We start from the raw sequence: 72,089 nt of genomic DNA on the forward strand, positions 1-72,089 counted from the left end.
GGGATGAGCCCTTCCTGCCATCTTGAGACCACTTCCTTTCTATTTTAACACCAGAGGATTTGGAGAACAGCCTACACTCACACTTGACTCCTGGGTCTTGATGACAGGGAGGTCTCCATGGGAGGTCACTCGTATTTTCCTACAATGACCTCTTTTTTACGTCACTCCATGGTTGTAAAGAAACACGATCCTTCTGGACCCTTTCCATATGAAATGACAATTGCTTTAGAAAGGCTGGCAAAGAAGGTAGAGAAAAACTCCTAAATTCAAAATTCAAACCAAATCACAGCCAACCTGAGTAGCAAAGGACTCACTCTGTCTGCAAACCACAGCAGGCATCTTGCTGACTCCAGAGCAGAATTAATTGCCAGAGCCTGGCAGATCTCCAAACAACCGCCATTCTTTGCTTCATTATCGACAGTCTGCTGTCACTTCTTAATCAACACTTCCCTCATAATTCTATGGACTGTATTCTGTTTGCACTTAAGGAAGGACTGGCACAAATGCCATTTTTACTCAGCAACTATTTTGCATGAGGATTGAAGTTGGAGCTCACAGTGTTGCAAGATTCAGAAATTTCAGTAGCAAAAAGCCTCAGGGTGCTCTAGGAAACAAATGGACTCCCAACAACACAAGATAGACATGCAGAAACTATCTTTCAAGGTTATGAAGATAAGAAATACTGGCCCATAAAGTGAAATCAGCAAGCATTCTCCTACTCTCTATGCCTGCTTTTTTTTTTCCTTTTTTGCCAGCTGTATAAAAATAAAGCAGACCAATAAAGAACTGTTGGCCACAATGGAGAAATGCCCTTAACATTTATTTGGAAGTTTGGGCTAGATTGTTTTCCCAACTACTGTGGGAATATGACAAGATGAGGCACAGATAGTTTTTCTTCCAAACCATGTCTTTATGCTCCAATTCTTTCCTCATCCGCAAAACCAAATAATTCAAACCAAGTAATGAAATATCCTGAGGATTAGGATCAGTGTGTTCACTGCTCCCAAATATTGAGAAATTAACAAATAGAGGCAGGAAAGGAGAATTTATAGAAGTTTGCTCTAGTGATATTGTAAGAAAAACATAAGGTACATCTACACACACCAGGTGAACTGGGCAGCTAAGAAAGGCACCGGCGGGGGGAGGAAAAACTCTTTTGATAAGCAAGACTGATAATACAAGATAATTTTCACTGGAAAATTGTCATGACCCTCTAGTCCCTAAGAGGTCACACAGCGTAAACTCAAACATTCAAAAAACACTGCCAATTGCACAACTCTGTCTTCTTAAAAATTCTTCTGGGATAAGCTTTCTATAACCTCTTTTGGAAAGAATAAAATTAAAATAAATCTGACTCCAAGAAGGAGTTAGTAGGTCAGACTCTGTTTGTATAAAAAGACACAGTCAATTCAGCTGGCATTAGCCGAGCACATATGTGGGTTATGTTGGTGTAAGTGTATCTGGAAGGGACCCAGACACCTGTACCTTGTTTAATCTATTTGGCTAGAGTCATCTCTGTGGCTTAAATTCTCTTTACTGTGAAGATAAACTCATGCCCTTCCCCAGGCACATGGGAGCCCCTGATATAGCCTTTTGTTTTGTTTTGTTTTGTTTGTTTTTTGTTTTTTCTGTTTTCTTTTTTACTATCTTCTCTTTTATCATCCACTCTCCCTCTGTAGGTCATGATACACTAGCCACACTAAGAGAACTAAGGGTGTCATCTTAGTCCTTTGATCAGGCTAACACCTAGTCTCAGGGACTTGTGCATTTGCTTTTTCCACACCTGAACAGCAAGATCATTGCATGCCTGGTGTTCAGGTCTCAGTTCAGAAAACCTACCCTACTTGGCTTTCTCTTTCTACAAATCTGTTCCTTATACCTCAGCATCTACCAGTGGTGTTTATTTTGCCCTCAAATCCTAACGGGAGATATTTTTGGTCCTGTTTAACCAATAGGAATAGAATTCAGTAACTATATACTTAAAAAATGCCAAATGAAGGACTCTATAAAATATGGAGGTCCTATGGCACAAACATCACTATATTCTGTTTAATCACTTAAGCATCTCTGCTTTGCATTTTAAGTATTCAAAGCAAATTTAAAGTTCTGTAACAATCTCAGAGCTCTTTAAGATTATGGATTCTGCCTCACATATCTCTCTTTCCCCGTGTGGTATCCATTGTTAAGGAACGTTTGATGAATGTTGGAATAAAGGAAGAGAGATAGAGAAATGGAGAGAGGGAGAGGGGAGGGAGGGAAGAAACGGAGGAAGGGAAAGAATTTACCATCAGATGGACAATACTTGGCCTACAGCAACACACTGGAGCAGGAAACCATGAGCTTGCTTTTATGCTTACAGCACTAAGGATTCCATTCTCAATATTAATTCAAAGCAGAAAAGTGCTGTCGAGTGCTTGAAGGAGTGTGGAAGGTGGTATTGGAGAATTCTCCACAGGGCAGCTCCAAAACCATAGGATGCCAAGGCTCAGCAAGTGAGAGACAGGCTTTCCCAAGAGCTCAGAGCAAAGATCTCTTAAATCAGGAAACCAGATGGTCCACCTTATTAAAGGATGCCTCTCAAAGACAAATTCTCTTTTTTTTCTTCTAATACTGACCTTGGTGAAAGGTGAACTCTACTTTTGAATGAATCTCTCTAAGGTCCCTGTTTTCAGCCTCAGCCTGGTTCAGAAGCAGGACGTTCAACCTCTGCTGTCTTCTTGGTGTTGATGACAGAACTGAGCATTTCCCCAGCAGCCTAAGGGCACCATTTTTCCCATAAGCAGAAAGATGCATCTCAGAAATGCTGTGGGAATCCCATTTCCATTGGAAGCATGGCTGTAGGAAACACAATTGTAAACTGCTACATTTTCAATCTCAACAGCTGCTGTGTTCTAGTATGCTACCCTCCTCCCAGGATGCACCTGCAAAATGTCCCCGGAATGGCTCCCCATTGCCCATGCAGTGAGGATGGTAGGATGCAGGGAAGAGTGAACTACTCTGCATTTCGCTGGAAAGGAACTGTCAGATCACCTTAAGGACTCTGTTTCTTCAGTTGTGCCAGATAACTTTAAGTATCTTGAGAATTTAAAAAAATCAAGCAGGGCTTAAAGTGACAACTAATCACAGCTACTTCTGACTTCAAAGGGAGTCCCTAAATGAGTGTTAGCAATCACCTTTGCTTGGTTTCAGTTGATTTGCTTTGTTTTGATCCAAGTCTGTGGTAGCATTAGCATCATCTAGGAAACTGTCAGAAATAAAGATTCCCAGACCTCCTGAGTCAAAAACTGTGGGTGGGATCCTAAAGTCTGTATCTTGTCAAACCCTCTCAGTGATTCTAAGGCAAAAACCACTGGTCTAGAAGAGTACTGTAAGCCCTCCTTGTGAACACAAGCAGGTGGCCTTTCTTCCTGACTGCTGTCGTTGCCATTTGTGATGTCAGGTTCTAGGGAGTCTAATGCTACCCATTGTTAGGGACAGAGAATGTGCCTTTGCTCAGCCTGTCCATGCATTCCTGTCCTCTGGCTACTGGAGTTGACATAAGATGATCTTTTGGATGAGCAGACGCAAAGAATGAGAGTTTCAGGATTTTGATAGGAAACAGATACTGCCAGCAAGGACATAGATTATGGGTTATAGTCCTTGGGGACCATGAAGGGAACTGGGCTTAGGATGACCCAGACACCAGAGAAGGAAGATGGAAGGAAATGAGCTAGGTAACATGGATACTGCAGTACCAAGCCTTGGTTGGTGTCAGTTCTACCATAGTTTCACCTCCTCTGAAGCAGGAACCAATGGATTATATTACTTGTCTAACCCTGGTTGGAACCATGTTTGATATCCCCTGCTACCAAATGTCCAAACAGCCTACTTTGTGTATAAGAAGCAAGGATTCCTTTCCCTGGTACTGAAATAGAGGATGAAGTAAAACACCCAGAGAATAAAGTGTTCTCCCATAAGAATAACACAGCTGTTCTCTGGATAAGACTGAGGACAATGCAGATGAGGTGTGCAGTGCAGGAGGTAAGGGGACCAGGAAGAAAAGAAAGATGTAAGAAGAGAAGAGAAGGTAAGCAAGGAGGGAAGTTTATGACCAAAGTTAGATGCTTGTGGAGAACATGTCCATTAAGAAGTGGTCTCTAGCTTCAACAGTAGTGAGCACTTTCCATGTCTTCACTCCATTTAATGCCTACAGTACCCTGGAAGAGTCAGCTAAGGTCACAGGGCAAGAGGTAGAGCTGAGATCTGAGCCATGTCAATTCTCTTAGGCATCAGGATATGCTTGTGCATCTAGGATGAAGTTGCTTCCTGACCATAGAATCTTCCTCAAAAGTGTGCTCCACACACAGCCCAGCTACCTGCTGCTTTGAGAAGATTGAGGAAAGGGTGTGGGTTTCAGCATGAGGCACAGTCACACAGGAAGATTGTCCAGGCACGGAAGAGTTTCTGTGAGCCAGGCAAAGGCTGGTAGCAGCTTGAAGTGACTTCAGGAATGAATGTGTAACAACAATAAACTCCTTTGCTACCCAGAAGGAATTTCTACTTTAAAGGTGGAAGTGGGAGCAAAGGAGAGAAATATTAAAATGTTTGTTTACATAAGACTTCCACTGGGTCTACAGTACCAGCCTGTGCAGAAAGATTCTCCCTTTGACATTCAAGGACCGCTATAAGCTGGACAGACCCTATTTTAGAGACAAACTGGTGGAGAAGAACCAAGTATGCTCACAAGTATGTTTTATTTGTACTTCAAAATGCTGATGAAAATGTAAAATGGAGGACAACATATGAAATCCAAGTGTCCACCTTCCCTTGGAAACTCAGAAGACCTACAAAAATGAAGCACGTATTCTTAGAAGATAAGAACTGTCTGGAATGAGTAGAGGTCATCCCTGTGGACAGAGCATGTAGCCTCAAAGTCCCCATCCCTATAGCTGTCTCACTCTATCTAGTTTCATTTACTCATGTCATTTGCCTGTCCCCTGGAGTCACCAAAATTTGCAACTTCTGTCTTACTTAGGAATTTTTTTTCATGTGCCCTAAATACATTGCTTTCCTAGCCTGGCTCCAATCATCATGAGTCATCCAACCATCAGTCTTAAATATGGAATTCCATCTCTTCCAGCCTCTCTCCTACCCATGTCTGTGAATTTATTTGACCATTTTACCCATCTTATTCAGGAAAACATTCATGGGTAGAATTTCTTATGGGAACTTAAGAAAATGGCAAGGAAGAAAAGTGAACATCCTAACAAAATAGAAAACTGAATGTCTAAATGTGTACTTGTATGAATAAATACATGTACATTATCACCTCCATTAATATAGATCCCTACATGTATATAAAATATACTTTATATAAGCACAAAAATACCTATGGGAAATTATACTTAAATATTAAAAAGTAGTTATATTTGGAGCATGACATTACAGTTGATTTTTATTGTAATCTTTTCTGTATTTTTCTCTGAATTTATTTTAATTTTCTTTTGCATGTTATTTATGAGTATGTTCATTTTGTGTTGTTTTAAAGCCCTATATATTTTTAAAGAAATATTTGTAATGCTCTGGCTACTATGCACAGTATATGTCACTTAATGTTTTTTTAATTGAATCAGCAAATTTAATCTTCGAATAGCTCTTTTTTAATTAAGATATATTAACTATACAAGGTTTGATCATAGTGATAATTCTGATTAGACGTATATTGTACATGAGTTACATTGCCCCCGTCATCTCTCCCTCTCAACCCCCTCCCCATCCCACTTAAAGCAATTGCAAGAGGTTTCTTGGTTTTATTTCATGTTGGTTTATGAAGTCCATCCACCATATATCATCACCTTAATCTCCTTCCTTCACCCTCCTGCCTCCCATAAGCATATACTCTCCCACATACACTGCACCCATGTTACAATCCTGAGTTTCGGTATTAATATTTGGGTTGATGTTCAAAGGGGTGTCTCATGTATGCCCACTGTGGGTGTGCTTTCCTTTGGTCTGTTCAACCGCTTCCATTACTCTCCCTTACCCTTTACCTCCCACCCATTTTTCAACAGCTTTCAATACACATCCATATATCCTCTCCTACTTAATGTTTTACCTGTCAAAAATTTAAGTGCTTTCCCAACAGCTGAACCTCATTTGAGCCGAAAATGTATTTATTCTATTTATCTGAAATCAAAGTAAATAATGGCCATGGATTTTAATAGTTTTATATTTTTCTTCACCTTTATGCACAACTCATTTCGCCATGTGACCTCTAAACACTTCAATTTTGAAGTCAGACAGTTGCATTAATTAGTAAAGTATTCTTTACTAATTACTAAGGGCTTGTTGCTATAACCTTTAATAACTTAGAATATTTGCTATGTCCTAATCAGTTAGGTAAAATTGGAAAAAGCCATGATAACAAAAGCAAATGTAAAAGGACCACACGGGAGACATATAATTTACCAACTCCGTTATCTAAATTTTCATTAAAGGTAAACAATCAAATGTTGAGATATAAAAGGCATAGCTTTTAATTAAAGTGTAGCTTCCTTTCCAGATCTACTTCCCTCCAGCAAACATTTGTCAACATATGTCCAGGTCACCATTCTTTCCCAAGGTGGCAAATTGATACTTCAGCCTATCCTCAAATCACTCAAAATAATAAATTAAATTTTGAATGCAACAACAATAAATAATGTAAGAACTGTAATAAAATCCTTTGTTACCAAAAATATCCATCTTGTCAGGGGTGTATCAAATATTTAAATATTCAGTGTTTGAGGCAACTTCTTTATTTCTCAACTCACCCCCTCAAAAACTTCCTTGAATGACAAGGACAAATATTATCCAACATTTTAAATTATTAGCTTTCAGGTGCTGGAGCAGAAATAGCCAACTCTTATATTTTTAAAAGCATTTCATAAACCTGAAAGTCAGATTAGGACTGAAAATCTGTTTAAATCACTGCTGCCTTCCGCAAATGTGACCAGCCTACACAGGAAGAGGGTGACAGAGCCCTCATTGTCCCCAGTCCTCCCAGAAAGAAAACCCTACTCCTGATCCTTCCATCATCACAAGTATTCTAGCTTTGTCCCACCCAGTGTTTGCTGTGTCTCAGTGACATTGCACTGGTGCCCCTCAGCTGGCTTCATGACTGCCTGTTGTTGGGATGTGTCCAGTGAGTCCCCCACCAGTTAAGCATTAGCATTCCACTGACATGCAGCAGCCTCTGTGTCTGCCTTTCTCACATCCTCATTTTCTTCCCTCTGAACACCATGCATTATTGCCATTCAACTGCATAACCTGGGAACACAGTGAGGCAACCCTACAATCAGTTGGGAGACAATAAGTACAGGGTACACTTAGGAGGACCCTGAGTCAGACAGATCAGGTTCAAATACAAACCGTGTTGCTTATTAGCTAAGTGACCTTGGTGGAATTGCCTGTGTTCTCTGCCTTTATTCCTTCCTCAGTAAATAGAAGGACAATGAAGCCACCTTATAGGAATGTGGTGAGGATTAGCAAAAGTGAGCTAACAAATAAATAACATGCTTAGCCCAATGCCTGGCACAAAGTAACCCCTCCATAACTGACATCCTTCATCACTTTCCATCTGCAGATTCCAGGCAAGTCTTGTGCTTAAGATAGACATTTGCCTACCTGATAAGATTTAAAAGTTTCCAAATGTGTCTATCTCAAAAATAATATGTCCTAGGACGTCAAGTCACCTAAGATTTTCCTAACAGGAGACTTGTGAACAAATACAAAAATGTTAAGTAGGAAGAACAGCACAATAAGCCGTTTTCACTCATTAATGGCAATTAGTTTATCAAATTAGCTATCCTAGTCAACTAGCAGATTCCTGTTTCAATTCAGCAAATTATGCTGAGCACTTCCCAGTACAAGAGACCGTGCTAATAGCTGAGGAGAAAACAAAGTTGAATGAAAGCTGATCTCAGGTTTCAAGGGCTCATAAATTGATGGCAATGACTCATGCATGGATGTGTACCAAGAGATGTGAGGAACACCATTGGACATGAATTTTGCTGTGCACACATGCTTTTATAAGTGAGTATAAACTCTGGTCTACATACATGAAATCATATTTGAGCTCATTGATCCACCCATCCATCCATTCACTGAATAGATATTTATTAAATGCCAATTATGTTTAAATCATTAAAATGGTGAACAAAACAGAATCAACATTACCAATATGGGATTCCTGGCCCAATGGTGGCAGACAAGCATACAGTTGGATATACAACTACAACTAGAAGGAGACAGAATTATGATAAGAATGAAGGCAGAACACACACTGATAAGAGAACTTCTTAGAGGTCCTCTGGAGGAAGAGACATTCAAAGAGAAAACTGAAGGAGGTCTAGGAGTTGTCCAAGTGATGAGAAAGGGAAAAGAAATTACTGAGGGGAAAAAATGGGGGCCCAGAAACAACGTGGCATTGTACAAAGTCTTAAGGTAAAGTAAGGTTAGAAATGGAAGAGCAAGGGAAAGAAGTGGAGACTGGGGAAGTAGGCCTTGGAAGGCCTTGCTGAGAGGTTGGCAATGACTCTCTTCTCAGGGAATGTACAACCACTAAGAGTTGAGTAGGAGGAGAGAGGGATGCTTTTAAACTTGCATTTTGATGGCATCTCTTGTTGCCGTGAAGAGAGTAGGTCGGAGGTAGACACGGTTCATGGAAAGCAAGGACATAGAACCTTAAAGCCTCTGCAGCCATTCATAGGAGACATAAAGTCAAGTGTAAGAGATATCAGTGATTCCATCTGCAAGGGGAAAATGATTGCCCCTGCTCTGGGGTTGTTTGTGAAGAGAAATTGATTCACACATGCAAAGAGCTTAGAACAATGCCTAGCACATAATGAAGATGCTGCAGACTGCTCACTGTTATTCTCCTGACTTACTGTGGCTGGGATGACATGTGTGGGATAACAGATAGGAACTGGCTCCATCACACTCAAACGCAAGAAGTGTCATGGCCCCAGTAGAGTCATTTTCCTAAGTTTAAAAGGAGAGCAAGAGGCAGAAATAGGCTTAAACACAAGCTAGCTGGGCTCTTAGCTGTAATGTTGACCTTCTAATACAAGCATAGACTTGTACTGGGAGGCTTTTATGATAGGATTTTCAAACTGAACAATGTAATAGAATCTCTTCTCATTTCTACAAAAATATTCTATATCATTTTACTGCTTGAAGCATAATTTATTAAACTGTACTATAAAATGTGGAGACTGGTTCTGAGCTTTTTGGTGTTATAAGTAATGCTCTGGTTAGCATTTCTTTTGTTTCATCCACATGGCAACCTTCTTCTTTCTAAGATTTAATTCCCAGCAGAGGGATTACTGGTCAACACGCATGAATATTTTAAGGACTTTGCCACATGTTTTTAGTTATTCTACTTCCCTCTGATCACAAACTCGCCATAAGGAATTGTTAAAGTGACTCTCAGGCCTTATCAATGGTGCCTCTACATGTCCAGCATTCTGTTCCCCTCTGCACAGAGCTTTGAGTGTTTGTGCAGAAGATGCTTATGGGTGAAAATCCCCTCTTGGGCCTCAGTAGGTAGAGAAGCACTAACAAAGGTGAGAAAAGACCTGCGGGGAAGGCAGCCTTGTCTGCAGAGGCCTCTAATGCTCCACTCTCAGAAGTTGATAGACTTCTGGTAACTTGGTGGTAGAGCACTTGCCTATAAGTGCTAGACAGGAAGTCAGCAAGGACCTGCTTGGTGAAGACCTAGTTTCTAGGCTGGTATCAAAGATGAAACACAAAGCCTCACCATCAGTAGCTCTGGGTTTCATTCTAATCAGCAACCCATCTGTAGATAAGTTACTTTCTGAGTTTCAGTTCCTTCATTGTAAATTACTGTCAATCAATAATATAGGTAACAAACTGGGAATATTTAGCTGTTATTAAAATGCATTTTTTCTCCCTTTTTGGAATTTCTGAAATAGAGATATGTCATAAGCTTGATGATTTAAAAGTTGCTTACAATCCTGTGTTGTTTCACCCTCCAGCTGGCAGTATTGTTTTCTTAAGCAGTTGGAACAGGTGGAATCTCAAACATGACTCCCCGCCCCACCCAGCTGACACTCTCCCTTGTATGATTCCCACTCTTGACTTGCTGGAACCTATGCACAGGTTGAATTGTCACCCTAGTGATGACATTATACCACAGATGGGTCTAATAGCATCAGAACATTTAAAAGTGGTGTGTTTTCTCTGGCTGCTGGGCAGAAGGCAGGAAGACTCAAAGTAGACAGAAATTTAAAGAGATCAGGGCTCCTGGCTAAAGGTGGCTTCAAGAAACAGAGTTTCAATATGAAGACAATGGATCATACTAACAACTAATGGATCATATTAACAATTAAACCACCTGTCAGGACCCAGGTTCAGTCTGTGTCTGACCTTGCCCCTGTGTTAAGCCAACTCCAGTCTTCCAGTTGCTCACTTTGCTGCCCCTGGCAACTTATCTCCTTGGATCATGGCAATGGTCAAAGACAAAGGAGACACCATGAGTCTGTCTTTTCCTTTGAAAAGAAAGGCCATTATTCACATGTTTACTCCTAGCTACAAGGACATTTAGAAAGTCTAGAAAGTGGACAAATAATTTTGTGTCTAGGCCTATGGTGAGTAACAAACTCAGAAAGCATGAGTATTAAATAGTTAACTAGTGGTGTCTTTGAAAGTGATAATCAGACCATTTCATCCCTTGGTGTTTATTTGCCTGCTTTCTTGATTGTGACAGGGTCTCACCATGTAGCTCAGACTGGCCTGGAACTTACAATCCTTCTGCCTCTTGAGTGCTGGGATTCCAGGCATATACTACCACTTCTGGCTTCATCCCTTCATTCTTGTTTCTCAATCTGCCTTTGCTGTGTGTGTTTGAAATGACCCATTCTAGATATTTATTTTAGACTTACACACCTGGATTTGAATACTTGAAAACTTTGCAGAATTTTTCATCTGTACTTGCTTTACTAGGAACTTGAGGTTTTTTCCCTTTTTAATGACAAAAGTAATGGTTTATCCTCTTTTGACTATTTTCTTTCTATCACCACCCAAAGTTCTCAGAAACAAATACAAATAGCTCTTCAAAATTCCTAGTACCTCCCTTGAAAGCCCTCAGGCAGCTCTTCTGAGAAAAACAGAAATATTGGTTGCTGTCCCTTGGGTCACACAGTCACCCATTGCTACAGAGCCCTTTGAAATTTCTGTTAGGTTCTGTAAGTTATTCAAATGACAATAATGAATTTCTGAAGAAGGAAAGTTTTACTGATTTTTTTCTTTCTTTTTCTTTAAAGTAAACAAAGAAGCTAATCCAACTGTCTATAAGCATTACAACCAATTTTAAAAAAATAATCACTTTCAGTTAATTTTTTTTCCTCTTAGAAGGGAAGAATATGACTCCTTCTCCCACTCCTCCCCTGTAGCACAAATTAGTGGCAAACCTTCAAGAACATGAATTTTATCTAATTTTGTAAACCAAGGGAAATTGTCAAGCATGTCCACATTGAGGATGGATTCCTTTTTCTCAAATTTCTTCTTTGCACCTGTTGGAATATTGGTGAAAACAATGTGAGTGGAATCATACATGGCTCTTTGCTTATTTAAAGGGAGAGAATGAAGGTAGACTCTGGTAGATCCAATGGGAGAGCCAGATTTTCAAGTCAGGTGCTGTGGATGTAGTCATGACACTTCATACTCCAAGACCTTAGCTTTCATGGTTCTATAAAAGCTGAAAACACTTACCACACAGAATCCCTGAAGATTAAATGAAGTGAACTGGCATGTGTATGTATGTAAATATACGTATGCATGCTGCACAGTCTATGTGTTTCATGACATAGATAAGAATAAATAATCTGGGCTTCTACCTAAAACAGCTTCGCAACACAAAGCTGCAATGAAAATGAGCAGTAGAATAATTTTCAAAACCAGCTTAGAGTAGCATAAGGAAATAGACTAGATTCATATATGCACAGAATCTTTAACAAATTTCTACCTAAGATTACATGGATGGAATCAGGATAAAAAGGAAGAAAGTGGTGACTTAATCCCCAAATCCCTGTATATATGGTGAACTCGTGGAGGCCATCCTTATGCAAATCCTTAGATGCACAGGCCACTCTAGGGAGTAGCAGCAAGTCATGAGGCTGGAGGTCACTTTAGGCACAGGGCTGCCCATTGTATGGTATAAGTCTATTCCAGACAATATTCCACACATAGTTACACTAGAAAATGCAATTCACTATTTGTATCTAAAATTAAAATCTAATTCAGACTTCCACATTTTTATTTGCTAAATCTGACAACTCTAAACCAATATAAAATAGAAGAAAAAGTGGAAAGCCATAGCCAGCCATAAGCTAGGTGCCAAAAGACAAAAACAGTTAGCCCTGTGAAAACGTATTTCACATCATCAAAAGGGGATCCACCTCTGGTGCTGTCAAAGAAATTGGAAAAGATTTTTTAACTCTCTTTTTGTTTTTTTTTTAAATTATTTTCATTAGCAAATATTAATTGTACAAAGTAAGGGATTTCGTTATCATCTTTCCACACAGACATATAATATACTTTGATCATATTCACACCCTCTATTACCCTTTCTTATTCCCCCTCCTTCCAATGCCCCTTTTTTACCATTCTTTAAAAATTTTAAATGAGTTTCATTCATTATGTCCTTCTCATATGAGCGTACAATGTGCTTTGATCATATACATTCTTCCACCACCCCCGCTTTCCCCTCCCACTTCCTGCTGGTCCCCACTCATACTTCCCCTTTTATGTTCATGTCCTTTTCTTTTTAGACTTAGATTCTGCATATGAGAAAAAACATGTGATATTTATCAGAAAGGATTTTTTAAAAGAAGTTTAATCCATAGTTTCCAAAGATCCTCCAGGAGTCACCATTTTGTCAAAGTAGAAACAGTTGGTACAAAATAAACCAAAATGTGTAACCTAATGCTGGGTTACCAAATAGGGAAAATTCATGGGGATAAAGATTCTAGTTTGTTAAAAAGCAAACAAGCCTCAGGTATATGTAAATGTAAAAAAGTAGACATGTATCAGTCAGGTTTCCTGGTTGCAAGAAGTAAACATTGACTAGCTGGCTTAAGAACAAGAATCTATTACAAGACTCTTAAAAAGCTCAGAAAGCTTTAAGAAGGTTGTTGGAACTGAACTTCAATGTGAGCAGGACCCTGCAGCCAAAATGGTGCTACCCTGCAGGTCAGCCTGTGAGCGTGCACACCAAAGGAAGCCTGGCCACCAAGCAACAGCAGCCCTGGGGGCTGGGCTCCAACAGTCTCCTCCACTGAAAAGTGCCTCCTGTATTCCTGCAAGGGCCATGTCGCTCCAGCTACTGGTGATACTGGTACTCTTGTCACCTCTCACCACCAAGAATTCTCTGTCCCTGTTCCTCCATTTGCAGCTTTCAGGTAAATCATAGACTCTGATTAGGCTAGCCAGGGTCATGGCTCTGCCATTCAGCTACAAAGGTAAGTGGAAAAGCCAAAATCTGGCAATTAAAAGTCTTCAAAGATGTGAAGGGAGTTCAAACATTGAGCAGTTACATTAAAAAAAAAAAACCTCCTCTCAGAAATCAAAATACATTAAAACATTAGCAGCATGTTTCTATATGTTCATCTGTTTGGTGTATCATATTCATCCTTAAACTTTTCTGCATTTTCTAAATAGTCTACAAATGATATTTATTATAATTATAGTTTTTAAAGGTTATAAAAAGATTTCAAATGTCTCTTACCAACCTAATGATAATTATTTCCACTCATTTAATGTTTTATATCCTTTTGGTGGTAATGAAACATACAGTTTTATTTTTCATCAGGATATTAGAATATTTCTCTGGCTCATAAATTCATTCAAATGTGTCAAGACAAATTCCCTCAAGAAGAGGCTGTGCACAACAGAGCTCAACATATTAGAAAATATTACCCGTTTTCTTTAGACAAGTTCCCTAAGAGGAAATGAATGATACTACTTCCTTACAGTAACAGCACTGAAACAGTAAGGGCCAAGGCTGGCAGGCAGAGGCTCCATCCATTACTGACTCCAGCACATGTACCTGAGGAGAAAGAGCCGTCAGCATAAAATGTGGCAGGCAGCCTGTGTAAATCAACCGAGGTGAGTACAAACCTGGGAGATACTTCATTTGTCTTGCCAGTAGTATGCTCCCCACATCAACCCAGAACTTGATCTGGTCGTCTTTATACAACCACAAATATTTTATTCAAAAAGCACAGTGATATCTTATGTCTTCAAAGAAGGAGGAATCTTTAGCTAAAACACAAACAAGTCCTGTTTTGCATTTCATTGAGAAAGATAACCATTTGCCAGCAAAAGAAAAACCAGATCCTTTCCTAAGACCAACCTTTCAGTGAAGACGTGGACTGAGCTTATAATCAGAGGCAGCTCCAGAGCAGGGAGATGAACATGAGAGTCAAAGGTGAGGTTAGTTCCCTTTACATGAGCTGTTACATTGGTCTTTCCATAGAACTTCATCATCATGCTTTGCCCTTGTCATGTTTTTTTTTTCATTTGTAGACACATGGAAGCAGCCCTAACCTTATTATATTCATCATTACCCACCAGCCAGGGATAATTCAATGTTTCAGTTCAGTGCCATTACTTAGAAAGTGGTGCATCATTAGTATCGCTTTTCTATTGCCACCTCTTGGTAGTCAGCACAAACAAGCAACCATGAGTGGCTGGCATCTCCTGCCTTCCTTAGTCCACACACTGGGGATTACACTGATTGTCAGGCCAGCACATACCAGTACTTGTGAACACAGACTCTGGAGCTAGAACACCTGCCTTCAAGTCACTCCTACCTGATTCATCAACAAGGCAAGCTGGAGCAAGTCACTGCCCTTCTCTGAGCTCAAGATATGCATCTGTAAAGAAAAAATAAGAAAGCAAACACATTTCAATTATCACTGGGTAGTGATGGGTAGGTGTTTAGCATGCTTAACTTACAGGTAAGTTATATCTTTAAAGACAGAGGGGAATTTTTATACTTTATAGAGAACATTTGTTTCAAGTGCAATGAATTTATTTGTTCTGCAAGTATCAGTATCTAAAGTCTTACTTAGTCATAATAACTCTTGGGAAATCTTTTGGGTTACCCATAAGGACAGAATTATAATATCTCTTGAGAAGTCTGAACTAGCTAGCTTTGTTCCAGTGTAAAACTAGACTATTGTTTCATTGACCAAGCACTAGATATGGTTGTTAGCTCACAGGTACTAGCAGCACAGCCAGAGTGGCCAGCTCCTTGACCTTCTTGAGGGATGGTGAATGTGTGGGAAGGTCCTCAGTCTCCTTCTTAAGCAGAGTGTCCTGAAATTCTCACTTTCTCTATCCCTCGTCCTTCCTCCATGTGTACTCTTCGGTTGAATGGATGTGACATTGTTTATATAAATTATACTACAATGAAGAATAAGGAAGCATGTTTCCATATGATGGTGCTAGGCTGTGTGCTTGCCATGTTCTGTCTTGAGACTTCTGTTTTAGGCTTGTCTCTTGCACATGGGAGGTACTGGGCCATGTTTCTTAGGCATTAGCAACATTCAATCACCTGAAGAGCCTATTACAATGCTGATTCTTGGACTGGTGGAGTGACTCAGGAAGTAGAGTCCCTTCCAAACAAGCATGAGGCCCTAAATTCAAGCCCCAATACCAAAAAAAAAGCAGATTCCTAGGTCCCACCCCTAAAGACAGATTCAATACACCTTGGGTTAACCTGGGGATGTGGTTCTCAGGTGATAAGTGATGACCAGGAAGCACTGACTTGGAGTCACCAAGGTCTTAGAATATATTCAGAGTCTAATTCAGGTCCATTTCACTATCTGACAAACCAAGGACTGTGATCCCTTGCTGAAGCTCAGCAGCACCTGCATTAAACTAGAGAGGTAGCCATGGAAACCACTGAAGACAGCACACAGAAGGTTAAATAAAGTGCCAATCAACAGCCCCAACTCCAAGCCCTTAATTCACAACATGAATGTTCTAGTATTTAACATGGTAACACTTGTAAGTTAAAAAAAATAGCAACAACACTAAAAGCAAAACAAAACACAGAAACACACACACGTCATTCTTTTTTCTTTCAACCAGGAACCTACCAAGAGCAAACATGGATGAGATCCAGGCACAGGGACAACGTAACAGTGGAGAAGCTTGGTTACTTGTAATGTGGCAGCGTTGACTCCTCAGTTTTGGCAAATGTACCTTGGTCATGTGGTATAACATTGGCAGAAAGTAGGTGAAGGGCAGACAGGAAATCTCTGTACTACCTTTGCAACTTTTCTATAACTCTAAAGTTAGTTAGAACCTGAGTGTCAGGTCAGCTGGTCCCTCGTTGAACCCTTGGACCTCTACTGTAGGATCACTCTGCTGTCACCCACTCTGAGACTTGAGCAAGTTTTCTGACTTGCTCAGGGCCCCAGGTCCTTCGTCTGTTAAGTGGTAGTAGTAGTCACTGCCTCGTAAGATTTTCTGAAGATGCAATGAGTTAAAAATGAGTTAAAATTCAAGAAGTGTTTAAAATTGTATTTGATAACCTAACAGGCACCCACTGAGTGATGCCTACAACTACCCTCAACAAACAGCTTCAGTCTCTTCCCATGCAAAATGGGGACAATAATAGCACTTAATTAGAAATTGGCTAGGATGATTAAGTGACACGAAGCCAGTCAGCACTCAGCAGTGTCTGTACATAGAGCATTCTAAATAGAATTTGGCACAGGCTACACACCCAATACGTGTTTGCTGTAATTGCTATCATTAAAACTAATAAGCACTGATAGGTGACCTGACCCAGTTCTGGCTTCAAAGTAACAAGGATTTCGGTTTTGACCCCATTCTGTCCTCCAGTCCATAGTTTGGTATGCACATCTAAAAATGGAGAGATGAATGTACCATGGGACTTTATAAACCCAGGTCTTTCCTTGGCCAGGAAGTAGGAAGTATCTGTTTTAGGACTCTGGTTTTGCTGGGCCAAAATCACAATTGGAAGTGACATAAGAAAAATGGTGGCCATTGATGGGTGAACAAGCCAGGAAAACTGACTCCAGGGAATCCAAGATACCAGCACATTCCATCTTGCTCTACTTCTTGGCCATTTTCTCTTGTAAGTTGGCTTCATTCACTTTCAGGCTTCATCTGATGACAAAATCATAGTCAAGAGCTAAAAAAGGCAGATCTTACATGGCCCAAATCTGGAAGGAAAGAGATCCTCTTCTCTCTGAAACTTGAACCCAAGAACAATCCAATTGTGAAAGCCTGGCAAGGGTCATGTTCATCCCAGTCCAATGACAGTGTCAGAGGGATGAGATTGACTGATTGGAGTGGCTTGATCTGTCTGCCTCTCTTGTGTACTGGAGGCAGGGTCAACCCTACTCAAACTAAATGCACTGAGAATAGGGAGGGTGTTTCCCTTAAAAGAAATTTGAGATACACTGCCAAACAAAGAGGTAATGGATGCTGTGTGGCTCTAAACCAGCATATGTTCACTGTAATCATGTGGATTTTTTAATTGATAATCACAGTTGGCTGAGCAGATGTAGAAACGTCAGGAAGAGAAAAGACAGACATCTTGCTCTCTTTCGTGTCCAACTAGGCTGCTGAGTCCAGATGCCTGGGGAGTCATCCATGCACAAGTACAGACTTCCCCAGCCCCTTGGGCTTGCACAACCTTGTGTCCATCCCACATGGAGTTTTCAAGCACTTACTACATGCCAGGTGCTGTGCAAGGTCCCTAATTATAAATTATTTGAACTTTATTAAAGCAAACAATAGAATCCCTGATGAATTCTAACATTTTTTTAAAAGTAGCTAATCCTTCATAACATAAAACTCATTTAAGTGTTCAATAATATAACTTCAATAGATTTATAGAATTGTGCAAAAGTCATCAGAAATCAGTCATAGAACACTTCTGTCATCCACAAAGATCTCTTAAACCCATTTGAGTTCATCTGCATTTGGTCCTCCAGCCCTAAGCAACCTCTATTCTGCACTCTGCCTTTAGAGTTGCTTTTCTGGACACTTCATATAAATGAAATAATGTAATATAAGGTCCTTTATGTCTGGTTTCTTTCACTTGGCACCTGTTTTTGAGATTCCTTCTCAATATTTCATTCCCTTTTATTGCTGAATAGTGTTCTCCTGAATAGCTGAGCTGCATTTCATCTCCCGTTCATCAGTTGATGGGCATACGTACTGTTACACCTTAGGGGCATTGTGATTAAGGTCACCACAAACACTATGTACAAGTCTTTGTATAAAGATATGTTTTCTCTTCTCTTGGGTAAATATCTTTGGGTCATATTTAAGCACCCCTAAAGTTTATAAATAAAAGTTAAAACACTAATTTTCTGCCCAATTTTTCTGCAATTGGAAATGTCCAAAAATAAGTCAGTATTGCTGAAAATTTAAATTGCGCTTTCATCCCAAGCCAATCATATTCTTGGGATTGCACAAATAACCTGAATAAAGGTTACAACATAAATGAAACAGGAATTCAAGTAAGTTGAGTAAAAGTGACAAAGCACTGAATAGAACCCAAAAGTTGTTATTACATAAAAAATTTGATCTCTACTTGTATCACTTGAGAAAAAATTGTGTTAGACCAATTTTCAGCACCTTAGAAAATCTCTCTTTCTTTTCTTTCTACTTTCCCTACTCCTCTCAAAAATGATGAATTCTATCGTCACCCAACAAACATGGCTCTTTGTGTCTGCCCCCTCCTCTTTCTTCTTCTCTAGAACTTTCCTGAGTGTCTCAGTGGAGTCGTTCTGAGTTAAGTCTGAGCTGAGCAGGGTCTGAGGGAAGCCAGACATACCCCTAGCTCTTCCACACCAAACTCCAGCTCCTAAAAATAATCTTCTGATCTGTCACCCCATGGAAAAGCCCATTTCTCAGATAGATTACAGAAAATTTAGCTCTAGTCTTTTTGTCTACCACTGGGCCATGCTACTGCAGCTGCCCAGATGGGCAATTTGGGTCCCAAATTGCCAAGGCTTATGACAACCACACAGGGACTGGAGGTTGGCAGGGCGCTGTGTTAATATTGGTAACTCATGGCCCAAGCTCAAACACTGGCAATCTCTGTATCTCAAAGAAAAAGAACTGCAGAGGGTTTCTCCCCAGCAATTAAATATTTATCCCAGGAATAACACCTATCACTTGTGCTTCCAACTAATGGGCAAGAACTAGGCAATAGATCCCACTACCCACAAGGGAGCCAAGAAGAAGAACGAGATGTATTTGACAAGTGACTGTGACAACCAATTTCCATGTCACACCTGACATTTGTAAAAATGTGGGTATTATTTACAAGTAGAACATTTGTTCAAAAAAAGAAGAAAGAGAAAAAAAGAAAGGAAGGAAGGAAGAAAAGGATAGATTAACCTCATGTCAACACATTTCCAGGCTCCAAAAAGCTTTTGTGTACCTCACTTACTCATATTTATACTTAAATTGTTGTCCAGAGATCAGGAGAATTGCAGTTCAAGAACAGCCTAGTCAAAAAGTTAGCAAGACCCCCCATAACCCCATCTCAACAAACAAGTCAGGCACTGTGGTACATCTCTGTAATCCTAGCTACATGGGAGGAAGATTGCAGCCTAAGGCCAGCCCTGGACAAAAATCCTATCCAAAAAATAACTAAAATAAAAAAGGGCTTGGGGTGTGACTCAAGTGGTAGAGTACCTGCCTGGTAAATGTGAAGCCCTGAGTACTGCTAAAAAAGAAGATTAGTTAATATTTTTGTTTCTTTGTTTTTTGAGAGCAATTCCCTAAACATGAATTCTCCAGTAATGGGCGTCATGAATACTAGATATATTCAGTTACTAGCAGAGTAGATCCACCACTAATAGTCATTGAACTATCCTCTAAGTCATACTTTAGAGTTCTTTTGTTTCACGTAGCAGGAGAGTCTTCACCTGAGGCTTCAATCACCAAGAGTCGGCCTCTTTGTGATCTCTTCCATGCCTTCTCTCAAACTTACTTTGTCAGATTCCCACTCCTCTTGAGCAGATCACAGGCCTCCAAGACTTGCAGCTCATAGCACCTGCTGACTGCCACTCATCAGGAGAGACAGTGTCACTCCCAAAGAGGACAAGGCCTCCTTCCCAGGGTCCCAAGAGGCATCTCCTCCCCTCACTTCCACCTGACTTACAGCATATGCACACCTGAGACAACCACTAAGATTGTAGGAATACATCCTCATCCCTCAGGTTCCAGAGGCAGGTCGAACCCTCCCCCAAGTTGAAAAACCAAGAACACAGAAGGAATAGATTCCAAAAGAAAACTCTGGGTGCTGCTAGGGAAACAAAAGGAGGTTAAGGAATAAATTTGTCAAGGCAGTCAATGTGTCCATGCATTGATGCTGCTTGAGAGTCCTAACTCTCTACTGCGATATTAAAGCATTATCATATCATGTGCTCACAGCCTAGAAACATTTATCTTCACAGCACACAATGCTCAGCATGTCAAACCAGAAGCCAAAACCTCCCGAGAATGAAAATATAAAAGGCGATTATGGAAGATTATTGTTCTTCAACTTCAAGAATTTGGAGCATCATCGAGATTATAATTATGGCATGAATTTTTAATCCTCCTCCTTTAAATCATGTCAAATGCAATGCAGGCTCTTCACATTGTAAAATTATTTCTCCCAGATAATTATTTCACCAAGACATCAAGACGATTCAAGTCATATGTAATGACTCAACCTCCTTGGCTTCAAACAATACACAGGGATTAGAGCTGAGCTCTGTCTGACACAAAAAATATTTATTTTAGTGGTCTTCAGAGCACTGTACATGAAGTTATTCAAACCAGGGTCATTAGGCTCCAATTTATATTTCTGTTTCTACATGTCTGCCTGTGAAACTAATTCAGGCTAATCCATCTCTTCTGGATGATTGGGAAGTGTTCAAAAGATAAATACTGACTGTTGTGAAATGTAGCCAGAAAAGGAGGTGATTCAAATTAATCTCACTAAATATCACCGTTAGTGAGCAACGATTTATTTCACTCACTCAGAAGGGAGGATTTTTTTCTTTTTTTACACACCTCTATAAACTGCTGTTTGATATTGTGGCCAGCCCTCATTGACAAGAAATGTTCCAAGAAATGAAAACCGTAAGTTCCATAGCTAATGCCTGTTTTCAGTGTAATCTCGGGTTTACCCAGCCCACTTGGAAGGCATGTCTTATCTGAATCACACTTGAAAATATTGTATTAGAGATCTTAAATTAGTATCTGTTGTCTGAGCATTGCTTGAGGCTAGATAAATAGAAGAACCCTCAATTTCTACATGTATTTTAGCTGAATCAAAGGGCAAAGTACACTTCATGATAAGCTAGAATGCCCAGAATATGGTCTGAACTCAACCACGCATGTATTAAATGATATCAGAAAAGTAAATAACATCAATCTCTTCCTATTTAACACACGCACGAGACATCGACCCTCACATCATCCAACTCAGGCAACAGGGAAAATAAATGGTACACTATTGATACTGTCTCCTCTCCACTGAGAAAAGCAACAAATTGAACAGACAGAGCAATGACATCAGGGATCTTTTCTGGGCTTTAAAACTCCCCCCAGCACCGTGCTGATGGTGAGCCCTGGCTAATTATCATCCCAAGTTCCTGTCACTACTGCAACTCCATGCCAGGGGTCGGATTTCAGCCTCATCAGCTTCAGCAGACATCAGGACCCCAGCATAAGTAATTTGGGCCTCTGAGTCGTGTGGGTGAATTTATAAGATGAATTTGTGTGAACTTCAGGAGAAAATATGAGCGCACAAATTGATAATTTATGAGTGGGAGTTTAGCAGATGTTTTCAGAGCTGTCTATGGCAAAAACCCATCAGGAGATAAAGTCCAAAGATTGTGGGTTCTTACACTTTGCCAGCCTCCAATGCTGAGGGTCTGAGTCACCTTAACTCAAAATTGCCTCTTCTCTGTGGCCAAATTCAGGAATAATAGTTCTGTAACAGGAATAATCTACAGAGGAATGTTGCTATTTGTCTAGCATTTCCCCTTTCTTAAGGGAAGAGTGCCTACCACACTCCCCCATCCCTGGGAAGTTTTTTTCCCATCATGCTCAACTTCTCAGAGTGACTTCCTGCTCATCATAAAATCCCACTTCTGGCTAGAGAGGTGTCATGAGCCTTTTAAGTCATTCACTAGCAGAGCCCAAACCTCCAGAGACATTCTTCATTGCATCCCCAGAAGGTCAGTACCTTTCTTAATCTGACCCAGTCTGCAACTTCTAAACTCCCACTGGAACTCTCTAACATCAGGAAAATCCCCTCAATCCTTTCTCTTTTTTCTAAATTTTCCTCTTTTTTATGGCTCTGATAAAGCTCAACTTCAGTTACCACTTCCCCAGGGCACATACCCCATGCCCACCAGGACTGAGTGAGGTAGGTGCCCTTCTGGCTCTTCATAGCCCTTTCAAACCATTTCCCCTCCTTCCTTGAAGTACAGTTCATGTAAAGATGCAACCCAATATTCTTCTTGCCATCTCTAAGAAACAAGTTCCTCCCCACATTTCCGGTCTTCATCTTCATATCTGTCAATTCCCTTGGGACCCTCAAAAAGCACAGGCTGTCTATCTAAGCACTTGCCTTTGCATTTGATGACCTGACTTCACACACGAGCAGCATTTTCTTCCCACGAGCCTCTTGGCTTTGTAACCTTGACAAAACAACAAAAAAACTAAAACCCTTAATTCCCTGAATCTACTTTCTCACCACCGCCAAGCTATCTTTCCAGTTTGTTCCTCCCAAGCATCTCATGCAACAGTTCTCCCACTCTCCTGAAATGTCTCATTTATCCACGTGATCACTTACTCCTTGTCCACCATTCTGCCCTCACTTCCCTTCTTGTCCAGTTTAGCATCCATTCCCTCACTGCAATCACTTCCTTGTTGAGCTCTCTCTCCTTTGTACTTCCCTAGTAAGTGTGATACCCCACACGTACCACAGGTGTACCTGACCAGCTGAGCACAGGACCTTCTGTGATTATTTTTTCTCCTGCATCTTCTGTCTGTCTTTACATTCTAGCTGCTTCCAGACCCAAACTTCTGAGAGTTACTTGAGTCCCCCAAAGTTGGGCAAGTAACAATCTTCAAACTTGCTCTTCACTCTGCTTGGGGCAGTTCAGAGCATTCACATTCTCTTCTCTCTTTACTTGGCTCAATTCCTCATCCTTTAGGAGGTGTTTGCTGTAATACCACCCTCTTTTTTTTCTTTTTTAAATTTTATAAAATAAATTATTTTAAAGTGAACAAGTAGTTGGTATTTTAGACATCTATAAGGTCATTCAATTATTGTATCAGTCCAGTTCCCAAACATTTCTGAACCCCAAAAGGAAATCGTGCTCATTAAGCAGCCACCACTCAGGCTCCTTTCCTTCCAGCCCTGGCATCCATCAGTGTTCCCTTTGTCTCTGTGGATTTGTCTATGGATCCCACCCCACAACCCCCACAACCCCAACAGGTTTTATCTAAAGTGGCATGTACACTTGGGGAGATTTGTAGAGTATGTGTCAGAGAAACGACAAAGGTCATGGTAGGGCCATATTACCCACTGTGAAAACACTGGATTTTTATTTTAACTGAAATAAGAAACCAGCATAGGGTTTTAAACAGAGTGAAGACATAACTTGACTTACATCTTTAAGTTTCACTCTAGCTACTATAATGAGATGTAGACTATAGGTAGCCAAAAGTGAAAGCAGCATGTCTGTTAGGGGATGATTATGTTAGGAGAGAGATGGTGGTGGGAGGGTGGCAGGAGTGTGTATGGGAATTTGAACTAATTCTGAACGTACAGCCAATGGAGTTAGCTTATAAACTGGCTATGACAAAGGGGGAGGTGCTAAGACTTTCCTCAAGGTTTTAACCTAAGACATGGAAAGTAAGAAGTTGCCATTCATCTGTAAGAAGGGAATGTCTGAAGAAGGAGCATATTCGGTGGGAATTTGGTAATGTTAAGTCTATAGATATCTGGGAGGAAGTGGAGAATAGAAAGCTGGAAGACTAAGTGCAGGTTAGTGCTCAAGAGGGGAAACGGCTTAGAAATAAAATGAAACAATATGTAGGGAGATTTTGCAAATGTAGGTCAGCTCTTCCAACTTTTCTGTTTGACTCTGCAATGGTTGTCCATCTGAGAAGAAATCCCAAGTCTTAGCAATGCTCCCAAGAGCCCAGTTCCTCTTTTACCTTATCTTCTCCTTTCCCCCTCCCTCTAGACACATGAGTCTCCTAGATGTGTCTTAGTCAGACCACCAATCTCTTCCACAGGACTTTGTGCTTGCTCTTCCCTCTGCCTGACAGACTCTGCAAATGCCATGACTATTCTCCTCCTCTCAACAACCTTCAGTCTTTTCCTAGAGGCCGACTTCTTAGTGAACTCGCATCAGATCATACTACCAAATGTTTAAAGTACTCCAGTCCATGGCATGCATTCCCGCTTTGTTGGCCTCTATTACTTACTTATTTGCATACCCATCATCTATCACTTCATTTATAAATTTCTTTACTCATTAAAGGTAGGACTTGGTCTATTATTCCACCATTGTATTTCCAGTGCCCAGAATAGAAAATTCACTGGATGACTAATTGCTGAATGAATTGAATAGACTAACCCAAGAAAGCACTGCTCTCTATCATAATTAAGTTTGCAAGTTCTTCATTTCCCTACAACATTGACCTCTTTCTAGAAATGAGACTTTGTCAAGAAGTGTTTCCCTTGTTTTTAAAATTCCCCTTGAACTTATTGTTTCAAGGAGTTTTACAGATACACATCTTACATTTAAGTCTCTAATTCATCTTGAGAGTTTTTTGTTGTTTGTTGCTTATTTGTTTGAGAATGAAGCCCAGGAACTCTTGCATTCTAGGCAAGCACTCTACCACTTGAGTCAGGCCCTCAGCCCTTTTGTTTGTATTTTTGTTTTTAGATAGAGTCTTGTTAACTTTTCCTAGGCTGGCCTCAAACTCATGAGCCTCCTGCCTCAGCCTCATTAGGTACAATTTTGTTTTCTAAGTGTATTTCTTTACCTGAAATGTGGGGGGAAATAACAATACATAACTATATCAGTCAGGAAAAGGTTGGAAAAACAGAGCCCACACCAGATATTCCAACTTCGGGGGATTTGTTATGGGGAGTTAATCACACTCAGGGTCCACAATGTCTTGTTGATGATGACACAAGGACCTGGCACATAGTGCTCCTGAAACGGAAGCTATGAAAGACTAAAAGTTAAAGATTTTGTGCATTTAAATGGAGGTTTTTGTCATTTCCATTGTTAGATGCTGAAAAGTTAATTCTTTGGAAAGTAAGAAAAGGGAAGCAAAGACTTCAATGGGAAATTCAAACAACTAATAATTAAAAGGCATAAATTTAAATGAAAGAGTAAAGAACAGTTGTTCAACTAATCCATTCTTTGCTTCCGAAAGAACACTAGTGAGAATTTAAGGAGGAAGAAAAAAAAAAAACAATTCATGCTGTCAGAGTCAGCCATTATTTCACTCCCACAGCCCCCTGGTGAGCAAACGGCATTTTTATTTCCAGAGTTTGTCACTAGTGCTTACTCAATAATTAGATAATCCCTATAGCAATCTACTGTAATCATGCTTTTAAAAGATTCCTTATTGCCTCCCCACATATGTCAATAGCCTTCATAAACCATAAATCAGTAAAGTATTGCTGGCATCAGAATTTTAAGCAATTAATGCTAATCAATATGAAAACCAAAAGATTGATGTGGTTGGGTTTTTCTCTCTCTACATACAATGAAGACACTGCAAGTCTATTTATTTGAATTAGAGCATCATCTTTTGAGGTTCATCATTAAGCTGAAATGACAATTCTGTCAAATCAGCCACAGCAGTAGCAACATCTGGAAGTTTTTCTACAAAGCTAACTTCACATGGCATCATATGAGTTTCTGAACATGTCTAATACTGGAGTTCACATTCTTAGAAAAGTCCATGTTAACTGACAGAAATGAAAAATATCGAGATTCCAAGATGGCGACTAGAGGGAGGAAGCAGAAATCGTGCTTCCTAAAGTAAACTCTTGGAGAGACACTGGAGATACACCTTACAGGAAAAACCACCAAGAAGAGGCAAAACTCCAACTCCTCCACACCACCAGCCTGCGCATAGCATCCCCACTCCAAGTTAAACAGAGAAACCAGGAGGGCTTCCACGCCGCCAGATGCCAGCTCCTCCTGGCTCAAGAGAAGCGGACCACAATACTCCCACAAACAACCCTGGCCAGATCAGCATAGCCCCTGGACAGACTGACCTCCACCCAGAGAAAAGTGAGAAAAAAACCAAGCTGAATAATAAACAACAACAACAACAAAAGACAAGTAGCAAAGAGGGTGGGGTGCCCTGAGCACCAAAGAGGGGGAAGGGGCAATCCATCATGGAACTGTAAATAAACAAGCCGGGCTAGAGAAGGCAGGAGTGGCAGCACCCACCCAGCAACCTTGGAGCTGAAAAGCTTGTAAAAGTGGCTGTGTGAGGAAAGCTCCACTAGAGAAGGGGGAAGGGTCAATTCTGTGTGAGGAAAGCTCCACTAGAGAAGGGGGAAGGGTCAATTCTGACGTGAACTGTAAATAAACACGCAGCCGGAGAAGGCAGGTGCAGTGTCACCTCCCCCAGTGTGCTTGGAAAGGGGAAAGCCTGTAGCAGTGGCTTGCGCACAGGAGAACTCTGAGTAAACAAAGCCTGTGGGGCCAGGTGAGTGCTAAGCTCACCCCTGAGATCTGCATAAATAAACCAACAGCAACAGCAGGTTGACAGTAGCGGGCAGGGAGCCACAGCCGCAGATAGCCATTCACAGAACTGTCTGCAGACTCTTTTTCTTTTTTTTTTCTCTTGCTTTGATGAGACAATGACTGAACTAGAACTGCATGCTGAAGGTCTAACTGAAACTGTATTGCATTTGAACTTGGGATATTTTGTTTTGTTTTGTTTTGGTTTTTTTGTTTGTTTTTTTGGGGGGAGGTTCCCCTTTAATGAGACAATGACAGAACTACTTGTGAGACACCATCTCCAGGATTGGAGGCTGAGGGGCTAACACCAAAATTATTAAGACTGAAACTTTATTTCATTTGAACTTGGAGATTTTTTTTTAATCCTCTCCCTGTCTCTCTAATGCCTATTTAGCTTACCATTGATTAGTACACTATCCCTCCCTGTGTATTTCTTTGGCACTGGTTTTGTTGTTGTTTGCTGGTTTGTTTGTTTTTCCCATTTTTTTTTACCTTCTTTACTTTCCCTCTCCTCTCACACTTCCATTCTAGATATCACCATTGTTATAATTACAAGATAGACAATACAGAATTACACACAGTATAGGGACAGTAACAATAGCAAGGGCAATGATGGGAAGATGGAAAAAAGAGGGAAACCAGTTTCCCCCAGTAATAAATTAGTACAGGAACCAGAGGCAAATGAAGAAAACAGATACTCAGATCCAGACTCCAACAAAACGAAGATAAATTATGCCAAAGAACCCAATGAAGCCCACAAGAACACTCTAAAAGAAGTGTTCTTGCAAGTAATCAATGAGAATTTTATAGAGATGATACCGGATATGGTCAACCAAAATGTACAGGAGACACTCAAGAAATTCCAAGACAACAAAAATAGAGAATTTGAAAAAGCACAAGAAGAAATAAAGGAAACCATACAAGCACTGTATAAACACCAAAGTGAAACAGAGAACATGATTAATAAAGAGATAAATGAACTCAGGACGAAAAGAGACAATATCAAAGAGGAAGTGACTCAGGATATGGAAAACCTCAGATAAAAGAATGAAACAAATGCAAAACAAAATGGAAAGCCAATCCAGCAGAATAGAATAAACAGAAGACAGAATCTCAGAACTCGAAGCTGAAATGGTAAGTAAAGGAAAAACCAAAGATCTATTAGTTAAACAACTCAAGACCTGTGAAAAGAAAATGCAAGAACTCACTGACTCCATCAAAAGACCAAACTTGAGAATCATGGGCATCGAAGAAGGAGAAGAGGTGAAAGCAAAGGGAATGTGTAATATATTCAATAAAAATAATTACAGAAAATTTCCAAAATCTAGAGAAATCTATGCCCATACAGATGCAAGAGGCCTCCAGAACACCAAACAGACCTGACCAAAATAGAACCACATCATGGCCTACTATCATTAAAACAACAAGTACACAGACTCAAGAAACAATATTGAAGGCTGTAAGAGAGAAAAAACAAGTAACATACAAAGGTAAACCCATCAAAATCACAGCAGACTTCTCAACAGAAACATTAAAAGCAAGAAGAGCATGGGGAGAGATCTTCCGGGAACTGGATGAAAATAACTACAACCCCAGGATACTCTACACAGCAAAACTATCATTCAACATAGATGGAGCAATAAAAGTCTTCCATGATAAGCAGAAACTAAAACAATATGTGAACACAAAGCCAACACTACAAAAGATTCTGCAAGGGATTCTGCACACAGAAAGTAAAACCCAACTTAACTGTGAAAAGACAGGCAGCAACAAACCACAGGAAAAGAAAAAGCAAGACAGTAGAGAGTAACCTCAACTTAGGTACACACAATCAAACCTTCAAACAACTAAGACAACTAAATGACAGGAAACACCACATACCTATCAGTACTAACACTTAATGTTAACAGACTTAATTCCCAAATCAAAAGGCACCGCTTGACGAAATGGATTAAAAAGGAAAATCCAACAATTTGTTGCTTACAGGAGACCCATCTCACCAACAGAAATAAGCATAGGCTTAGGATGAAATATTTACCAAGCCAATGGCCCCTGGAAACAGGCAGGAGTAGCAATACTTATCTCTGACAAAGTAGACTTCAAACCTACATTGATCAAATGAGATAAAGAAAGATATTCCATACTAATAAAAGGGGAAATAGACCCAAAGGAAATGACATATCAACCATATGCACCCAATGTCAATGCACCCAATTTCATCAAACATACTCTGAAGGACAAAAAAGCATATGTTAACTCCAAAACAGTAGTTGTGGGAGACTTTAACACCCCCATTGTCATCAATAGATAGGTCAGCCAAACAAAAAAATCAATAAAGAAATCCTAGATCTAAAATATACCATAGATCAAAGGGACCTAGTTGATGCCTACAGAACTATTCATCCAACTTCTACACAATATACATTCTTCTCAGCAGCCCACAGAACCTTCTCCAAAATAGATCATATCCTAGGGCACAAAGCAAGCTTCAGCAAATATAAGAAAATAGAAATTATACCATGCATTCTATCTGATCACAATGCAATAAAACTAGAACTCAACAACAAAAGTAAAGACAAAAAACATGCAAACAGCTGGAAACTGAACAACTCATTGCTTAATGAACAATGGGTCATTGATGAAATGAAAGAGGAAATTAAAAAGTTCCTGGAAGTCAATGAAAATGAAAACACAATCTACCAGAACCTATGGGACACAGCTAAGGCAGTCCTGAGAGGAAAGTTTATAGCCATGAGTGCATATATTAAAAAGACTGAAAGTTCCCAAATCAATGACCTAATGATACATCTCAAACTCCTAGAAAAACAAGAACAAGCAAATCCCAAAACAAATAGAAGGAAAGAAATAATAAAAATAAGAGCTGAAATCAATGAAACAGAAACTAAAAAACCCAAACAAAGAATTAATGAAACAAAAAGTTTGTTCTTTGAAAAATAAGATTGATAGAGCCCTGGAAAACCTGACTAAAATGAGGAGAGAAAAAACCCATTTAGTAAAATCAGGAATGCAAAAGGGGAGATAACAACAAACACCATGGAAGTCCAGGAAATCATCAGAGACTACTTTGAGAACCTATGTTCAAATAAATTTGAAAATCTTAAAGAAATGGACAGATTTCTAGACACATATGATCGTCTAAAACTGAACCAAGAGGAAATTAATTACCTGAATAGATCTATAACATAAAATGAAATTGAAGCTGCAATCAAGAGTCTCCCAAAAAAGAAAAGTCCAGGACCTGATGGATTCTCTGCTGAATTCTATCAGACCTTTAAAGAAGAACTGATACCAATCCTCCTTAAACTGTTCCATGAAATAGAAAGGGAAGGAAAACTGCCAAACACATTTTATGAAGCCAGTATTACACTTATCCCAAAACCAGGCAAAGACACCTCCAAAAAGGAGAACTATAGGCCAATCTCCTTAATGAACATTGATGCAAAAATCGTCAATAAAATAATGACAAACTGAAATCGACAACACATCAAAAAGATCATTCACCACAACCAAGTAGGCTTCATCCCAGGGATGCAGGGGTGGTTCAACATATGAAAATCAATAAATGTAATAAACCACATTAACAGAAGCAAAGACAAAAACCACTTGATCATCTCAATAGCTGCAGAAAAAGCCTTTGATAAGATCCAACACCATTTCATGATAAAAGCTCTAAGAAAACTAGGAATAGAAGGAAAGTTCCTCAACATCATAAAAGCTATATATGACAAACCTACAGCCAGCATTATACTTAATGGAGAAAAACTGAAACCATTCCCTCTAAAATCAGGAACCAGACAAGGATGCCCACTATCTCCACTCCTATTCAACATAGTACTGGAATTCCTAGCCAGAGCAAGTAGGCAAGAAGAAGGAATAAAAGGAATACAAATAGGTAAAGAAATTGTCAAAATATCCCTATTTGCAGATGACATGATCCTATACCTTAAAGACCCAAAAAACTCTACTCAAAAGCTCCTAGACACCGTCAATAGCAATAGCATAGTAGCAGGATATAAAATCAACATAGAAAAATCATTAGCATTTCTATACACTAATAATGAGCAAACTGAAAAAGAATATATGAAAACAATTCCATTTACAATAGCCTCAAAAAAAATCAAATACCTAGGTGTAAACCTAACAAAAGATGTGAACGACCTCTACAAGGAAAACTATACACTTCTGAAGAAAGAGATTGAGGAAGACTATAGAAAGTGGAGAGATCTCCCATGCTCATGGATTGGTAGAATCAACATAGTAAAAATGTCGATACTCCCAAAAGTAATCTACATGTTTAATACAATTCCCCTCAAAATTCCAATGACATTCATTAAAGAGATTGAAAAATCTACTGTTAATTTATATGGAAACACAAGAGGCCACGAATAGCCAAGGCAATACTCAGTCAAAAGAACAATGCTGGAGGTATCACAATACCTGACTTCAAACTATATTACAAAGCAATAACAATAAAAACAGCATGGTACTGGCACAAAACAGACATGAAGACCAGTGGAACAGAATGGAGGACCCAGATATGAAGCCATACAACTATAACCAACTTGTCTTTGGCAAAGGCACTAAAAATATATGATGGAGAAAAAGCAGCCTCTTCTACAAAAATTGCTGGGAAAACTGGTTAGCAGTCTGCAAAAAACTGAAACTAGATCCATGTATATCAACCTATACCAATATTAACTCAAAATGGATCAAGGATCTTAATATCAGACCACAAACTCTAAAGTTGATACAGGAAAGAGTAGGAAATACTCTGGAGTTAGTAGGTATAGGTAAGAACTTTCTCAATGGAACCCCAGCAGCACAGCAACTAAGAGATAGCATAGATAAATGGGACCTCATAAAACTGAAAAGCTTCTGTTCATCAAAAGAAATGGTCTCTAAACTGAAGAGAACACCCACAGAGTGGGAGAAAATATTTGCCAGCTACACATCAGACAAAGGACTGATAACCAGAATATATAGGGAACTTAAAAAACTAAATTCTCCCAAAACTAATGAACCAATAAAGAAATGGGCAAGTGAACTAAACAGAACTTTCTCAAAAGAAGAAATTCAAATGGCCAAAAAACACATGACAAAATGTTGACCATCTCTAGCAATAAAGGAAATGCAAATTAAAGCCACACTAAGATTCCACCTCACCCCTGTTAGAATAGCCATCATTAGCAACACCACCAACAACAGGTGTTGGCGAGGATGTGGGGAAAAGGGAACCCTCTTACACTGTTGGTGGGAATGTAAACTAGTACAACCACTCTGGAAAAAAATTTGGAGGCTACTTAAAAATCTAAACATTGATCTACCATTTGATCCAGCAATACCACTCTTGGACATATATCCAAAAGACTGTGACACAGGTTACTCCAGAGGCACCTGCACATCCATGTTTATTGTGGCACTATTCACAATAGCCAAGTTATGGAAACAGCCAAGATGCCCCAGCACTGACGAATGGATTAAGAAAATGTGGTATCTATACACAATGGAATTTTATGCAGCCATGAAGAAGAACGAAATGTTATCATTCACTGGTAAATGGATGGAATTGGAGAACATCATTCTGAGTAAGGTTAGCCTGGCCCAAAAGACCAAAAATTGTATGTTCTCCCTCATATGTGGACATTAGATCAAGGGCAAACACAACAAGGGGATTGGACTATGAGCACATGATAAAGCAAAAGCACACAAGGGAGGGGTGAGGATAGGTAAGACACTCAAAAAACTAGGTAGCATTTGTTGCCCTCAACGCAGAGAAACTAAAACAGATACTTTGGGGCAACTGAGGCCAATAGAAGAAGGGGACCAGGAGCTAGAGAAAAGGTTAGATCAAAAAGAATTAACCTAGAAGGTAACACACACTCACAGGAAATCAATGCGAGTCAACTCCCTGTATAGCTATCCTTATCTCAACCAGCAAAAACCCTTGTTCCTTCCTATTATTGCTTATACTCTCTCTTCAACAAAATTAGAGATAAGGGCAAAATAGTTTCTGCTGGGTATTGAGGGGGTGGGGGGGAGAGGGAAGGGGCGGAGTGGATAAGGGAGGGGTAGAGGGGTGGGAGAAGAAATGACCCAAGCATTGTATGCACATATGAATAAAAGAAAAAAAAATCTCAAGGAAAAGGTTGATTTGAGTAGCTCCAAAAGACCCTTCAGGCTAGGGGATATATTGTAAAGCGTAGTGTTTAATATTGCCATCATGTGTACTCTTTTGGATCACGATATAGGTAACAGCATGCAGAGACACCCTAGACAACTCCCCATACCCAGGGCATTAGTCTTGGCCATGGAGATGGAGGAAAGAGTATTATCCACTGCTGATAAAGTATCTCCTGGGTGACGGTCTTCTTTTCCAGTCCTTCTAGAGTAGGCATTATTGGTTACTTCCTAAGCATGTCCCCTCCCCTTCACCTTTCACAGGATCCTGATTTTGTGCAGATATTCAACTCCTCTGTGCAGCCCATGTGCTTTGAGGGAATATATCACTCTCAGTCTTCCAAATGGAGCTGTTTAGTTTAGGATTGGCTTACAATTTATCAAGTGACTCATATCTAACCAATAAAATATGAAGTGGCATATCCTAAGAGGCTCCAATGAAGCCTTTTCTAAATCCTAAAAAGGACTCCAAGGGAAGACTCTCTCTCTTCTGGACATTGTTTCTTGTATTAGTCATACTTTCTGTTGCTGTGACCTGAGAAAACAACTTGACAGAGGAAGGATTTATCATAACTCACTGTTTCAGAACGTTTGATCCTTCATGGTTGGGAGTGTGTGGTGGAGTAGGGCAGCTCAAATCACGTAGAGCCATGTGACAGATGCTGTTCACCTCGCGGCAGCCAGGAAGCAGAGAGAGCCCTTCATAGACACAGGCCCAGTGACTTACTTCCTCCAACTGGGTCCTGCCTTCCAGTTTCCATCACTTCCCTTAGTCTACTGAATTCTGAATCCATCAATTATTTAAATCATTGATTAGATCAGAGCCATCATGACCTAAACACCCTCACAGACACACCCCCAGGCATTCTTTACTACTCTCCCAGGTGCTTCTCAACCTCATCAAGTTGACAAACAAGATTAACCATGACATTTCTTCATATGAAAGCCTACATATTCTGCAGTGATCTTGCTGACAGCATGAAAATAAACTCTTCTCTTCTGAGAAGATAGAAAATGGAGCAAAGGCAAGAAATGAATGATAGTCCCTCTACAGTCGCTGTTCAGTGAGGTAACACAGCTCTTTATTGTCCAGCTGTCTGGAGTCAGAGTTTTTGATAATTGCAGCTAAAATGTCATTAAACTAGTATAATTTTCACTTTATTATGCAGCATATCTGCCTGCTGTGTTTTTCCTAGACTCATTTTAGCCTTCCTATGAGAACATAGACTTAATTTATTCAATTGTGAATATTAAAGCCAATTCAAACATGTCTACTCCTGAAGCCTCCCTCAGATCTACCAAAATATTTGGCTCCTTTTTCTGTTTTATACTATTAGCTCCTACACCAATGATCACATGATTTATGCTTGTAGTTATCCAAAAACCTCTCAATATCATTTGGTTTCAAGTACCTTAAGTCATATATTGTCTCCCAGTCTCCCGTAGATTAAAGGTACCTTCATCATATCCATTATTTGGGGAATTCTCAGTAACTATTTTTGAATGAGTAAGTGAGTGAATAAATGCATACATGAACTCTTACTCTCAGATATCCATAACTGCTTTTGCCTTCCTGCATGCATCTAGCATAATATCCAACTCTCTCTAATTATACCTCCCTCTGCCCATTAAAAACATAGGGTCAGTTTTCCTTACATTCATTTAAATCTTCCAGAAATGCCCTGAAATGGTAACTAAAATGTATGTATTTCATTAAATAAGAATTCAGTGAAGGCCATGAATGTGTCCTGATGAATGAAAGCTGAAATTGAACTAGGTAAGCATTTCTGATAATGCATTCCTCAGAATTATCCTTAAGATGGGAACAGGTGCTCTTTGGATAAAGAGCTTTGCAGTCAAGTAATTTAGAAATCACTGTTTTTAAAAAAAAATTTAAACAGGTTTTTAAGTGCAGAATTGCTTAGAGTTCCCTACATGACGATGGGGTTCTGTCAATCTCCAAGAAAGAGCTACAGTACAGCATTTTTCCAAAATGTATTTGATCTTAGAGTTGATTTTCCAAGGTACAACTATTCCATATTTATTCTTAAAGGCACAGTTTTAGATACACTATTCTAGAGCAATTGAGCCTTGGCTATGATACCCAGCTATTTCTGTAATCTCAGGGAAGATGAAAAATAAAAAGGAATTAGAAGTATTATCTTTACAAACAAAACTCATATATCTTTATATAGTTATATCATCAGGCTTTCATTGCCAGTATTCTCTGATCTTTCAATGCAAGATCCTATGATTTGAGAGAATTATAGAATCTTGGATCTGGGAAGGAATGTTAAGGCTTATTTATGTGGCTGATTACTAATTATGTTTGCATTTTTTTGAGCCCCTTTTTCAACTCAATGAAAATAGTGTATCCTCACCCTAGGAAAATGCACCAACCAATAACATTGTACAAAGAGTTCAGAAGTCTCTGGGTGAGCATCCATGGACCCCAAGGTTTGCATCTCCTACTTCTTAGTGCATCATTGTATGTGTTGAAGAAGGTAAGGTCCAAAGTTCATACAGCTTTTGAGGACAAGCCAAAATAAGAATTTAGAAATTTTGGCCAACTATCTGCCCTGTGTTGGAGTCTATCTATCCAAAATCTGTATTTTTCTTTTGTCTTTCTTCTTTTTTGGGGGGTGGCAGTACTGGAGTTTCGATTCGGGCTTTGCCATTGCTAGACAGGTGCTCTACAGCTTGAGCCATACTTCCAGCCCTTTTTGCTCTGGTTATGTTGTTCAAGCTAGCCTGGATCAGGAACTTATTATTGTTATGCTTCCGTCCAGAGAGAGAATTCAGGTGCATGCCACCACACCCAGCATTTTTCATTGAGATGGGATCTTGCAAACTATTTTGTCCCGGACTGACCTTAATCCTCAATCCTCCCAATCTTAACCTCTCACATACCTTGGAGTGACAGATGTACACCACTGCATCCAGCTAGTGGTTGAGATGGAGTCTCATGAACTCTTTGCCAAGGCTGGACTTGAACCATGATCCTCCTGATCTCAGTCTTCCATGTTGAGATAAAAGGCATGAGCCAGTACTCAGCTTCCAAATTTATTTTATATCATTATTTTTGTACTCTCTCCAGCTCTCTGAACTTCCAAAATGCTAATAGAGTTGCCTGACCCTGGCTCAGACAAGCACTGAAGACAGTGGGTTGACTAGTGATTTTTTAATGCCCCAGACACCTGATCCCAAATTAATTCCTTAGTGCTGTCATATGGCCAGCGATTCTATGGTCATTGCTATAATTCAGTTTTTAACTTTCATTTTTAGCTAGAGAAGAATATTAACAAGTATATTCCATACCTCTCATGATAAGTGCAATGCAAATAAGTAAGAATTCAGAAGCCTAACTTTGGTCATAAACTCTAGAAGAAACATGACATGAGATGTTCTTAGCATGCTGTTTTTAAAAACAAGTTTGATCATTTACTAAAAAGAAATTCAAAATAAGTGTAAACTACTGCTAGTGAAAATTATCATGGTAGCTCTGTGTGTGTGTGATCAGCACTTGTAGAGATTAAATACTTTGATGTTTATGAAATGTTAGAACTCAGACAATGCTCATGAATTCTGATGAATAAAAATTGCATTCATTTACTCAAAATTGAGAGCATAAAATTAATTTATTAAGCAGAATATAGCATGGCAGTTTCTCTGGACTGAGATTCTGATATTGTCCCGGAATTCCAGCTTAGGGGACAATTCTCACACAAATGCAGAATTCTCACACTTCAAACAGAAATCAGTACTGAGTTCACCTTGGGCACAGCAGACCCCATTCCTCCCATCCACTATTAACACTTATTGATCACTAGCCACATGCCAGGTATCCAGGTAACCACTGCACATTCTGTCTTTCCATTTAATCTTAACAATACCCAAAGGAGGTAGGTGCTTTTCACTCCCTTTCAATAGATAAATAAATATAAGTTGAGAAGGATTTAATAACTGGCTTGTGAGCATATGGTTAGTAAGTGCTGGCCTTTGTACTTAACCCTAGACTGTTTACTTCTGGCCCTAAGCTCCTACCAATTCTACACTTTGCCCCTTGGTGGTCATTGGCAGTTGTATAGCTATTGTTGCTGATGCCAAATGCAAACTCCTTATTCACATTTTTATTTCCTCTACCTTTGCTAATAGGATATAATTTTTACCAAAAGATATTCTTTTCAATAGCTAGCTATTACTGAATCATTCCAGTTCATTCAAACTCTTCATCCAATATTCATCCTGGTTTTCCTTAGCCATTCATTCCTCGACCATATGTATGCATATTTTATGAAGGACACTAGGCATAGCAAGGTTGAATAAAATATGGCTCCTGCCCTCTAAAAACTTGGAATTCAGAAGATGAGGAAACAAACTAATTAGTATAGCACAGACAAAAATGTCAGCACATGGGCCATAGGATAACAAAAGGGGCTTTCCTAGATCACACTGGTCTGTAGAACGGATGAGATTCCTCACAGAGGAGCTGCTTCCTGAGCTGAGTTTTGAAGGGTGATGGGAATTAGCTACGTGAAGAATGATCTGGGGGCTGGGAGCAGGCCTTGTAGACAGAGAGAACAATATCCCAGGAGCCTAAACTAGCAGGATGAATTCTGCAAGTTATAAATAGTTCAGTATCTAGTGCAAACCGTAGCTGTAGAACCTGAGTAGCTGGACATATTTGGTTATGTGTGTGAATAAGGTATCCATCGCTGAGGCCCTGTGATGCTGCCTACAAGGACACTCTGGGAGGGAGGGGGAAAGGGGAGAGAGAGAAAAAGAAAAGGAGAGAGAAAGAAGAAAACTTTACTTCCTTAATTTTCAATTTCTAACAAAGAACTGAATCCTCGGTAACCCAAATGAGGTAAGAAGTTGGGTTTAGATGTCAGTATAAGCCACAGAAGTAGCAAAAGCTGATGAAACCCACCACCCAACTCCAACCCCTTGGCTCCAAAGTCTTGAAAGACCTCCAGGGACTTGACTATGTAGGCTGTGTCCATTCCCGTGGACAGACCACTAAAGAAATGCACCTTTGTATACATGCTATACGTATGTATACCACGTGTACATGATATACATAGGAAACCTCCCGGTATGGTGCCCTGCAATACTCTGTCACCCCTAGATTTGCAAAGTCTCACCACATCATCTGATGTAAGGAACAGAGGCAATGCCGACAATACTACTCCATGAACTCTGCTCCTCTTCTTACACACTTAGCCTTTTAGAAATGAAGGCTTCCTATGGGGGCAGAGAAGCCCAGGACATAGCTGTATGCTTGAATGGTTGGCAAAAGGTCAAAAAAAGTAGGGATCGGGGGAAAGGAATCAAAAACTCCATTGAGTCACACATGCTTATATAGATTCTTCAGGTATGAGTCTCCATTTCTCATGAGAAACTCGGGACTTAGTGCCCTCTAAAAGGTTAAGAATCCCTGATTAAAACAAATCTGCAGAGATGGAAGAAAAAAAATCTGCTTCTTCAGAAGAAAGTAGATGAGCATATGTCATCTCCTCTCAGATAAGTTTGATGCTAATTGCTCATTCAGGTATGAATCCCTTCCATCTGACACTAGCGCTGCTTTCTGATGTACTGCAACTTTTGTGATTTTACTACCCTGGTAAAGTGGCTCCTGCTGCCTCCAGCAAAAGACATGAGCTATTTATTATCTCCCTTTACAGATGCTGCTGGAGATCACATTTAACAACACAAACATCACAGAATTGTCTTTGGGTAGCACAAGCTGCCAAAGTGTAACTCCATCCAGAGTCTGATAACATACTTTGCAAAACTCTGTGCCAGTGATTTTGCACGTATTGTGGGCTTAATGAGACTGGGCTGAAATAGAAGCTTGCTTTTAGCAGTTGCATTCTTTGTCAAGATCTAAACAGGAATGTTTATCTCCTGGCCTGTGCCTTATCTCACAGTATATATAATTGCAGCATTTATTACAGGAAACAAACTTCAACATCGAATCCTACAGTATGCAAAAGTACAGTAAGCCATTCTATTTGTGATAGAAAGTTACCCCAAAGTAAATAGATCCCAGATTTCAGAAGCATTCATATTGCATTCCTTGGGAACACATACAAGTGTGCACATACCACTTTTTTATCAGTGCATTTTAATTGGACAGTGTGGAGGGTTTCGTTGTAGTATTTCTATAGTGCACATAATGTACTTTGATCACATTCATCTCCTCTATTGCTCTTTTTTTATCCCCTCTCCCCAAACCCTCTTTTTAAAATCTTTCTTGTACTTTTTAAATTGACTTCATTATGACCTTTTCATACACACATACAGAGTACTTTGCTTATATTCTCCCCACTCATCCTTCTTTTCTCCCTCCCACCTCCAGCTGGTTCCCCACCCAATAGTTCCCCATTTATGCTTATGTTCCAATTTCTTCCTTTAGATCCACACACACCACTTTTAATCCTTGACTTGTGCTGGAGTAGTTCTAGAAATACTGAAAACTTTCCAGACTTGCAGGGAGGTATCTATTAGATGGGAGGGATAAGGGGGAGATAGCAATAATGTGGGGACCTGGCTTCCTGAGAAATCCTGGCAAGCCACTTCACCTCTCTGTGCCTCATTTCTCATCTTTAAATTGGATACCAGGCATCATTACTGAGTTTATATGCAAAGGAACTGAAATCACTGTATCGGACAGATACAATGTATCCCCAAATGTGTTGAACCACTAGTCACAATAGCCAAGACAGAATCAACTGTGGAATCCGCTGATGGATGAATGGGCAATAACATGGCACGTGCATACAATGGACTACTTACTGTTCAACCAAAAAAATCAAAGCCTGTCATAGCAGCAATCAGGGTAGAACCAGAGAACATTACATTAAATGAAATGAGCCAGACACAGAAAGACAAACACCAAATGTTCTTACTCACATGTGAATGCTTAAAAAAAAAAGTTGATTTCATAGAAACAGAAAGTAGAATAAGTGGTTATTAGAAGTAGAAAGGGTGGAAAAATAAGGAGAAAAGAGATTGGATAATGAGTGCCAAAATACAGCTAAATAGAAGGAGTAAATTCTAATGCTGTCTAGCGTAGTAGATGGACTGTCATTCACACTGATAGTATATTTTATAAAGAAATAGAAGAGATGAGTTGGAAGCTCTGAAGACAAGACAATAACTGTTTAGGGAGAAATGCTAATTGCTCTGATTTGATCATTAAACACTATATACATGCATTGAAAATTATACTATAAATCTGTTCAAATATTAAGTGCCAATTTTTAAAAATGTATAATTTTTAAATAAAATAATGGATTATGAATAAACAAAATGGGACAATAATTAGAGTGTTGTTGCATGAAGAATGAGTTCATAGTTAACATACCACTAAGTAGTGTCATTGCTACCTGGGTAGCGAGCATAAGAACAGTGTCTACACAACAGTTAAGTGACCTGGTGCCCATGCAGCATTTGCAGGCATGTCCACACAGGTGGCATACTGGACAATTGCTCCCAGTTGCTCTTCCAGCTCCCAGAGACATCACTGTAAATACAACATTGAAACAAGCCCATTTTATTCATTGACCCTCAGCTAACAGTTTTGTGATCTTGAGTATATTTTGGACCTTTACTTATAAGACCAAATATTGTACTGGATGAAAAGGAAGGAATGGAAATTAGTAGGAAGGATAAGGAAAAGGAAATCAATAGCAGAGCACTTACTGAACTACTTTGTAACAGATTAGTAAGGGGCCTTTTCCTGCCTTCTCTGTGCTCTTCCTTCACGGAGCTTTCTATTCCTCTAGGCTGCTTTTAAACTGTGTGCAATCACTCTAACAGAGCTTAATAAAGAGATAGGAGATTTTCTTTTTATTATTTTTGGCCAGTGATGCTCCAGTTTAAACTAATTACCAGGAGGCCCAAGGTGCTCATTCACTCACTTTTATATGAAACTATAACACTTCTGCTTTCAACTGGGAGAAAATTTAAAGTGTCAGGATTTGAGGAAGAAGGGATTCAAGTTGGTATTTGTCCTCACTTGTAGTCATGCCAAAGACTAGCAGCAAGCACTATTTAGGAACCCTCCCACACACACACACACCCCAGATTGAGGCAGGATTGCTCCCAATCATAGCTTCACAACCTAACAGGGAGCCCTTGGGAGTTCTGGTCTCCCCTACACGACTGCAAATACCCAGGGCACTCCATTTTGCTCATATGGTCAAACTATTCACATTCCCAACCTTGGTGACAACAGATTCCAAGAGGCATATGGCCTCCACCATTGGGCTCACCCTTTCTCTCCCTCTCCATCCCTTTCTCAGTCCCAGGAGTTAGTGTCTTTCCTTAACTCATGCTATGTGATATGGTCCCATCTTGGCAAATTTGTTGGTAGCCAACCCATAATCTATTAATGACTGCAATAAGGGGATAGAGATGTCCTTGGCTTATTTCAATAGAGGTATCTATCATTCTTTAAGTTCTTTTTATTAAGGATTCCAAGTTTTTTTTATCTCATTTAATGTTTCCAATGACACCATGCAGTAGATATTATTACACTATCATTCGTACCAACCTTGATACCAATGACTCTCTTGGAGTAATTTTGCCTCACATCCTCTGCTTGCAACTTTGTTCAAAAGTCATGTCCCCAGACGAGGGATCTGCTGTAGCATTTCTTGACCAGGAAAGGTACAGATGCCATGATAGACTCCCACCAAGACTGGAAAGGTTCTCACTCACAGGAGGAGTGATGGATGATAGGTGGACAAATAACAACTGCAATCTAATCTCCTGTTGCTTACCTTGTACTGTCAGTCACCAGATGCTCTCCATGTCATAGGTTCTCCACACTGGTGTCAAAAATTTCACACTGGACAGACATTTTCAAGAACCGAGAAGGCTCATTTCTAGTGACACCAGAGACTTAGTTCTTCAAAAGTCACCCAATACTTTAAAATACCACAAATTGGTCTGGGTTTCTAGATTTTCCATTGCAGTTCCCTGTCTTTCTAATAGGTCTGGACTTTGAGCCTCAGTCATTTCTTCAACAAATATTCATTAAGCATTGTCATAGAGCTCAAGGATTCAAAATAAACAAAACAGACATGACCCATGACCCCTGACCTTGCAGAATTTATGTCCTTGGCCAGAACAACAACAACAATAAAAAAGAAGAACAACAGGTAAACCAATAAATACAGCTAAGTCACAAAACTTTTACATTAAAGAAAATTTCAACTGAGTATAATGGCCATGTCTGTAATCCCACCATTTGGGAGGCTAAGCAGGAGAATTGCAAGTTTGAAGCCAACTTGGGCTTCATAGTGAGACCCTGTCTCAAAACAAAACAAAAAAATCTAACTTGAATTGAGTTATAATTGATACACAAGGAACTTTGCATGTGCAATCTGGACAATTGGATGGGTTTGAACATACACAAGCATCTGTGATGCCATTTATCACAATCAGGCTAATAGACATACCCATACCTCCCAAAGTTTCCCTGTGTCCTTGTCTTCAACTCATTCATTATTTTTGTTTATGGTTTCCTTATATGTTAAAAGTACTAAAGGGTAGCTTCAGACTATGTGACCCAAGAGTCCTATGGGGCCCCTTCCTCAGAAGGATCTGTCACTTGGTTTGAAATTCTCGAGTTTTTAACATGGGCTCCGCACTTTCATCTTTGTTTTTATTTTGCAAAGCTGTGCTGTCACACACTCGCCAATCAATCCTCAGTGTGTGAGTATCCCATAACAGTTGCAGCACTGTGATAGGCCAGTGCAGAAAAATGTTCTTGAGTGGTGACAGTCCAAGACTACAGACACAGAAGCCTCCTCTAAGGCATCCTCACCAGCTCTGACCAATGCAGAGAAGAGGTACTGTCCCTGAGAAGGGGCAAACCTCAGGCCTATCTCAGGCTACTGAGTTAACAGACCGAATTGACAGCATATAAGAGCTAACCTTTATGTCACCATGCTTAGAGAAGTCACAGGTGGAATGTGTTTTCGTCTGTTGTTTGTTTTACATCATATTGTTTTGCTTCCCAACTTAGGTCTTGCTTTTTTATTAATGCTACTTGATCACCACCTGTGGTAATTAACTTACCCTTTGGATCGACCTTAATTTTAATTAAACAATCCTCCAACTCTCAACAGGCTAAATGTTTGTTTCTTCTGCAATTCTTATCACAAGGCAATTTTGTAGCACTTTATAGATTTTCTGAGAAATTGCTTTATCAATTTTTCCCTGCAGCTGTACACTGAATCTGACTTGTATCACTAGCTGTTGCTTTAAATTAATTTTCTATTTTTCCCAGTTCTTTTTGTTAATCCCAACATTAAATTTCTTCACCTCCTGATTAACAATTAACAGTGTTATGGCTGGTGCCATGACTATAAAATTGACCTTGCAGGGTTCCATATTTATCTCGCCTTAATGACCAAATTTGTTTGGTGTAAGATTTCTTTTTCTCTAAGCATCAGCTTTCTATATCAACGTGGGATCTCAAACTCAAGCTGTGCTTCTTTTGCATCTTACATCATCACCAGTAATAAAGATTTTACTGTCAGAACTTGGCTAACAAATTTGCAGGCTCTTTATTACTACCAATGATGGACTGTAAGAAGCAGAAAAAAAACACAGCTTGAATTTCATTCCCAGCTTGAGTTTGCAAGGCTGGTATTTAGAAAAATTATCCTGTGACTTCATAAAGCAAGAAAAATTGTGGATAAGAGTACGAGAAGTAACACAAAACTTTTTCCCTCATCTCTTTCCAAATGACTTTGGTAGAGTCTTTGCACAATGTGAATTTGGTCAATTCACCACCAGTAAAATTCAATGTATAGACAATAGAAGTGAATCCCTCATTCAATTACCTGAGTAATTCAAATTAGAGGAATTTAAAGGATGGCGCTATCTTCCTCTATGACAAAAATTTACATTGTTGTGTTCCAAACGTGCTTAAAAAATTGTATTTCTAGGTTTGGGACTATGGTACAAGGGGCAGAGCACTTTCTAGCAAGGGTGACTTCAAACCCCAGTGCTATAAAACATAAATAAATAAATACAATTTGAAAAAAATTATGCTTTAATGGAAATCTGTGTGTTGTGTAGACTAGAGGCTTAGCTCTTCTATGGGAGGAAGCTCTTTTGCAGCTCTGTAAGTTGCAGCTAACTGATAGCAAAGCAGACATGCATTCTTGCCTACAAATATGCAAATTCTGTTCAGATATGCAATTTCTGTCCTGTCCGGTAGTTCAGTTGACTTCCTTCCACCACTGTGATAGAAGCTACTTTTGTCTCCATTTAACTCACATTTCAACATTCCTCTATTCCACATAAATGCATACTCTTAAGACTTGTCCTTTGCTTCTTTGTTTTTGTCAGAGACAAAATGTAGCCCAGGCTACCTTGAACTCTTGATGGCTCCTTCTGCTTCAAGCTCCTGAGCGTGAGGGTTGCAGGCTGAACTACCACATCCAATTAGACATCTCCTTTACATGGATTATAAGATCCACATGTTTTCCTCATTGAGTTAAAATTTCAAACACATATTCAATTTATCCTTCTGAGAGTCACAATCTAGCTTTCTTTGAAAGTTATAGTTTGAAGACATTTGATCACTGTAGATAAACTCCCAAATTATAGCACAATAAAGTAATAAGGCAGAGCACTTGCTTCCATACTGCCAGGAAGTAAAGGCAAGATTTGGGATCACTTACACATGGATTTAAATTCCAGAAGTATTCTTTGTCCCCAGGAAAATTCTTGAATGGATTACTTAAGTATTCCTAGTTTTATTACAGTGTGGTATACCTCCTTTACAGATTTTATTGTGAAAATTGAGGGAAAGAAAACAAATGACTGCATATTTTTGTTAGTTGGTATTATTTATTATTATATTTATAACACTAATTATTCCCATACAAGATTTAAAACGTGTTGATGGGTGGTTTACACATAATCTGATTAATCTTGTTAATTACTTAAAAATTCCAATTGGAGTTCCAAACTCTGCTTGAGCTTCTAACTTAGTTTATCTGTCATCCCTTCCCCCAAAAAATATAAATAGAAGTGGTTTTATTTTTTTCATGAATATCTTGTAAAGACATAGAAACTTAAAATGACATTTTAATTGCTTACCTACATAGAAGACACACACATGAAATTCCAGAGTCAGGTCAAGCTTTTCTTGTTTCTAAGAGCAACAAGAATCCAAATGTGTTTTGCCAACAGAGTCCGAAGCTGTGACCGGCTGTTCACAGGAAGGAAGTGCACAGTGGAAGCCTGGACCAATGACACTGATCTGGTCAGTGCCTACAGTAATGTTTTCTGTGTAGAAACCACATCAAAAAGGAAAAAGGAGGTCCCAAAAGTTCACCCACACCATAGACATTGCTACATTTCAGCAGTATGGGCTGAAAGTCTTAAGGTTGTCCTGGATCCTTTGTAGCAGGTGTTACAAGTTCAGGAAAACACCTTGAAAAAATTCAGAGGTATGTATGGACTTAGATACCAAGGTACTTACCACAGGACAATTTCTGAGAGTAAAAAATTAGAAGTAACTCTAATACCTCACAAGAATAAACAAAATGTGCTTCCTTCTTATTCCATGACCTTATCTAGCAATTATAAAGCCATTTTTCAAGGACTCTGAACAATATGGAAAATGGTCACAAAAAATGTTAAATGTAAAGAAAGAATGTGAAATTTCACATGTTCTATGCTGCTTATTTAATAGCAACAGACACTCACAGGGAGCTGACACACAGACACATACCTAATGCATACCACAAAAAGCTGGAGGAAACAGGCCAAAATGTTTATAATTGCTGAAAAATTATCTCTAGGTGGTAATATTTTGGGGCAAATATCTATTTCTCTTTAGGGTTATGTGAGTTTCCCAAATCTTGAACAATGAGCATGTATGACTATGATGGTAAAATAAATGGTAACAAAACAAAACAAGCTGCCGGTGGTACCAATAATTGTACTTACAGCCTATAAAAGTGACCATCGATGGCACAGATGTCAGCCCGAAAGATCAAGAAGGAGGAGTGGTGGTCACCACCTCGGAGAAAGCCCATGTCAATGACCGCCTTTTTACTTTCTTTTCCCTGGACTCCTACCGGCAGAAGATTGAAATTAGGTAGAGATGGATTTTGACACACTATTGTTTTGTTTGCATAGAGTATTCTGCATTGCTCCCACTGGAACCTGATTGTTTTTCTACCTCAGGGTGATGCTTCATCAGAAAGGATGCAATGGTCATGCAAAGTGGTGTTGGAGACTTCATGTTTTTATTTTAGGCTGATTCCTGATTTCTGACTTTTTTCTTTTTTGGCAGTACTTGGGATTTTTTAAAGTTATTTTTATTAGCATGTGTCGGTTGTATAAAAAGGTTTCATTGTGACACTTCCACACAAGCATACAAGCTACCTCATTCAAATTTACCCCCTTGATGCCTCCCCCTCATCCCGGCTCCCTGCTTCTTAGAACAATTTCAGAGTTTCATAGCTCTGCTTTCATACATGGCTTATAAAATACTTCAACTGTATTCAACCCCCTCTTGCCTTCTCCTTTCATTTTCCCCACTTCCACTGATACTCACCCCCACACAGGACCTATTTTACATTGCTGTTTTTCATTTTTTAAAGATGAGATTCTGCATAGGACAGAGAACATTTAGTATTTGTCTTTTTCAGTCTGGCTTATTTCACTTAACATGGTGATCTCTAGTTTCATCCATTTTCCTGTAAGTGACATAATTTCATTCCTCTTTACAGCTGAGTAATATTCCATTGTAAATATATGCCACATTTTCTTTATGCATTCATCCATTGATGAGCACCTAGGCTCATTCCACAGCTTGCTATCGTGCGCAGTGCTGCAAAACATGGATGTATAGGTATCTCTACTACACGTTGACTTACAGTGCTCAGGAATACCTTCCCGAGTAGTGGTGGAGCAGAATCACACAATGGTTCTATCTGTAGTATTTTTAGGGAATCTCCACACTGATTTCCATAATAGCTGCCCTAATTTACATTCCCAACAACAGAGTAAGGGTTCTTAGTTCCACACAGCCTAGCCAGCTTTTATTTGTGTTTGTTTTCTTGATTTTATACAACCTTTCTGACAAGGGTGAGATAGAATCTCAGTGATGTTTTGGTTTGCACTTTTTTGTAGCTAAGGATATTGAACATTTGTTCATGAATTTAAAAGCCTTTTGCACTTCTTCTTTAGAACACTATTCAATTTATTTGCCCATTTATCAATTGCATTAGTCTTTAGATATTTAATTTTTTGAGCCCTTTATATGTTGTGGACATTAATCCTTTATCCAGTGAATAAATGGCAAGGATTTACTCTCATTCTCTAGGTTTTCTTTTGATTTTAGTAATTGTTTCATTTGCTGTGCAGAAACTTTTTAATTTGATGCAATCCCATCTTTCAATTCTTATTCTTATTTTCTGAGCAATTGGAGTTCTATTCAGAGAAGCATTACTTATGCCTACCTCTTCAAGGATTTTTTTCTATGTTTTCCTCTAGCAGTTTCAAAGTTTCAAGTCTTATACTGATATTTTTGATACACTTGGAATTGATTTTTGTACAAGATGTGAGAAAAAGGTCTGGTTTCAGTCTTCCACATGTAGATATCCAGTTTTCCCAATACCATTTGTTGAAGAGACTGTCTTTTCTCCAACATAGGTTTCTGATGGCTTGTCAAATATCAGATGTCTGGGATTTATTTTTGGATCTTCTATTCTATTTCATTGGTCTACCTGTCTGTTTTTATGCCACTACCAGGCTGTTTTTGTTACTATGACTCAGCAATATAATTTGAAGTCAGGTATTGTGATATCTCCAGCATTGCTCTTTTTGTACAGGATTGCTTTGGCTATTTGGAGCGAATGAATTTTAGGGTTGACTTTTCTATTTCTCTGAAGAATGTCATTGGAGTTTTGTTGGAGATTGCATTGGATGTGTAGATTGCTTTCAGTAGTATCTCCATTTTCACAATATTAATTCTGCTGATCCATGAACATGGGAGGTCTTTCCATCTTCTAGTGTCTTCCTCAATGTCTTTCTTCAATGTGATAGTTTTCACTGTAGAGGTCTTTCACTTAGTTAGGTTTACTCCAGTGTATTTAGTTCATTTGAGGCTATTCTGAATAGGATTGGATTCAGGGCTTCACACTTGCTAGGCAGGCACTCTACTAGTAGAGCCATGTCCCCAGCCCTTTTTGCTTTTAATTATATTTCTAATAGGGTTTCATATATTTGCGTAAGCTGGCTAGACTGCTAACCTCCTGTTTACACCTCTCACATAGCTGACATAGATGACAGGCACATACCACCATATCCAGATTTATTGTTTGAGGCTGACCTTAAACCATGATTCTTTTAAATCTCTACTTTACAAGTAGCTGGGATTACAGGCCACTGTGCCCAGTCAGATAGTGACAACTTTTACAAGTTTTATACATTTGCTCTTTGTTTTCTCTTTCATTTTAAGAAATGAGTATAATGAACTTGAAATTTTCACTAAGCTGCCCTCCTGCTAAAATGTACAACTTGTTTATGTATAAAATGTTTTTAATTAAGAAGATACTCTTTTTTTTTTAGCCTGTAATAGAAGTCACTTTGAAGTAGAATGCTCCCCAGGTCTGTTACCAGTGCCAACTTAAGATATAATGTCTTCAGAAGCAAGCAAAAGTAGAGCTTATTCAAAATATAGGTATCTTTTAGCAAGCCTTTGTTTTATTTTTGCAAATGAAAATAACCTTACAGTTGGCAGCTGTAATTAAGGTTTTTCTCTGCAGACTTCAGAGTAACAGTGCGTTTCTCTCTCTTCCCACAAAGTGCTTCATCCAATTGACACACCTAATTGAACTTGAAATTTCATACATGTTAATCTCAATAGCTTTTTATTTTTCATCTCCTAGCTTGGTTAAAGGCAAAGAGTTTATTGAAAGAAGCTGTGATTGACATGCCTTTTGCTGACCAGTTGCAATTTCCTCTACTTGTAAACTCTAGTTAGTGTTACAAAAACAATTCAAAGGCAGATTGTAGGTGCCAGGCTTTTCCTTTGACCTTTAAATCAAATTTAGAATTTCAGGGGGTTGTATGCCTCCAAGTAAAATCCATCAGCTTAATAAAGTGGAAATTCTCTGCCATAAATCTGAAATAAATTCCTACTATTCACAAAGAAAGGCAAGATTTACTTATTGTTGAATAGTTCTGAACAAGAGCTTAAGATTCTGGGTGAAATAAAAACACATCCTGAAGGATATAAGGACAACTGTAAGAAATGAAAGCGAGGCTGAGTAGTACAACTATGATGAAGGAATGACAAATACACAGAGGGAAAAGAGGGAGAAGAAATTCATGACAGAATTACCAAGAGGCAAGGCCAAGAAGTGAGCAAAGCAGGAAAAAGACGGGACTTGAGAGAGGACATAATTCTACCAAGAATTACAAGAGCATTAAAATCATAAGACCTGCTGGGGAGATGTGAAATCAGTTTTGGGGTGATAAATTATCCTGCTCCAATCCCTGGTGGGCCACAGTGCTGGTTATTGCACAAAATGACCTAATGGCTTATTCCACGTTCCAAACAGTAAATGTTGAGCATGTGCTAAGCAAATTAAGGACTATCACACACACACACACACACACACACTTCTCTATTATCACCAAAAACCCTGGTGATTTCCAGTAATGGAAGAAAATATATTTTGGGGAGGTAAAAATACACACCCACTGATGAAGAAGCTTGTAACAAACAAACACAAAACAAAAAATAAAAGTCTATCAGGGACAAACTCACATAATTAAGGAAAAACATTACCAATTCCAAGATCATTTTTCATTCCCCAGACATTTGTCATCTGGCCTGCCCAATACTTATAAAATTTTGAATTAGTGGCCAGTATTTGAAAACACAGATACACATTTATTAAAATCTAGATTTCTAGCATCTTAAGACACCAGAAATCCACATTACTGCACGTCCTGCTACATTGCTGCAGAACGACTTACTAATTTTTACTTGGAGCATGTGTTGATGTTTGCCACAGATCTCATCATCTCTTTTTTGCTGAGCATCCACACTGCTCATTTGGATTAGTTGCTTGACCATTACGGGCAGTTGAATTTACAGCCCTTATTATCAAAATGATTCAGCACAGTATTAGTTTCTAATTATTGCTATAATAAACATCACAAATACAATGGCTTGAAACTACACAAATTCATTACATTCCTGGAGGTCAGAAGTTTGAATTAGACTTTATTGGCTAAAATCAAGAGTTGGAGGCTCTAGGGGAAAATCCATGTCCTTGCCTTTTCCAGTTTGTGCATGCCATTTGCATCCCTTGGCTCATGGCGTTCCCTTCCTCAATCTTCAAGACTAGTAGTGTAATATCTTCCAAATTTTCCACTGACACTCCTCTTATAAAGACTCATTGGATTACAGGGGGCCCATCGAAGTCCTACAGGACAATCTTGCTTCTCAAGATATTTAACTTAATCATGTTTGCAGTTTCTTTTATCATAACATAGTCTCAGGTCTCAGTGATTAGAATATGGATGTCTTTAAGGACCATTATTCAGCCCGCCATAAGCTCCATATCCTCAAAAAAAATCAACAAAACTTCAAACCATAACATGGGGAATACACTGGCTCAGACAATCAGGAAAACCAAGACAAATAACAAGTTGTGAACACTGTGAAGGACAATCTCAGACATCAGGCAGTAAGATGTTGGCATACAGGGCTTTCTTGCTATCAAAAAAGGGTTCATTCTATTTTATCAAGTCAATTCTCTCCTCAAAATGTGTCTTAACAGAGTATATTCCTCAAACTGAAGCATTCTTGCACATTGAGAGCAAGTTTCCAGAGACCAAGTTGCTCACTGGCATGAAAGCCAGTGTGCTGCTACCTCTTCGCTCTTTCACCTTCTACCACCACTAACATAACAACAACTGACCTCATATTGGGAACCAATGATGACTTTAGCATTATGCAAAGTGCTGTACAACTGTAAGGCTTCATCTCATCTCACAGGAAGTACCATTTTACAGATGAAATTTAGGCCCCCAAACAGGTCATCAACTTGCCTAAACTTGGTTATTAAATACTGCTGAGGCTTGACCTTGACAAGTCAACATCTCTTAACCATCAATTTATAATCCAATTTATAATACTTTTGGTCCGCAATCCCCATATTTGCATTTGAAAATATTTGTACTGGATGGAGAAGTGCAAAGGAAACTTAGGAAACTAGACTAGACTTTTTAAAAAATGTTTCACCAAAGTAGTAAAATGATGAAATGAATTTCTTCTTGATTCCATCTTGAATAAACTTACAGTACTGCCTGGGAGAAAGCAAATAGCTCGAGAGAGTGGGGGAGAAATATATTTTGCGTAAGGCAGACTTTAAATCAAATACATTTGAGGTTGTGAAGGAAAATGAATTAAGTAACATGACAGCAAGATGTTTATAGCACTGGCCAGTGACAGGTGAGAGGTGACTCCTGATATGCTTTTGCCAGTCTGTTTGCATTTTCCTTGGTCATGTGCTCTCCATGACCTTGAGCTGGCTTCAGACCCTCCTGTCTTGATGTTTTGGGTTATGCACCTGTCAAATGGAAATTATTATTCCAGCCCCTGTTTTCCCTAGATGGGTAGATAAATAGCTTAAAAGTGAAAAATCTTGATCTGAAAATATCATTTCAGAAATAATTCTCAAATTTGTAACTTGTCTCCATCACCACCACCACCTCCCTAATCAGAATTACCATTTCTCACTTGCTTTTTGCTTTAGCTTCCTACCTACACTTGGTAATCCTATTCTTGTTTCAACAAGCCTGCTCTCCATACTTCCATCACAGCAGTCTTAAAGATGTACACTGGACATCTTTGGTTAAAGTGTTCCAATGGCTTCACATTGCCATTTGGATAAGAGCCACAGTATAACCCACGAGCCAATCTGGCTCATGACTACCAGATCTCCTCCTTGCCTAATGGCCTTCCTGGTTTCTTTCATCCCAAAGTTCCCACAGGCATTTCCCTTGACAGAGCCATTATTCATCAGCTTTACTTCTTCTACTAACTGCTACTCACTGTTCTTCAAGGTTTTGATTCTTATACATGAGGCACAGAAAGAAATCCTGGTAAAGAAATGTTAACCTTAGGCTTTCTACATTGACCGAATATTTAACCTTCCACTGCACTTGGCAAATAGGCAATTATTCCCACTTATCCAACCTCAAATTCTAATGCACTGATATATTTAAGTAAATAAAGGATCTTGATCTTGGCTGCAGTCATTTGGGGAGATTATTAAAAATAAATGGAGATATTGGCCTATAATTTCCTTTCCTTGTAATTTTTTGTCTTTCTTTGAATTAAGGTAATGCTAGCCTCATAAAATGAGTTTAGAAGTATGGCTTTTCTTTAATGTTTTGAAAGACTTTTCAAAGACATTGATGTCAACTCTTCTTTAAAAGGTAGAGTTCACCCTAAAGTCATCAGGCATGTCTTGGTTAGGAGATTTTTGGTTACTGATATAATATCCTTACTCATTATCGGTTTGTTCAAATTTTCTACTTCTTCATGATCGATCTCAGCAAGTTGTATATTTATAGGAATTTATCTGTTTGTTCTAGCTTATCCAATTGGTTGAGATGTAATTATTCACAGTAGTCCCTGATTTCTATGGAATCAGTTGTAATGTCTTTTTCATTCCTGGCTTTATTTATTTGAATCTTCTCTTTCTTCACTCCAGCTAAGGGTTTGTTGACTTTGTTAATCTTTGCAAAAAAAAAAAAAAAAAAATCAAAAACTAAACTGGTTTAGTTTTTCTTCTACTATTTTGTATCCTCTATTTCATTTACTTCTTCTCTAATTTTTTTCTCTCCTCCTTCTAAATTTGGGCTTTATTGTTTTTCCTTAAGGTGTAAACTTAAGTTGTGTATCTGAAATCTTATTAGCTTTTAATGTAGACTTTTTTTTGCTATAAATTTACCTTAGTACTCTTTTTGGTATATTGTATTTTCATTTTTCTCAAGATATTTTAAAAATTGTCTTTCGATTTCTTCTTCAACTCATTTTCTGTTTGAGAGTGCGTTGATTAATTTCCATTTGTTTGTGAATTTTACAGGTTTCCTTATTTTGTTAATTTCTAGTTTTATTCATTTGTAGTAAGGAAAGATGGTATGATTCAAATCTTCTAAGATTTGTTGAGATTTATCATATGTCATAAAATGTGATAAATCCTGGAAAACTTTCAGTGTGCCTTTGAGAAGAATATGCATTCTGGTGCTATTGAGCAAAGTGTTCTACACACTTCTGTCAGGACCTACTAAAAGTCTATTTTGTCTGATTAAAGTGTAGCCACTTTGTTCTCTATTTTTGTTATCTTTTGTATAGTATACATTTTTTTACGTGTCTTCACTTTTAGCCCATGTATGTCCTTAAATCTGAGGATCTTGAAAATAACATACAACCGGATCTTGCATGTTTGTGTGTTTGCATGTCTGTTTCCATGCATGTCTTTCAGGTTTTATTTTTTGATTAAGGATTTTAATTAATTTTATTACTAATTATTAACTTTTTACTGCTTCATTATTAGTTTTTATTTTATAGGCTCTATTTGTGGTCATTTAGGTTTACAGGAAAATTGAGCAAAAAGTATATTTCCCTACACCATCTTCCCTCCCCTAAGCAGTAGCCTTTAGTTTCAGCATCTTGCTTTAGTGTGGTTCATTTGTTAAAAGTGTTGAGTCAATATTGATGCATTATTATTAACTGAAATCCATAGTTTTCATTGAGGTTCACTCTTTGTGTGGGTTTTGACAAATAGACACTGTCATAAAATCCATTTAATTATTGATACATAAGGACTCATTTCTTAATTTTTTCAAATTATCTCATGGTTTTTTGACCCTCATTTCCTCTCTTGCTGACCTCCTTCATGACTTGACTTTTAGTAGTGATATGTATTCATTTCTCTTTTTCTTTTGTATATCTTTCATAGACTTTTTTTCATGGCTGCCATGAGGCTTCTAAAAGCCTTATTCTATTTTGATCTGATAAAAAGTTAAGTTCAATCACATATAAAAAGTTTATTTCTCCCCTCCATCAAACATTTATTATTGATATCAAAGTTTACATTGATTTATATTGTGAATTCACTAACAAAATTTAGTTATTCTTACTACTTTTGTGTTTTAATTTTATGCTAGAATTACAGGTAGTTTACACGCTTTCATTGCAGTATTAAAATACTCTGTATTGGCCTATACTGATCTTTTCCAGGGAGTTTTACACTATAATGTATTTTTGTGTTGCTCTTTAGCAATTTTTGGTTTCATCTGAAGAACCTCCTTTAACATTTCCTGTAAATCAAGTCTAGTGGTAATAAACTATTCAGCTTTCATTTGTTTTGTTTTAGAAAGTCTTTCTCTCTGTTTTTGAAAGATAGTTTGCAAGGTGTAGTATTCTGGGTAGACAGCTTTTATCTTTCTGCATTTCAAATATATCGTCTGACTCCCTTCTAGCTTCCAAGATTTCCACGGAGAAATCTACTGATAGCCTAGAAAACCGCAATACCCTTGATGAACATAGACACAAAAACTCCTCCACTAAGTACTAGCAAATCAAACTCAATAACGAAAGGACAAAATTCTGTGAGCAAGTATGAATTATTCCTAGGATGCAAGGCTTGTTCAACATACATGAGTCAATTAGTGTGGCACATCACATTAACGGGAATAAAAGTTATATAATCGTATCAATAAATGCATAAAAACATGACAAAATTCAGTACATTTTCATGATAAAAGCACAACAACCTAGAGATAGAAGGAATTTATTTAAACTGAATAAAGGGCACATATGAAAATCCCACACCTAATATGCCCAGCAGTTAAAAAAAAAAAAAAGGAAAATCTTTTCCTTTCGAATCAGGAACAAAGCACGGGTTTCTACCCTCAACATTTCGAATCCCCAGAGTTGTAGAAGTGCTTGACAGAGCAATTAAGTAAGGAAAAGAAATAAAAGGTATCCAAATTATAAAGAAGAAGTCGAGCCATCGCTGTTTGCAGGTAGCATGTATAGAAAATCCTAAAGACCTCACAAAAACTCTTGATTGAATATAATAAAATTTCAAAATACAAAATCAAAAACACAAAACTCAATTGCATAGTTATACAATAAATTCAAATGATCTGAAAATAATAGTAAAGAAGCAATCTTATTTGCAATACTTAGGGATAAATATTAAATATTAAATACTTAGGGATAAATATTAAGCAATGTGGTAAAAGACTTTCTCTTGTAAATGACAAAAAAATCAGTGAAAGAAATTTAAAAAGCAAATAAAAGGAAAGGCACCCCATGTTCATGGATTGGAAATTTAATATTACTAAAACCTCCATCAAAGCAATCTACAGATTCAATGCAATTACTATAAAAATCCTAACGGCACTTTTTTTCAGAAATAGAAAAATAATTCTAAAATTCATGTGAAACCACCAAAGACCAAAAAGCAATGTTGATAAAGTAGATTAAGATGACAGCGTTATACTTCCTGATTGCAAAATATATTACAAAGCTATAGTAAGCCCAAGAGTATGATACTAACATAAAAACAGAAACACAGTTAGGCACAGTGGTGCATCCTGTAATCTCAGCACTCAGAAGGCTGAGTCAAAGGAGCCTGAGTCCAAAGCCAGCCTGAGCTATATAACAAGACCCTGTCTTAAACAACGAAAAAAATTTGAAAAGAAAAAACAGATACATAGACAAGCAAAAAATAATAAAAAGCCTAGAAATAATCTCACACACATACAGCCAACTGATCTTCCACCAGGTGTGAAGAAAATGCAATGAACAGACATATGTTCTTAATGATAGTATAAGGAATTCTGGATATTCAATAGGCAAAAGAATGAAACTGCACTCTTATCTTACCATACACAAAAATCAACTCAAAAGGGATTAAAATTTTTAAATGAAGACCTGCACCTATAAGACCACTAGAAGTCAACTTAAGAGAAAACTTCTTAAGACTAGTATATCTAAAGATTTCTTGGATATGACACCTACGACAGAAACAATAGAGCAAAGAGAGACAAGGAGAACTAGATCAGACTACTAAGCTCCTACAGCAAAGAGAGCAATCAACAAAATGAAGTCAGTCTATAGAATGAGATAAAATAAGGTCTTGATATTTAAAATTCACAAGAACCGCTACAAGTCAATATAACGAGCAAACAACCTGTTTTTTTTTTTAATTCACAAAGTACATAAAAAGACATTTCTCCAAAGAGGATATATGAATTGCCAACAAGTAAATTTTAAAAATGCTCACTATCACTAATAATAGAGGAAATGCAAGTCAAAACCAAAATGAACGTCAGCTCACACTCATGAGACTTGCCATTATTTTTTAAGCACATTACATGTGTTGGGCATGAGCAGGAGAAATTGGAAGGAATCCTTGTACACTGCTAGTGGGAATGTCCAACAGAGTGACATTAGGAATATAGTACTGAGGTTCTCTTTAAAGTGAAAATAGAATACCATATGGCCTAGCATTCTCATTCTTGGTATATATCCAAGGAACTGAAATCAAGATATTAAAGTTTTGTGCATGCCTGTGTTCAATGTAACACAATTCACAATAGCCAAGATATGAAGACAACTCAAATTTTTGCAAAGAGAATGGGTATAAATGTGGCATATGTATGGTAGATGGAGAGAGGTAGAAACAGAGATATATAGATATGTATTACTCAGCTTTATATGAACAAAATCTGCTACATGTAACAATATGGATAAACCTGGAGGACATTATGCTAGCTGAAATAAGCTGACCATAGGAGGACAAACATACATGATTCCAATTATATGATGTTTCTAAAATAGTCAAACTCATGGAAACAGAATACAGATGGGACTGGGGCTGAGGGAGGGAAGTCAGTGGATATATGAAGTTACAGGTACCCACGATGCTAAGTTTGAGATGTCTACTCTGCAATATTGTGCCTATGGTTAGCAGTGCTATGCTGTACATATACAATTTGATAAAAGGGCAGACCTCATGTTACTTATCTTTATCACTATTAAAAATGAATAAATAGAACAATCAAAGGCTTTTTCTTTAAGGACTCTGACCCAATTTGCTTAATGTGGTTGTTCATACATTTGCTTGTTTGTCTTAAGTTTCTAGGTGAATCTATTGTGAAACCAGAGTTGAGACCACCAATCTATAAGAATGGAGTCAAAAAGAAACTGAATGCACATATTTGTCCTTCAAAGATGTTACCAGGCAGAACTATTTAGTAAGGTGAAATTTCAGAGAACATGGAACATATACTTTGACTCTCAAGGTTGTATACTCGTATTTTGGGTATTATATACCTTTTTTTATAAGATGAACTTAGAATAGATTAAATGATACAATAACAAACCAAAATGCAATCACTAGTTATCTCTGCACACACATTTATAAATGCATAAACCCTGTAATTATAACGCTTAGCACTATTAGCTAGGTGGGTAAGAGAGTTCTGCTTACGGGCAGCAGAGTTGTGTGGGTGAACCACACACATGACAAAATATTACAGACCTTACTTATAGCCCAGGGAAAGGGGAGTGAGTTCTCCTTGCACTGCAGGTTCAACTAAAGGGTTCACTATCCCATTTCTTCCAGAAATACATCTCTAATATGGTTTAAATAATGGTGTCTGTGAAAATGCTAATTCATATTTTTTATTGAAGATCATAGTTGCAAAGACAGAAAACTAAGAACATACATAATAATATAAATTTAGGAAAAAATTGTGTTGATATGTGAATATTTTAGTTAAATTCCTTTTCTACATAGATTCATGCATTACAAATTTGGGTTCACAGAATAAACACAGTTGTATATCCTTTTAAAAAATGTATTTTATCAAGACTGTTTTCTGATGGCATTATATATTTTAAAGAAAAATAGAAAATATATTTTAAGAAAAATAGCTCTATTGTATATATAGTACCTATCATATAAATGTACAAATTTCATGTACATATACCCATATTTGCACATTTAGAGTGACCCAATTTTTTTATTTTATAAGGTTATAAAGAATATAAAAGTGTGTGTTTGTGTTATTACTCTTATAGAGAATGACTGGGTTTGGGAGACCAGTAATTTTACACACAATTTTCTGTAAATGTCAACATTTGTTCTTGATGTAACTATTAATCATAAGTTTACCTGTCTCTCCACTGTAAGTGTTTTCATTTATTAGGTCTGAGGTAGGGTCAGACAATATTCATTTTTTAGAAAATCCCACAAGCAATTGTTATGTGGATGGTTCCTAGTTCCTCATTGAGAGACTGGGATTTGAGAGACTTCTTGAGTCTTTTAAGAACTCTCACACATCCTGGCAAACCATCCATCAGAAAGACAACTTATCCTTAAGCAGGATATGGTTGTGCCCATTAAGAACATTTCATAAAATGTCTGTGTGATTTGATAAGCAACAAATGCTATGTGTTACTGTGTGAATTAGAATGTCTTTGATTGCTAATGAAGATGAAGGTTTTTGCATTTTCTACTGTTTGTAAGTTTCTGTTTCATTCCATATCCGTTGTCCTTTTTCTCCACTATGGTATCATTTTTTCACGGTTTGTGAGATTTCTTTGTAGTATACTAAAATTATTCTTTGCCTAAGACATATTTCTGAGTTTACTATGTGAATGTTTGCTTCATGGTGTTATGGTTGTCCTACAGAAGTTATGGGTATTTATGTAAACATACTTTACATATTTTTTGTTTGCTAAGCATCTACCAAATCTTCCCTCCAGCTTTTCTTTCTCTGCATCGTTTTCAGATTTTTTTGTGCCACCATTTTTGTTTTTGTCATTTGTTTTGTCTTCTTACTTTTGACTGCATCTGGAATTCATGTTAATATATTATCTCAGGAAATAAGTTCATTTTTATCTAAGAGGTCCTGCTTTTGCTAAGTATTCTTTTTTGCTATTTCTTGGTATTATATGGCACAGCTTTCTCTAATTGATATACCTTGTCATTTTCTCATAGGAGATGAGGTTAGTAGCTGCTCACTGATATTCAGATGTGCCTGATGCTAGTTCTCTTCTGGGCTTCCCAGGAGTAGTGCATTATGGACATAGTGTGTCACTTTCATGTACACTAAAAAGCATTTTTATTCTACAAACCACATATTTTTGTAGGGACAAATAATGCATCCTTCACAAATACATTTTTTTAGAGATTGCACTTGAAATTCATTTACACAGCCTTCAAACCCTGACAAAATATCACATGCTCATACTACAACTGTTACCAGGTTATTTTAAGATTTTTGGTAGTTTAATAGTGGGAATTCCTGCTGTCTAAAGAATGGAAATGAGAATGTATACAATCATATGTATCAAGATGTCTGGACCAGTAGTTGTTGCCTTTCTCCTTTTAACCTAGAGGCCATTCCTCCATTAAAATTGGACAGTCTTAGCCACGTGTGGTAGCTCATCTCATGGTTATAATCACAGCTGCTTGGGAGGGTTGCAGTTTGAGGCCAGCCCTGGCAAAAGTTAGTGAGATCCTCTTTTAAAAACAAGCTGTCATGGTGGACGCCTGTAATTCCAGCTCCTTGGGAAGTAGAGGTAGGAGGATTACAATCTCAGGCTGACCCCAGTAAAAGTGGGAGACTCTATCTGAAAAACAAACTAAAAGCAAAAGGACTTGGGTACGACTCAAGTGGTAGAGTGCTTGCCAAGCACAAGGTCCTGAGTTCAAACCCCAGTACTGGCAAAAAAATTTCTGGAGCAAATTGTCCATGAAAACACACAACACATAAAGGATCCATGAAAACTAGCACCTGGAAAACCTTGTCTTTTCACCACAAAAGCAAGAGTTGAGCATGAGACAAGGTTGCTTTCTTTTCTTTTCTATCTTTCCCTTTTTCTTTTAATTCCAAAGGTATAGTTTTGCTTCAAAGAGGAGTGAATAACAGAGAATAGAATTTTCCCATTGCACCTGGTAGAAATGACAGCCTTTCTGGGATGGAGTGAGGGGAAACTCAGGAGAGTTAGAAAGGGGAAGCTAACTTGGAGGCAGACATGGCCTTCCTCCCTCTTGTTCTTGTCTTATATCCCAACCAAGCCATAACTATAGTGGGAAGATGGCAGAAATCACCAAGAAATTATACAAGATAGAGAACATGGGTCTGAGCAACTGTTCTCACCCAGTAAGCAACAGAGTGGCAGGGCAGCTGTGGTCAGAGGAGGAGCCAGGCAAGTAGCCTGGGCATGGTTCCATCCAATCCTATAAACCAAAGATTGGCAACTTTTTCTACAAAGGGCCAAACAGGAAACATCTTACACTCTGACAATCATACAGTCTTTATCTGTATTCAACTCTGCTACGATAACGGGAAAGTACACAGACAATGTGTAATCAAATGGGCAAAGTGTATTCCAGTAACACTATATTTGGATTTCATATAATTTTTGTGTGTCACAAAATCTTCTTTTAATGCTTTCTTAACTCAATGTTACACTGTAGACACCATTCTTAGCTCACAGGATGGATAGAAACTATGATCAGAGGGCCAGAGTTAGCTTGCCAACCCATGTATAGACCCCAGTGTGATAGAGAAAAATACCTGAAATCAAATGCCCAGGGATGGGTGAAGAAAGGGGAGAAGAAATGGGTGAGCTAGAAGATGACTTTCATTTATGACTAGCACATACCAACAAAGGCCACTGACCAGTGCATACTAAACGAATAGAAAAAGATGAAAGAAGTAGGATGTCAGTGATGGATAACCATAGTGACACAGAAAGACTTGGAAGATTGAGGGGATAGGAGAGTCCTATGAGGGCCACATGTCCCTCCCCAGTGGTCTGTGTAGCACTTAGCACTGCATACCTGTGCCTCCTTCCCCTGATGCCCCAGTCTCAGACTATCCACAGAGAGAGCATCAGAGTCAAATTGCACCAGAAGAAACTGAGCTGCTTCAATGTGGCAGTTTAAGTTTTCTGCTATCAAAAGAAGTAAGGGTGCATTCCTGTTAGAATGGCTACCATCAAGAACACAAACAACAACAAATGTTGATGAGGGTGTAGAGAAAAAGGAACCCATATACACTGCTGGTGGGAATGTAAATGAGCACAACCACTATGGAAAACAGTATGGAGTTTCCTCAAAAAATGAAAAATAGAACTGCCATATGATCCAGCAATACCACTGCTAGGGATATACCTGGAGGAATGTGGGTCAGGTTACAATAACACCCATATTTATTGCAGTATTATTCACAATAGGTAAGTTATGGAAACAGCTAAGGTGCCTCACTACTGATGAATAGAATAAGAAAATCTGGTATTTATATACAATGGAATTTTATTCAACCACAAAGAATGAAATTTTGTCATTCACAGGTAAATGGATGGAAGAGAACATCATCTTAGGTGAAGTTAGCCAGGTTCAGTCACATGTTTTCTCTCATATGTAGAATATACAACTAACACAAATACTGCAATATTATGGAAAACAAGTCATGCTAAGGGAAGTCACATATGATAGGGGGAGGGTAAAAGAAGGAAGTTAAGACTTAGGTTAATATGGTTGATGTTCCCTCTATACAAAATGAATACAGAATTTGTAAACCAGTTGAAACCACCATAAGAAAGTGAGTAAGGTAGAAAGAAGAAAAATAGGGGAGATTAACCAAATCAGGCTATAATAGATATAAACATGGACGTGCCATAAGGAAATTCCCTGTGTAGCTCTATGAACAACCAAAAATGTCATTTTTTTCTTCCTCTTTTCTTATACAAAATTGGAGAACAGGAGGGCAAAATAGATCCTGCCTGGGGAAGGGTTGTCGGTACCTGGGGGGAGGATGTGGGAAAGTGTGTAGAAGGGTGAATATGGTGCAAATACTGTGTACACATGTATGTAAATGGAAAATGAGACCTGTTGAAACATTCCAGGAATGGGAGAGGGGAATGAAGGAGAGTGGTGGAGGGGGTGAATTCAAGCACAAAACATTTGATACATTGTAAGAACTTTTGTCAATGCCACAGTGTACCCCTACCCAGCACAATCAAAAAGAAAAGTTAAGAGTGCAAGATTTGATTGAACAGATTTCGCGTGTGGAGAAATAAAAGTTGTAGATGCCAACACTTTAGTTACATATTGGAATGCCTAAGTACTTTCGGTATATTGGACAGATACTTGTTTTTCCATGGGGTGGGGAGTCGGGGCTTTGGTGTACTGAACCCAGGGCCTCACACTTGGTAGGCAAGCACTCTATCACAGTGCTACATCCCCAGCCCGTTTTTCCACTTTTGAGGAAAAAAAATCACACTTGAAAGGGTACAACCAACAAATTGTCCCCAATGACCCCAAGATTTGAATTGGTTCCTCCATCCCATAATTGATGTCTCTTAGGTATATGTCTATTTCTCTGATCCCTTCCTCATTGATTTGAATATTTCTTCTTGGTTGACAGTCACACTGTGTGAATTACTATAACTCTATAAACACTCAAATAACTGGTAACGAAGCCTCATTTAACAATGCTGAATTTTTTTAAGCTTTGATCAGATCTCTGCATCATTTATTCTTTCTAATGAATATCAGATTTTACTCTGTCAACTACAGGGTGAAAATGAATACCTCTGGGATTTTTATTAAAATTATTTTAAAGCTACAGGTTAATTTGGGAAGACTTCACATCTTTAGAACGCTAAAATTTACCATTTAGAAATATGGTTTGCTCTGTCATAGTGAAATACTCTGTCTCTATAAAGTTTTCCATTATCTTTATTTTAAAAGTACACATTTCATTTAGGTTTTGGTAGAGGGACTTTTAAAATCAATAATAAAAATTTAATAAACTTATTAAATAATGTTAATATTAAATTATTTATGTTAATATTGGATTATCAATGTTATGTATAAAAGCATTGACTTATGTACATTATTTTATATATATTTCTTTTTTTAACCAAATGTTCCTATTTCTTCTAATGGGTTTTCAAATAATTGTCTTCAGCTCTCCAGATAGACAAACTTACTGTTTACTAACAATAAATTATCTAATTCTTTGTACTAAGAGATATAAAAGTATCTAGTTCCGTGAAAAATATACAAATGTCCCTTAAAGATTGGAGAATAAGGGCTGGCGGGGTGACTCAAGAGGTTGGGTGCCTGTCTAGCAAGCAGGAGGCCCTGAGTTCAAACCCTAGTACCATTAAAAAAAAAAAAAAACTCAGGTTATGCTTCTAGCCATTCCACTAACCAGGCCAGAATCCAAAGGTTCTGCAAAACATTTTGTTGGTGAAGAGTTGGTAAAAGGCTCTTTCAAACGTGAATGGTGAGATTATAAAAAGGATTCAACTCTTACTGAAAGGAATTTGGCAGTCTAGGAAGAATTCATACATTTTTATCCTTCATCCTGAAGAAATCCTACCTCTTGGGAGTCTTTGTTAAGACACATTGCCAAAAATATGAAAAGGACTGTCAAAAAATTGTACAAGGCTATTAATTACTTTTGTTTTGTTCTTAGAATGTTTTTGAAATCCTTGTTTATCAATTAGTCTAACAATTTCTGTTCTTTTTTTCTGAATGATAAAAGTATTTATGAAAACAAAAAGTTCTCTAAAAACAGATAGTCAAGGTCCCCAAATTTTGATGCCTTATTTTTTGTGTTACTTTATTTAAACTCTCATTTATTTCAGGAAATTTATTTCTAGCAACATGTTTATTAGAAATACTAGTATCCTGAAAGAATTTTTTAATTCTGGAAATTAAAATATTTTATTATTTGTCTAAATATTAGTCTCCTTTAATTCAGCCTGACTACTTGCTATCTCTTTTGATTTGTAGATTTTTAAAGTTTTTTCAGCTAATGATATTTAACCATTGTGCCTTTTCCCTTCAACTCCTTCAAAATCTCCTGGAACTATGCCCATGTCTCACTTTTACACCCATCATTTTAATGCCTCTTCCTTTGCCTGGGAATTACAGGTGTATTTCCTATTTCTGCGATGCCCATCCTACAGCCCATTACCTCTATCTAAGTCTAACCGTTGCCCAAGTTCTCATGCAGACTTTCCCAGTAGCAACCCATGGCTGCTTCTTGCTTATTTGAATCTTGATAATGCAAACTTATTTTTTAAAACACTCCCCTGTTTCGTAGCCACTCTATTTCTTAAAAAAATTGTTAGCATAGGGGTTCTATTGTGATATTTACAATTTGCATATGGTGCACTTTGATCAAATTCATCCCATCTATATTTCTTTTTCTTAACCATGCTCCCTCCTCCTGCTTCCTTTTTAACAGTTTTTGGTGGGTTCCATTGTGCTGTTTACACACACACACACACACGCAATGTACTTCTATAATATTCACACACACCTCCAGTCCCCTCACCTTTCTCCCTCCTCCCACCCACCAGTCCACAGTGGTCTCTCTTTTACAATCATGTCACATTACTGTTTTATATATGTTTCTGCACATGAGCAAAAACATGCAATATTTATCTTTCTGATCTTGGCCTATCTGGCTTAATGCGATAGTCTTCAGTTTCATCCCTTTTCCTGCAAATAACATAATTTCACTTTCTTTGTCCAATCTTTCTCTTTTTAAAAAAATTTATTACCTATCCAACCTTTCTTTATCTAGGTGTTAGGCACCTAGGCTGGTTCTGTTATCTTGGCTATTATGAATAGTGCTGCTATAAACATGGGTGTGCAAGTATCTCTCTTGTAAGTTTGCTTACATGCCTTTGGATATATGCCCAAGAATGGTAGAGCAGAATCATATGGTAGATCCATTTTTAGTTTCCTGAGGAGCCTCCAAACTAATTTCCACAGTGGTTGCACTAGTTTACATTCCGCCAACAGCACACAAAGTCTTCTTTTTCCCCACAAGCTTACCAGCATTTATTGTCACTTGTGTTATTGATGACAGTCATTCTGGCTGGGGTGAGATGGAATCTCAGTGTCATTTTGATTTGCATTTCCTTTATGGATAAAGATGTTGGACATTTCTTCATGTATTTATTAGCTATTAGTACTTCAAATGAGAACTGGCTGTTCAACCCATTTGCCCATTTATTAATTAGAATATTTATTCTTTTGATGTCTAATATTTTGAGTTCCCTCTAGTTATTTGGGGCTGCTCATTTCTTAAAACTGCAGTAGACCAAATGCAGTCTTTTTTTTTTTTAATTACTGCTTTGCTGGGTGGGGGTACATTAGCGTATTTGTAGATGCTCTTACAATGTATCAAAATATATCATTTTTCAATTCACTCCCTCTGCTGCTCTCTTTCATTCCCCCCCCCACTCCCAGAACAGTCTCAACAGGTATCATTTTTTCATTTTCTTACATATGTATACATTATTTGGACCACTTCCCTTCCCTCTCACCCCCACTACCTTCTGCCTCCGGGCAGAACTTGTTTTACCCTCTTGTTCTCCAATTTTGCAGAAGAAAAAAAAGATAATAAGAAAAACATGGCATTTTTGCTAGTTTGAGATAAAGATAGCTACACAGGGAGATTCCTTGTGTTGCTTCCATACATATGTGTATTACAACCCAAATTGGTTTATCTCTACCAGACCTCTTCATTACTCCTTCTGTTGGGCCAGCTCTCAGTTTGGTGTACCCACAGGCCTTCTTTCTGGTTCATCTACACCTTCTAAAGTAAAAGAAGTGGTTGGTTCTATATGATTCTCATCTACTTATTTTCTGAAAATTGCATTACATTCCTCTCAAGTATTCAATCACATCTATGGCCTTTTCTTTTTTTAACGTTTTTATTAGCATATGTTAGTTGCATGGAAGGTTCACTGCAACATTTTCACACATGCTTACAGTGTACCTTGGTTAGCTTCACTCTATCATTCCCCCTCATCTCCCTCCCCACTACTTAAAATGATGTCAGTATGTTCATTGTTCTATTCTCACACAAGTAATAAACTATGGATTCACCCTGTTTCACCCTCCCCGTTCACCCTCCACCCATTAGTATCTTCACCATAACAGACCTGCCCTTCATTGTTTAAGTGTATATTCATTGTTCCAAGGGTTCCACCATGGTATTTACCCCTGAATGTACTTCATGTTAGTCAGATTAACCCCCTCTATTACTCCCCTTTACCCTTCCCCCTTCCTATTACTCAACAGCTTTCAGTGCATTTTGTTATGCCATCTCACTACACAAACATATGTCAATATTACTCACTTTAACATTCTCTGTGACCCAAAGTACTCAAAACTTTTAGCACACACAGGGCCCTTTCTCAAATTGCAAGGTCATTCCCATTTTCTAGATCTAGAAAGGTTCTAGAGTTATCACATGTTACCCACAAGATAACAGGTGATAGATCATAATTTTATATTTCAGGAATGATGACAACCTCTTATCCAATCAGCACATACAATTTTAAATTAAGTCAGAAGCAAAGACTCCAGGGATGCGGGGTCCATGGGATATATGAGTACCCAAGAAGCCCCAAAACCCTAATTGTTTCAAATTAGAAAGGGTGACTTTCAAGAGAAACCCATATCACCAAGGTCAACTTTTCCCAGTAATGAGCTTATTAAAATCTTTTACTGCCACGATCCACAAGAAAAAAAGAAAGAATGGGAAAAGGAAAGGCCTTGAGTAAGGTATATGTTGAAGTTGTTTTGTAATGGGATTTTTAAATAATCATCTTAGGGCTATTATTAGAAACGGACTTTTTTAACCTGTTATAGGTAAAAGTTTTGATAACCTCATAGTGAAAAATGTGTGGTAGTTTGTAATAAAACTATGCTGTACTCATTCATTTATTCTATTAGCAAATATTTGTGCTGCACTTAATACGTACCAGACACTCTTCTGGTCCTGCTGATATGACAGGTGACAAGATCCAGTGCTTGACCTCAATCCATATGATTACAAGATAGATAGATAGATAGATGATAGACAGATAGATAGATGTATGTGTGTAATAAACCACAAGTATGTATTTGCTTTTAGAATTGAATCAACACATATTATATGCCCACTGAGCTGTCATATACATGATGTATTCATTAGTACATAAACATTCCAGTTAACTGTTGCATGGAGATAAGTATGTAAGTGTGTAAGTGCATGAGTGCAGTGGTTTGAATGTGTCCCCTAATGTTCATGTGTTGGAAACTTAGTCCCCAAATTCATGTTAATGTCAATGATATTGGTAGTTAACTAAGATTTGATGAGGTTATGAGAGTGGCCTCTCGATGATGTTAATGGGTTTATAAGCAATGGAAGAAAGATCCCAACTACCATGATGCTCTGTGTGACCATGTAATGTCCTACTCCAGGTTGTAATGCATAAGAGGCCTTTGGTAGAAGCTGAGCAGATGCCAGCAACATGCTGTCAGGCTACTCAGCCTCCAGAACCATGAACTAAATAAACTTCTCTTCTTCATGAATCACCCAGTCTGTGGCATTCAGCTATAGCCACAGAACACAGGCTGTGTGTGTCTACATATATGTGTATATGCTTTCACGTGAGCAGCTCTCTAGTAAGTGGAGAGAGCACATGCTTACATCAGCACATCTCTTTTATCTTCTCAACACATTCTTTTCACCCTTTTGTACAGCCCTAAGTTTAAAAAAAGTAGATATGATGAAAGGGACAAGCTGAGTTTCAGGCATTTAGAGTCAGTTTATCATTTAAACATCAGCACTTTCTAAAGAAAAGCAATTTTCCATTTGAGTGTAACCTACTGTAAAAATAAAAAGCAACACCAACAAACAGCAATACAAATGTATTCAAGTTTCCCACGCCTTCTTCCTGTTTGTTGACTGCCTGACTATCTAGAATGGGAAACATTTCAAATTGCAACTGATCAAAGTGGCTGCTGAAAGCCTTAGAGAATTTTAATTCTAAAAGAAACCCAAAGATCATAGATGATTTGTATTTATAACTGTTGGTTCACTTTTGTTGTTTAAATCTCTAACAAATCTCTGAAGAAGAATGATCATAGAAAAGCCTTGAGACGGTAAGAACAGCAAAATGAAAAACAAACAAGCTCATTAGGGATTGTGACTAAACCCGAATCTGAACCTGCTTCCCAGTCAGTTTTATCTTTAGTCGTCACAGTCAGCAATACCACTGACATACAAATAGACATCAACAGCAGGATTATTCTGATATCAAGAAATAGCTCTGCATCCTCGCCAACACCTGTTGTTCGTGGTGTTGCTAATGATGGCTATTTTAACAGGGAACCCTCTTACACTGTTGGTGGGAATGTAAACTATTACAACCACTCTGGAAAAAAATTTGGAGGCTACTTAAAAAGCTAAACATTGATCTACCATTTGATCCAGCAATACCACTCTTGGGGATATACCCAAAAGACTGTGACACAGGTTACTGCAGAGGCACCTGCACACCCATGTTTATTGAAGCACTATTCACAATAGCCAAGTTATGGAAACAGCCAAGATGCCCCAGCACTGACGAATGGATTAAGAAAATGTGGTATTTATACACAATGGAATTCTATGCAGCCATGAAGAAGAATGAAATGTTGTCATTCACCGGTAAATGGATGGAATTGGAGAACATCATTCTGAGTGAGGTTAGCCTGGCCCAAAAGACCAAAAATTGTATGTTCTCCCTCATATGTGGACATTAGATCAAGGGCAAACACAACAAGGGGATTGGACTTTGATCACATGATAAAAGCGAGAGCACACAAGGGAGGGGTGAGGATAGGTAAGACACCTAAAAAATTAGCTAGCATTCGTTGCCCTTAACGCAGAGAAACTAAAGCAGATACCTTAAAAGCAACTGAGGCCAATAGGAAAAGGGCACCAGGAACTAGAGAAAAGGTGAGATCAAAAAGAATTAACCTAGAAGGTAACACCCACGCACAGGAAATCAATGCGAGTCAACTCCCTGTATAGCTATCCTTATCTCAACCAGCAAAACCCCTTGTTCCTTCCTATTATTGCTTATACTCTCTCTACAGCAAAATTAGAGATAAGGGCAAAATAGTTTCTGCTGGGTATGGGGGGGAGAGGGAGGGGGCGGAGTGGGTGGTAAGGGAGGGGGGTGGGGGCAGGGGGGAGAAATGACCCAAGCCTTGCATGCACATATGAATAATAAAACAATAAAATAAAAATAAAAGAAATTGCTCTGATGTGCTGGTAGTGGGACCTCATCTTGAGGGAAATACCTTGCACCGCTCTTCACTCGGGGGTGGACATTTCAACTCTTGTCTTTATCAGTGACTAGGAATGCATCTTCTCCCTTAGATAAAACGACAAAGAATACACTGAAATCTACATCCTATGATATATGGGTGCCATACTTGAAAAGCTTCTTAAAATGAAATACCTCACCTCTTACATTCACATCAAGAGAAGAACAATTTACTTACTAACTAAGATGCATATACACAACACACAGAAAAACTCCTTTTCTCATTCCTGTGAACTTGAATTGTATTAAGGTTTTGCCAATGGGAGTGTGTGACCTACTTTGAAATTCAATTACAGTACTGTATATATTTTTTATTCTTTCATAAGGTCTGTAGGTTTTTGGCTCAATTCATGTGAAATGCAATAAACTTGTCCTTCAATCACAGAACACAGGTGAAAATACACACAAAGCATTTTAGATATTATTTTTTAAATTTCCAGTTAAAAGTGAAGTTATATTATAGTAATGTTTGGATAAGGTCTTGACAAGTATTTAATAGTCCAGACATAATTGAATCATCAAAATCTTTCTTGCAAATTAACCAAAACATGAAATCTTTTGTTGTTTAATAGAGAGATCACCCAGGGTTCTTTTTTGTTTGTTCATCTATTATTCACCAAGGTGGAAAATGAGGGGGTAATGAGACCACAGACTTCCATCTAACACATTGTTCATAATACAACAGATTAGTATGTTCCGTGAATAAAGTATGTAATTTCATACTGGCCCTGTATTTTAATAGGAAATGAACCAACATTTTCTACTGCTAGCTAATGAAACAATTGGGGATTATCAGAGAATGAAAAATGGACAATTAACAGCTTTATCTGGAGACAAAGAAAATCTGATCATCTTTTAATGATGAGTTGGCAATTCTTTATTTTAGTAGCTTGTTTTGAATGCTCAGAGGGAGATCTACAAGTTGTTGTATCAAGGGTATTATCATTTAATACTTTTATCGCTATAGGTATAAAAACAGACTCCGAGGCATGGAAAAAGCTGTTGCAAATCAAGATAACCATTCCCTTTCATATGGCTGCAAGAATATTTCTATCAAATTCTTGAGGAAAAGGAAGTTTAAATGTTTAAAATTATACATTTCTGAAATGAAGCATAAGAATTGAATTTTAAGGAAGAGACCAGTCATTTTTATGGATAATGTCCTATCTCCAGAGTTAGAGAGTTGAATGTGATGCAATCTTTTTTCTAGACACTATAAGCAAATTATGAGACATAAGAGATGCAAACCAATCATTAAAAATCATCATAGCATAACACAGGGTCCAAGGTCACAGACAAGGCAAGGTCAAGCCTTGTCCAATCATTTATGAGCTTTACTGTCTTGAGCAGGTGTTTCCACCTCCCTAGAAGTAACCAGCTAGAGAGCTGCTGAAGAAACTGAATAAGCTGATGCACTTAAAATGCTTATCCTGGGATCTGATGGCTCTCAAACATTTTTATTAGATTAATGAATAGGTAAATATTTAATAGATACTTGTTTATATTGTAACAATTTTTGATGTGTAAATACATCCATGCTAGTTCTGTATTAAAAATCAATTTGCAGAACCACAGGTAGACTGCTCTCACTCACACGAGCCCCTGCGTTTGTCTCTACAGGTCTATAGCACAGGAGCTATCCGAAAGAATATTCTAAAAACGAAAAAGATCGCTGTTGCTCTGCCATGGTTTTTCCAGCGTTTATCGCTCTTTGCATCCTATCTTTTTCTATATGTCATCTTAGAGAAACCATTAAGGTATGCGTAAAATCATTATTCACCAGAAAGGCTTTGATATTTAGCCAAATATTCAGGGTAAGAAGCTGAAGACAGATTAGGGAAGAAAGGAGATCAGAACCAATCCTTAGAGAATTTAGAGAATTTTAGAGAATTTTAGAGAATTTTAGAGATCTCATCCAAAGATAAAAGCCACAGAAGCATCATCCCTCTACCTCTCCGAACCACGGAGGAAATTGTCTTGTCACTCCTATGCTGTCACTCTACAGTGTTGTGTGATGCGTACCTGTGAGACTTGCCATATAATAAAGGAAAGTTTATTACCCATTGCAAATAACCTCGCAGAGTACTTCTGCTACTAGTATCTATTTTAAAAGCTGTTAAAGAAAGATGAAGGAGTGTCAGTTCCTCAGGATTCTTGTCAAACTGCACTCTGTCACTAGCTAGTTTATTTACAAGTGGAACTCCCAAAAAGTAATGTGCAGTGATATCACATGGCACAGAGAAACCCCGACATCTGAGAGCAGGACCATGGTGACGCTACAATGGAATTACATTCATGGACCAGAAGTCAGGAAATCATTCCTTGTCATTGATGATGAAACACCCCCAAAGCCATCTCTTTGTGCTCTGAATTTGTTCAGCAGCTTTCCTTGGATAGATTCAGAAGAGCTTTACTAAAGGCTGACCAGGAAGGACTGAAGCTTGCTGGTCTGGGAAAGCAAGGAAGTTGGCTACCATCCAGGGCTTCACAGCCCTTACTCCATAGCAATGATCTTCCCTAGGTCAAGGCTTATTTGATGGGGCCCATCAGAGGGACAGGATCTGCCCCAGTTCACTCAAATGACTCCTCCTCCATGGACTGAGATCATACCATGGAAAACCAAGAAAACACCTGTGTATATGTGTACATGTATGTAGAGCACCTGTGGAAGAATTCACAGGACCTGTGAATTCACAGAAGTAGTTTGGCAAATGAGAGGCTTACTGGTGAGAACGGTTTTGTCCAATACTATAATCACACGGTTTTTAAATTAAAGCCCA

Source organism: Castor canadensis, chromosome 5, assembly GCF_047511655.1.
Source record: "Castor canadensis chromosome 5, mCasCan1.hap1v2, whole genome shotgun sequence".
In the NCBI taxonomy this organism is placed as follows: domain Eukaryota; kingdom Metazoa; phylum Chordata; class Mammalia; order Rodentia; family Castoridae; genus Castor; species Castor canadensis.